The sequence below is a fragment of the Engystomops pustulosus genome, chromosome 11 (assembly GCF_040894005.1).
Source record: "Engystomops pustulosus chromosome 11, aEngPut4.maternal, whole genome shotgun sequence".
NCBI lineage: Eukaryota > Metazoa > Chordata > Amphibia > Anura > Leptodactylidae > Engystomops > Engystomops pustulosus.
Window position 1 is genome coordinate 11,420,926 of NC_092421.1, and position 56,541 is coordinate 11,477,466.

The window sequence follows — 56,541 nt, forward strand, 5'->3', positions numbered from 1 at the left end:
ATACACAGCCTCCAGCACCCCCTCGCTGCATACACAGCCTCCAGCAGCCCACTCCCTGCATACACAGCCTCCAGCAGCCCACTCCCTGCATACACAGCCTCCAGCAGCCCCCCCTGCATACACAGCCTCCGGCAGCCCACCCCTGCATACACAGCCTCCAGCAGCCCCCCCTGCATACACAGCCTCCAGCAGCCCACTCCCTGCATACACAGCCTCCAGCAGCCCCCCCCTGCATACACAGCCTCCAGCAGCCCCCCTGCATACACAGCCTCCAGCAGCCCCCCTGCATACGCAGCCTCCGGCAGCCCCCCCCTGCATACGCAGCCTCCGGCAGCCCACTCCCTGCATACGCAGCCTCCGGCAGCCCACCCCTGCATACGCAGCCTCCGGCAGCCCACCCCTGCATACACAGCCTCCAGCAGCCCACCCCTGCATACACAGCCTCCAGCAGCCCATCCCTGCATACACAGCCTCCAGCAGCCCCCCCCCCTGCATACACAGCCTCCAGCAGCCCCCCCTACATACACAGCCTCCAGCAGCCCACCCCTGCATACACAGCCTCCAGCAGCCCACCCCTGCATACACAGCCTCCAGCACCCCCACCCCTGCATACACAGCCTCCAGCAGCCCCCACCCTGCATACACAGCCTCCAGCAGCCCCCACCCTGCATACACAGCCTCCAGCAGCCCCCACCCTGCATACACAGCCTCCAGCAGCCCCCACCCTGAATACACAGCCTCCAGCAGCCCCCACCCTGAATACACAGCCTCCAGCAGCCCCCACCCTGCATACACAGCCTCCAGCAGCCCCCCCCTGCATACACAGCCTCCAGCCCCAGTATATGTATACAGCTATGACACCCCGAGAAAATAAAAACCTTATACTCACCTTGGGCTCCAGCCCCAGCACTCCAGCGCAGCTTCTCATCCTCTTCTCCCGCCCCCAGCAGCTACGCTGTCTGTAGTGATGACGCGCGCCAGCCTGTGTCCAGCAGAGTGGTGCGTACCGGCACAATGACCATGGTACCCAGGATTAAAATATGATATATAACTAAACTGGGGGTGGAGGGTACTTTTTATGGGAGAATGGATATTAAGTGAACTAGGGGGTGGGCTGAGATGGGTTAGGGGGTTAGTGTATATACTATATACTGTAGTGGGTTACTGTATATAGCTTGACTGAAGGGGATTGTATATGGGGACCAGATCTTTAATAGTAGGGGGGCATTTAAGGGAAGGGCTGTTATGGGATACTGTATATATTTAAAGTGTGAGGTTCCATCTATGGGGGGCAAATTTTAATTACGGGGGGGGAGGGGCTGTATAGGGGTTCTGTATATAATTTGTCAGCAGTATATAAGTTCATTATATATATATTATATATTAGTTTATTAGGGTGGCAGTGTGGAGATGCTGCACGGACCTGAAGACAACAGTGATTGTCGTAATGAATTTCTCTTCTTGATGGAGTAAACAGTCACCTGTGCGGTGCTAGATGCTACTAATGTCTGTGTCACTGACTGATACCCGGGTGTGAGGCAGCGTCAGCCTGTGCAGTGTCAGTAAGAGGATGTCCTCTATGACCCAGGCGCTGGCACCACCTGCGTCATAGAGCAGCGGTGATGCAGATGAGAGCAGGCAGTGGCTCAATATATATTTGGGACAGGGGGCAGGCTAGCTATAAACTATCGGGGGCTGGTTATATACTACAGAGGGCTGGTTATATACATGGGGCTGGCAGGCTATATACTATGGGGCTCGCTATATACTAATGGGGGCTCGCTATATACTACTGTGGGCTGGCTGCCTATATATTACGGGGATGTCTATATACAACTGTGGGCTTGCTGTACATATACTATGGGGCTGGCTGCCTATATACTACTGTGGGCTTACTGGCTATATACTATGGGGCTGGCTATATACTTCTGTGGGCTGGTTGCCTATATACTTCTGTGGGCTGGCTGCCTGTAAACTACGGGGCTGGCTGCTTATATACCAGTGGTGGCGAACCTATGGCACGGGTGCCAGAGGTGGCACTCTGAGCCCTTTCTGTGGGCACCCGGGCCATCACCCCAGCACACCAGACAGGACTCGAAGAATCTTCCTGCAGTTCCAAGCAACTTAAAAGATGCTGACTTTAGGAAGAGGGAGAATAAATAGACAAGGCCAAATTATCTTTGGAGGACCTCCTGCTGGCCCCTACAGGTCTACAGAGGGACACTGGAAATGAGCTAAAATGATGCTAATTTTCCATCTTTCTACTTTGTTGCTGTCCTCAGGAGGCCAATATGATTGTTGAAGAACAGGGAGCAGTAAGTTAATTTTTGGTTGGCACCTCGTGATAAATAAGGGGGGGATTTGGGCGTCTTTTTGGGCACTCGGCCGCTAAAAGGTTCGCCACCACTGTTATATACTATGGTGTTGGACGGCTATATACTACTGGGGCCTGGCTATATACTAATGGGGGCATGGATTAATGCATAGTTCCTCATGATGACATTAAAAAGAAACAAATAATAAGAATCATCACCATCTATGATATTTAGTTGAATAAGATATACAAGATCCAGCACGACCAGTGTCTTTATCAGTTTCTGCTTATTTGTATGGGGGTTGATGTGTGATACATGTAACATCAGTATCTAGAGATCAGGGGGCCCAACGTTCACGTTCAGCTCATCGCTAGGGGCTTGGTTGATCAGCAATGTGTCCATATGTCGGGTTCGCGTGGCCTACCTGAGCGTTGGGTCTGCTCATCTCTACCTGTAACCGAGCAATGGCCTTGGCCGCGTTGCGTAGCATATATGGGGTGAGACCAGTGATTGGTGGAAGCATTCAGATGGTCACCTACAGCAAGTAACTACAAGCCAGTACAGGTGTGTTCACATATGACAAGTGCACAATTCCTTTTTATTAGTTTTTTCCATTTCACATTTGATTTTTTTTAAACAATATTGAATATCTGTCCATTATGTGCACAAGGAACATGCAACAAGTCACTATGAAAGCTGAAATCTGAATGTCCATTGTAGAAAACAATCTACTCATGAGTGTTGCGAGGCAAACAACAATTTCAAGGGCGTGTGGACTTTCTGGTGTGTAACAAGTGTGGATTTTTGTGTAAAACGTCTGCCACATTCCGAACATGAAAATGGCTTCTCTCCTCTGTGAATTCTTTGATGTATGACCAAGGTGGACTTCTGGGTAAAACTTTTGCCACATTCAAAACATGAAAATGGTTTCTCCCCCGTGTGGATTCTTTGATGGACCACAAGGTCTGATTTTTGAGTGAACCGTTTGTCGCAGTCTGAACATGAATAGGGCTTCTCCCCTGTGTGGCTTCGTTGGTGGACAAGAAGAATGGATTTCTGGATAAAGGATTTCCCACAATCCAAACACGAGAAGGGCTTTTCGTTATTGTGAATTCTCTGGTGTTTTACAAGATGGGATTTTTGGGTGAAGACCTTCCCACAGTCTAAACAGGACAACGGCTGGTCTTCGATGGACTCGGTCTGATTGATCGCCAGATCCGATCTCTCTCCAAGCCTTCTCTCGTGATCAGAGCTGGACAGATGTTGGCCAACTGTGTGACTTTTCTGATGTTCCACTAGAGTTGTCTTCCGGGTGAAGCTTTTACGACATTCAATACATGAATACGGTTTCTCGCCTGTATGGATTCTTTGATGTCGTACTAAACTTGACTTACGGGTAAAACATTTGTCACACAAAAAACAGGGAAATAATTTGTCGCCTCTGCGTGAAGTATTATGTGTAACAAAGTCTAAGTTATCTGAGAGCCAGTCTCCATACATGCCTGGATCTGAGGAAACTTCTCCAATATGGGCCACTGAATGTATATCTGGGCCACTTTCTTCTAGACATTCTCCAATGATTCGACCTCCCACAGCACAATCTGGAGATAAAACCAAACGTCTCGTCGAGGTATTTCTGCTGCTATGTCCTTGAAAATGAAAACATAGTCATAGAAAATGTAAGGAAATGGCTTTAATTAGTAGATGCCGTTTGTAACAGGGAGTCATATATTTAGGGATGATCACTAATAAAAATGTTGAATTGTGGTTGATGGGCAGACCCTACGTTACCGTAAGTTGCGCCTAGGTCTGAGGTCAGTCAGAGTGAATAGAGAGACACTGGGGCACATTTACTAAGGGTCCGAACACTGCATTTTCGTCGGTTTCCCGATTTTTTTTTTACTGTTTTACCCTGAATTGCCCCTGGTTTTTGGCGCACACGATCGGATTGTGGCGCATCGGCGCCGGCTTGCATGCTACACAAATCGGGGGGCGTGGACGTCGGACAATCCAACTGATTGGGACAAACTGCGGAATTAAAAAATTAAATTGTGTCACAAGATCAGCAGTCACATGCACCGGGAAGAAGAAGGTGAACTCCGGCGCATCACTGGATACGGCTGTCTACCACCACGGGCTCCCCATCCATTATCCAGGGACCTATCCTACAGACACTCAGGGGTTGCCCCAGGGAGAACCAGTACATCAGCCTCTCCCTCCATGTTTCTTGGACACACCAACTGCTGGAGACCTGCCAGGCTGTAGGACAACCCTCCGGTCCCCATACCAAGCAGCGTGACCACAGCGCGCCCTAGGCCGCAACCGCCAGCCACTCCGGTATTCTGGGCCCCGGCTGCCTCCAGGCCCCAAGAAAAGGCCCCGGTGGGGGATGTTGCATGTGCCTATTCTCCCCCCCCCCCCCACTCCACTTGGTCAGGCAGGGTGCTTTGCTGGGCCATGGGCCCCGTGCCTGCGCATAAGGGTCTAAATGCCTTCTTACATCCAAATAACATTGATTGTTTTATTGAAGTATAGCCGTGTGTTCCCTTACATCCCTTCCCTTAGATGAACTTGATGGACTATGTCTTTTTTTCAACCGTACTACGTAAGCATGTAATTTATACAAGGGATTGCATTGAAGCCTGGACCAAACGTGCATGAGAAACATCATAGACTGAGTGTGTGATTATTTATGTGATTATGGATATCCTTGATTTAGAGTTATTTACTCACCTTGGCTGATATCTGCAGGAAACTCTTCCTTGCAAAGCTTAATATCTCCACCATACATTTCGTCCTCTGAACATATATCTTCGACTTTTACCACAATTAGGCCATCGCCCTAAACAGTCAGATAAAATACTTATGCCCTACAACGTCATTCTGGCTCATTAGCATAATTTACATTTATTCCAGAAATAATTAGTGCAGGTGATAATAGAAAACGTTGTGATATATAATATAATACTAGACCTAGCGTGTGTTTGTTCATGTGCACTCTGTTCACATGTGGTCACCTAAAACGTGGTCATACATCTGAATGCAATCTATCTGCACAGAGTGTAGTATATCAATACAGAGTCCTGAGAAAAAGGAAAAAAATTCTAATCACCCCCCTTTCACTAGAACTGATAGAAATATAAATAAATGGTAAAAATCCTACACATGTTAGGTATCGACACATCCGAAAATGCCCCATCTATCAAAATATAATAATGGTTATTCCCTGCATTTAACCTTGTAATGGAAAATAGCCCCCAAAGTCAAAAATGCAAATACAGGCGGTCCCCTACTTAAGGACACCCGACTTACAGACAACCCATAGTTACAGACAGACCCCTGTGACCTCTGGTGAAGCTCTCTGGATGTTACTATAGTCCCAGACTGCAATGATTAGGTGTAAGGTGTCTGTAATGAAGCTTTATTGATAATCCTTGGTCCCATTACAGCAAAAAATGTTTAAACTCCAATTGTCACTGGGGCCAAAAATTTTTTTGTCTGGATCTACAATTATAAAATATACAGTTTCGACTTACATACAAATTCAACTTAAGAACAAACCTCCGGACCCTATCTTGTACATACCCCGGGGACTGCCTGTATTTGGCCATTTTGAAAATTATAGGAAAATAGCCCCCAAAGTCGAAAATGCAACTATTTGGCCATTTTGAAAATTAAAAAAAAAAAATCATTAAAAAGTGATCGAAAGGTCGTACAGTACTAAATATAAAAGCATTGAAAATGTCATCAAAAGTCCCCCCCCCCCCCCCCCAAAAAAAAATGACACCCCCTCCACAGCTCTGTATGAAAAAGTTATTAGCGCCAGAAGATGGCAAAACGGAGATTTTTTTTTTTTGTACAGGAGGTTTTCATTTTTGTAAATGTATGAAAACATTAAAAAACCTGTACAAATTTGGTATCACCGTGCTCGCACTGACCCAAAGAATAAAAGAAGCATGTCATTTGGGGTGCACAGTGAAAGCTATAAAATCCAAGCCCACGATTGTACTAAAACCTTTATCCGTATACTTGCCAGATACAGGCGGTCCCCTACTTAAGAACACTCGACTTACATACGACCCCTAGTTACAAACGGACCTATGGATATTGGTAATTTATTGTACTTTAGTCCTAGGCTACAAAAATCAGCTGTAACAGTTATCACAGGTGTCTGTAATGAAGCTTTAGTGTTACTCCTGGTTCTTATGACAACCCAACATTTTTTAAATCCAACTGTCACAGAGACCAAAAAAGTTCTGTCTGGGATTACAATGATAAAATATACAGTTCCGACTTACATACAAACTCAACTTAAGAACAAACCTACAGACCCTATCTTGTATGTAACCCGGGGACTGCCTGTATGTTTACGGAAGGATTTTAAAAGATTTCTGTTGGAAAACAACAACTTTCTGTCCCTCTGTGTCATGTAATATTCCTGTGTAATTGACGTGTACATTAAAACAGCACAATTTATTTGTAATAGTGTCCGATACCTGGTCATTATGGGGGGATAATTTGTCTCCTGAGGAATCTTGGGAATACACGGATTGTAGACATCTCTCGGATGTAGTTCTATCACCTGGTCCACCTGCACATAGAAATAATTGTTATGTGTATGTGATGATCTCAGGTCACATTCTTACATTGTGATTTTTGATACGTTTTGACTGCATCAGAAACTGCAGTGGGAGGAGCTTTGCCAGAACGCATAAGCGTTTTCACTGATAGGCGCGTCTTCCGGAATGAGCGCCAGGTGTTTTACATAAATTACATGGGGCTCATTCCAGAAGACGCATTTCAGTGAAAATGTTTATGCGTTCCGGCAAAGCTCCTCCCACTGCAGTTTCTGATGCAGTCAAAACGTATCATAAAACACAACGCGTGAACGCGGCCTCAAGACCGGTTGCCTTGTTAATAAGAGTCTCCCCTCACCTGGTAATTTAAGGTTCCTTACTTTCCTCCTGAACACATTCTTGTCAAGATCTTCTCCTTCTTCACAGTCCTAGAAGCAACAAAATAGTCATGTAAATGAAAGCCGTTAAAAGGCGTGCACTATTCTTAGCTCATTTCGGAGCGCCCCCTTAGGAAAGAGGTCAGCGGGGGCAGTTCTGTAGTTTGAATGCCCCTCAGGGGTCTTAATGGGGACATATTAAGTAAAAACACACACAATTTTGAAAAATACATTAATATTTTCCAATACAGATACCCGACTTACAGATGACCCCTAGTTACAGACGGACCTATATTCCCCCTGTGACCTCTGGTGACCTCTCTGGAAGGTTGGGGAAATCTGTAATTGCTGGTCCCACCAGAGAAATTAGCCTCTCTTGGTCGCAGTTCCCCACTCCAATAATGGCTTTGGAGGGTAAAGTGATCTCGGTACGGGCACTGTGTCTCCCTATGCGCGTCCTCAAGAATAAAGTGTGGGATAAATTTAAACACATGACTCAACTGGGCTCCTGGACAACCGTCTCCCCTATTTGGCATATTCTGGCTTTATTGGAAATTTTGAGGTTGGAGGGTCTCTCACCTTCAGAATGGAAGGGATTATGGCACCTGCTAACATCCTTCATCGGGCTCTGGGAATAGTTTCATCGTCAGCCTCTTCCAATACTTCCGCTGTGTCATGCATTTAATGCACAATTTGGGGGTCAAGATATAAGTTTTGGCTCGAATACACCCTCTGATTGGGAAGACTCTGCTAGTGGGATATTGTATATTTGTTCTTGGTTGCTGGGTAAATATGTGGACGCACTTCCCTTCCCATCTAGACAACATTGGGACGCATAGAGGATGATGACTGGAGAGAACTATTGGAGACGGTCTCTTCTTATCTCGCTAGAATAAGCGTTTTTAACAACGACTTCACCACATGAGCGTGGAGAAGAGGTAGAGGGGCGGGTCGTGTCTGCTTTCTTTTGAAAAACCAGCGAACTTTCGTTCCCACGTTTTTACACAAAAACTACAGACCTGGGGTAGTTTTGCCCAGCGGCCAGATACATAGAGAGACCTAAGCCTCTTAAAGTTTCTGGCCAGACGCAAAGGGGGCATGGCCTTTTGCCGGCGTATGAGATAGCTGCACCAGTCATGTTAGTCAGGTATGGCATTCAGGCAGATTCTAACTATCCTTGATGTGCAGATTCAGATGCGGATCTTATGGTCTTGTAGGGAGTTGGAGCAATACTGAAGAAATGTCCTGACTCTCTTAAAGGGAACCTGTCACTAGGAATGTGATTGTCAGCTGGTGAGAGGTTCCAACAGTCTACGCTACGCCGATTTAAAAAAAATACAGCCTGGGTCAGTCTCCTCTCCTCCACACTCATCCAGCTCCCTCCTCCTCCCTGTCATGAGCATTGAGCCGGCAGGGGAGGGAGGGAGATGGTGCAAAGGAGAAGAAGAATGAATGAGGAGACACAGGCTGCAGCTGCCCCTCCCCCAGGACTCACCACATGCTGCTGGTAGAGAGCCAGTTAATATGAATCAAACTTTTATAAAGTACTGAAATGATTTGGAATTATGACACAGGCAATTATCAGCATAGCACAGGGTATTGGAACCTGACACCAGCTAAAAATGACATTCCTGGTGACAGGTTCACTTTAAGAAATGTTTTCATATAAATTTAAATATGGATCTTAGATCTTCTGTGTAACTAATCTCTTGGTGACCCAATTATGACTGGTGTGCAGTGAAGGGTTTGTCAGTTTTATGAGAATGTGGATTAAAGGCTCTATGGTTCTGCAACGGATCAATGAGTGGGTTGTGGCGGGTTACGTTGTACCTTCGTATTTTTACTTGGGTCGCAATATAGGCCCTTATCGCTGTCTTTGTGATGTATAAATGAAAAAATCTTTAATAAAAAGGTTCAGATTTAAAAAAAACAGAAACAAAACACAACGTTAATAATAAAAGTGTTAACATTGCACTTGCCAAACACAAATATATGTAATTAGGCAAATGTCTTCCCGAGATTGTGATCCCCGCAGTAAAAGGGATAAAGCAAATGGGGAAAAGGGACCCACATAGGAATTGGGAAGATGAGGCATAATGAAAGTAAATATAGAACTAGTAACCCTTGTGTCACTGTATGATGTCCCCGGGCGCTCACCTCTCCGCTCAGCAGCTCTATCATCTTGTTGGTGATCTCCAGGATCTTCTGCTCGTTGCTTCTCTCTGTTTTTAGAGGCGAGGACTTCATTATTGGGTACTGAATCCGGCGCAATCCCCCTGACACATGGCTGCTGCTGGTTGTCTCAAGCTCTCCGGATAGTTTCTTCACAACCACATAGTCCTGTGCACAACCAACAACCATTAGGAGATCAGGCTCAATTCGTATGAGCAACCTTAACCCCTTCAAGGCCAAGTATTTTGGTTTTTATTGGGTTTTTGGTTTTCGCTCCTTCCACAAGACATGAATCTAGATTTTTCTGTTTACAAAGCTATAAGAGGGCTTGTAATATACCAGACAAATTGTACTTCCTAGTGGCACCACTTAACCCCTTCCTACCGCTGCCCTTTTTCGATTTTGTATTTCCTTTTTTTGCTCCCATTCTTTAAAGGGAACAGCTTTACAAACAGCACTTTGGAAACATGTTTTTGAATATTCTATATATGAAAGATCGCCCACTGCAGCCCTGGGGGGAGGGGCAGGGGGGGGGGGTTGTGCTTTTCAAAGGGATAATGTCCGGCTGCTACTTTGAATTCAGCATTGGCCCCTCCCACGCTCATTATTATGCCCCCTCCAAATCCCCTCCCACTCGTGATTTAGGCCGCGGTCACACGATCCGCTAGGCGTCCGTTCATAACGCGACGCTAGCGCACAGGGGGAGGTCCTCGGCCCGAACGCACATGTGTTAACAGGGAAACGCATGCGATTGATAAGCTGATCGCATGCATTTCCCTGGAAATGCATGTGCGTTGGGGCCGAGGACCGTCCCCTGTGCGCTAGCGTCGCGTTATGAACGGACGCCTAGCGGATCGTGTGACCGCGGCCTAAGGGTTAATCTCGACATGCACAGTGAGCCACACAGATTGGTGGGAAAACCCTTATAAGGCATCTATGTGCAGTAGAGCAGACAGGGGGGAGGGGGTGAAGGGGGCTATGCTAATTGCACAAAACCCATTAGACATGGAAGGACATCACAGGAATCCCTCACCTCTCCAGTAAGTAAATAGATGATCTCCAGGGTGAGGCTCAATATCTTCTCATTCATTTCCTTCTTTTTTCTGTCCATTTCTTGAAGTTCATTCATTCATTTAAATAAGACGATGGTTGATCATGGACGGAGACAATCTATATAAAAACAAATGTAAATGTCTATATAAAAGCATTCAGCTATATATGGACGGGTAATTCGGGATACTATACAACCTCCTACAGCCTAACAACATCATCAGATGAATCTACAGGAGTGAGAGCTTTCCGCACAAGAGCTTACAGTCCATGAGGATGATGGGGGCACAGAAGGCGCCTTATATAATGGTCCAGACATTCTTTAAGGGATAGAATAAATAAAGGAATTATGTGGAATGAAACATATTTGCATATTTCCCTGAAACTTTGGTATTAGCCTGATAGTTCAATCCAGAGAATAGGTGCAGCTCGGGAGAAGTCTTGGAGACACGGGTGGGAGGTTTGAATTAAGGGGGAAAGGATCGTAAAGGGCAGGCTGGGTGATTTAAACGAGCATTAGGGTATAGAATCCCTGTTCTCTGGATCACAGGGGTCCCGTTTTTGTGATTATGTGGATCCCAGCATTTGAACTCTCAATGACCACTAAGTTATCCCCTATCATTAAGATAGGGATTAACTTAAATACTTGGGACAAAGCCCATGTGGAGAGAGGGGGAGGATAGTGAAAAGGAGAGAAGAGGCGCCTTGTGGTACCACATGCTGGTATAATTGGTTTGAGAGGTCCGGGTTACAGAATATGGCCCCGGGCCGGGGAAAAGATATAACATGACCCTGTTAAATAGGAATTTACAAAACAGAGGCACACTACCAGAAAAAAAAGAGTGCAGCCCAGCGTTGATAACAGTCAAAGCTTGTTATTGATAATAGGGTTACGCGTTTCAATGCCGAAATCAGGCCAGAAATACAGCAGCTAAATTTTTTTTTTCCAACCGGGGTAACAACTAGCAGGGAGCAAATTATATGAATGTTCCCTGCTTTTCTTTCCATAAGATCACAGTTATCTGTAATCTATATAATACAGCCCATCCTCCCTGCATGCCTCTCATACCCTCAGCGCTGGACATTAGGCTGCTCATGCTGATGGCTCTGTGTGTACGGTACCATGAGGACAGACAGGGCTGTGTAAGGTCATGTAACCAGAACACTGCAAGAGTCACACCACCTTACATTGGCCTGTGAATGGATAGCTCGGGACTCAACAAGGGGAAAAAAAAGCTTTTTTGCAGGTATCTGCATCTGTGAGGCGTATACAGGTATACAGACCTATGGCAACCTCTGCATATAAACAATGCAAAACATATGGTGTTTGATACCGTTTCAATAGACGAAATTGTGATCAGGCAAACCCTTTATCCTTTACAGTGCATGTGAACACGGCCTTATTTCTATAAATACACTGTTATATATTTACATTTGGACAATTATATATACATTTCAATAACCAGTGAGGTTCTTGTAGCGAGAAATTAACAAGCCCTGGTCTAGAACAAGCTTAGACTGGTCTACAATGTATTGAGCTTGGATCTCACACAAGGTATAACTTTTGGGTGGTTATAGATAGAGTTGAGGGGACCCGATGGTTGGGTTTGGCGTTCGGGTTCGGCCGCCCGACTTGGACATATTGCTAGATCAGCCAATCCACACATTGAGGTCCCTAGCATATAGCCATGGCTGTGATCAGGCAGGGGAGGGGGATGCCAAAGTAGATTATTGGGTCCGCTCATCTCTAGTTATAGGGGGCAAATATGACATTTTTGGTGTAAATCTTATACAGGTGATAAATTACACTATGTAAGTAGAGGCCGCAAATAGTTATAATATGCTGTGAGTGATCCACTTCCTTAGGCCGCATTCACACGACTGTTGGGGGACATTTATACACTGTATATATGTGGCACCTGTAATACAGCGCCGTGCGCCATATATCTCTGTGGAGAGGGGCGAGCAGCGGGTACCCCTCCTCCTTTCCCGTGCACCCGACGTACTATGTTCGCGTTTGTGTGAATTTGGTGTGTAGCGCTGTCCTATCTCTCAAATAGTTTCGGAGGAAAGAAAAATTGGGAATGTTCACACTCTTCAGTGTCGGAATGTGAAATACAGGCAGTCCCCTACTTAAGAACACCCAACTTACAGACGACCCCTAGTTACAACCAGACCTCTGGTAGTTGGTTATTACTGTACTTTAGCCTTAGGCTACAATAATCAGCTGTAACAGTTATCACAGGCGTCTGTAATGAAGATTTATTATTGATCCTGGTTCTTATGACAACCCATTATTTTTTAAATCCAGTTGTCACAAAACCAAAAAAATTCTGTCTGGGGTTACAATTATAAAATATACAGTTCCGACTTACATACAAATTCAACTTAAGAACAAACCTACAGAACCTATCTTGTACGTAACCCTGTATTTTTTTTTAGCAATTAGTCCTATGACAAAAGTCACCAGGTAGCAGCCCCAAGTCCAAAACTATGGATCTTACAGCTGTAACATTCTGTGGCAAAGCCCAATCCTGTCCTTACACATGAACTAGAACACTTCACATAACATCAATCTCTCTCTTTCCCCCCATAAAGATATAGCAGACAACTATCGCAATTAGAGGACAAGGGTAATTACCTCCCTGAGGAGACAGCTCCAACCTCACAGTTCGATCAAATAAGACCCTACGGGAGGAAGAAGAATAGGGGGGGGGGGGCAGGGGGATTCTGGGAGCTGTAGTCTTTTAATACAACATTATTAAAACGTATTGACATAATGGACTACGACAAAATGGCTGCCACATACCTATATTGTGGGCAACGAGCAAATCTGATTTTACATATAATAATTTAACTCTAGTGTTTGAGTATTTGGAAAGCGCTGGACCACTTCCTATCGCCTTCCTTTTCTGTGCGTTCCACTGACCGGAAGGTGCTTCTTTGATATTCTTCCTCTGTGGAACCAGGACATAGGGTTCCTTTTCTAAATAGTAGCGAGAAATCAAGGAATACACTGCAGAAGGAGGGCAGAGGCTGGCGGGAATGACGAGAGCTGACTCCGTGGGTTAGTGAGGAGCAGAGCTGTGGAGGCCACACATGTCACTTATACGTGAGGGGATGAGTAGAGCACTTTCATCTGTCTCCATATTTCTTTCCTACAGCTCTGAGAATGGATGAAGACAGGAAACAAAGAGCGAAAAGAATTCTACATCTTACCCTGAAAATTATCTACCTGCTGACAGGGGAGGTGAGAGGGACATGTGTCACATGGAATACAACAGACCTGTGTGTACTGGCCTGAGGCAAAATCCCAAAATGAGACTATTGGAAAAACAGTAGCTCTTTGATACCCCATAAACCAGTCTCTGACTATCCCCCCGCTCCCCAACACTACTGAGGGCAGGAGAAATGCCTGTCGGAAGGTTAGGAACAGAGTCCGTTACCAGAGTCCCTCTGTGCTGTAGATTCACAGGCTGTTACAATGAGCAGAACAAGTCTCAACCAACTCCTGCTCTATCCTTCCTCTCTGCCTGTTTAATCTAGCAGCAGGGGGGTGGAGACCTCTCCTGCTCATTGTAACAGACTGTGAAGCAAATGAGGGTCTCTGAAAACAGCCCTTCCAGCCAATTAGCATAATTATAAACATGGATTTTTCAAATTGCTGTATTTTGAAGATAGGTTTCCTTTAAAGGGGAAGAAAAATATGTTGTCTTTTTTCCCAAAAACAAAACAGCGCCACACCTGAATATGGGTAGTGCGTGGTATTACAGCTCAGTTGTATAGAGATGAATGGGGGTCAGTCACAATACCACACTCTACTCATGATCGGGACTGGCGCTTTTTTTTGGACAACCCCATCAATATATTTCAGGGTCTGGCTTTGGCTTGTATACGGGTGGTTTTTTTTTTTTTGGTTTTTTTTTAGTTTGTATAGGCTGTATAAGCTGTGGGGCCTGATTCATTATTTAGGGATCAAAATGACATTTGCAGATTCCATGTTAAATCACATCGGTCACCATGGGGATTATATTTTGTAGCAATATGGACCTGTTGATACATCTGATATCCCTGAAAAACAAAAAAGCCTTTCCTGTTATTCTGGAGGGCGGGACATTGAGACTCCTATCATGAATCCTCACTCGCTGATCTATGGACACAGTTCCTGTGATGAGAAGATCTTAGAGCTGACCAATAAGATCGTAGAGCTGCTGAGCGGAGAGGTGAGCGCTGCAGGGAATGCTGGGACATTATACAAGGGGTGATGTGTCTGGGTGATGACTGTATCATTGTGGGTGTCAGGTCCCTATAAGGTGTCAGGATGTCAGCGTCTATTTCTCCCTGGAGGAGTGGGACTACATAGAAGAACACAAGGACCAGTACAAGGACCTCATCATGGAGGAGCACCAGGACCTCACATCAACCGGTATGTGATTTAATCAGTCTTAAACAGAATATCTGGTCCAACAATAAGAATTCCTTTGTTTATATAGCGCACACAGATTACGCAGCGCTACACAGAGTTTTTCCAAATTAGTCCCTGTCATAATTGTAAAAGTTGATTTTTAGAAAGGAGGAGGCCATGGATAACAAATATAATAAGATACCACAGTCCCGGTGCCTGGAGCTACGAGTTATGTCCCTGGTTTATCAGGATGGATTTTTATGAGATTTATTGAGGTCGTCTTCTCTTACCTTCTCCATAAACATAACAGACATGAGCAAACCAAGTTTTTCGGACTATAAGGCGCACAAAAAATCCTTTGATTTTCTCAGAAATCAAAGGTGCGCCTTATAGTCCAGTGCGCCTTATATATGAACCGTACTTACAGACAACAGCTGCCTTGTACTGTGCACAGGACTGCCACCTGCTGGTCATTCATCCTTATAATCAGGTGCTCCTTATAATCCGGTGCGTCTTATATATGAACCTAGACGTTTTAGCAGACATTTATTGATGATGCACCTTATAATCTGGTGCGCCTTATAGTCCGAAAAATACGGTAACATTTTTAAAGTCACTGAACAAGCACTTTAAGAATTGTATCGTATTCTGTACATCATTTTCATACATTTTTCTTTTTTTTTTTTTGTAGGAGATAAAGACACACATTTACCAACTTGCACCAAGAGACAGTCGTTTTTAGTTGAGAAAGAGAATATCCTATACAATGACGATTTTACACTTCATATGAAGGAGGAATCTATCCAAAGTAGTGAAGGAGATCCTAAAGATCATGTAGCCCATCCATATAGTAAAGAAGAATCCTCCCGATGTGAAAGATCTGATTCTGACAATGACCCCTATAGACCTATAGACCAGGTAGAATGTGCATCTTCTTATATCAAGGAGGAACCTCTCTTACTCTTTACTGATAGAACTAAACCTGTAAATCCTCCTGTGCTAGATCCATTATCTCCTTACTCGGAGGGGTCGGCGTCATGTGACGACTCTAAGCACTATCACTCCATTGAGATTAAGGATGAATTCCTATCATATGGTAAAGGTGACTTGTCAGATGTGACACAGGACGATCCATCTCCACCTATTGGGGAGGTTCGGAATGAAGACCGGGAAAGTTCTGACACTTATAGTTGTTTTGAATGTGGGAAATCTTTTTCAATGGAATCTCAACTATTTAACCATCTAAAAATCCATAAATCTGATAAAACTGTAAGGAGGCATTCATGTCCCCAGTGTGGGAAATGCTTTAAAAGGAAAGCGCATGTTATTCAGCACGTGGAGGTGCACACGGGGGACAAGCCTTACTGCTGCCCCGAATGTGGCAAATGCTTTATGTATAACTCCAACCTGCAGAGACATCAGAGAATTCACACAAGTGTCAAGCCACATTCGTGCTCAGTCTGTGGAAAGTGTTTTGCCAGAAATTCAAGTCTTAACGAACACGAGAAAATTCATTCTGGGGAGAGGCCGTATTCTTGTCATGAATGTGGGAAGAATTTTCTTACCAATGGCCATCTTTTTCAACACCTGAAGACACACACGGGTGAGAAACCATATTCCTGCTTGGACTGTGGGAAAAGTTTTTTTAGGAAGTCCAATCTTATGGTACATCGTAGAGTTCACACTGGGGAGAAACCCTACGATTGTTCGGTGTGCGGGAAGGGTTTTGCCAGCAGCTCTCATCTGATTGAGCATCAGAGAACTCACACAGGGGAGAAGCCATACTTTTGTTCAGACTGTGGCAAATCCTTTGCGTTTCGTTCAAGTCTCGTTCAGCATCAGAGAATCCACACAGGAGAGAAACCGTACAACTGTTCGTATTGTGGGAAATGTTTTTCACAAAGTTCTCAATATGTTATCCACCTGAAAACGCACACAGGGGACAGGCCCTACTCCTGCTCTGAATGTGGAAAGCGCTTTATCACACACACAAGTCTTACCCAACATCAGAAGAACCACACTGGAGACAAACCATTCACCTGCTCAGAGTGCGGGAAGTGTTTTATTTGTAATTCAAGCCTAATCATTCACCAGAGAACCCACACAGGAGAGAAACCATATTCCTGTCCGGAATGTCATAAAAGATTTTGTAGTAATTCACAGCTTCTCATGCACCAGAAGACGCACACAGGAGAGAGACCGTACACTTGTCCGGAGTGTGAGAAGAGTTTTATGAGGAACTCCGACCTTTCTGTGCACATGAGAAGCCACACGGGAGAGAGGCCCTATACTTGCTCTCAATGTGGGAAGCAGTTTGCTAATAGCTCTGTGTTTGCTATACATCAAAGGATCCATACAGGAGAGAAACCCTTCTCTTGTTCAGATTGCGGCAAATGTTTCATCAGGAATTCCGATCTTGTCATACATAAGCGGCGACACACAGGAGAGAAGCCATATTCCTGCCAACAGTGTAGCAGCAGCTTTGTGAGCAAAAGTGCTTTAACGGCTCATGTTAAGACTCATAAATAAACCCTCTTCTTACACGAGATAATAAAGTTCCCGGAGTTATGTCCTGCTCCCATTTCGTTTTGCACTAAACGTTCCCTCTAAAGTCTCTGATAAAATTCGTTGTAGAAGTCGAGAACTTTAAAAAAAAAAAAAAATTAAAATCTTCCCTGAAGTATTGGGTTACAGCTGCTTTACATAGATGTCGATGTAGAGGGAGGTGGAGGGAGGCGCACAAATGCTGCTGCTTCTAGTTAAAGGAAACCTACCACTTCCGATGGAGGTTATAAGCTGCAAATGCCGCACACCAGCTGAGGGTGAGCTGGTGCCGGCACTTATTTTCGTTATGTTTTTAAACAGATGTAAAGCATTTAAACGCTTTAGTAATCTTTATATACGAAGTAGATTCACCGCACCGTGGTACGCGCTCTGCGCACCGTGCACGCGACCGTGCATGCGCCTGAATAGGAAGTGATTGCGCGCATGGTGCGCCGAGCGCGGACCACGGTGCGGTGAATCTACTTCGTATATAAAAACATAACGAAAATAAGCGCCGGCACCAGCTCACCCTGAGCTGGTGCACGGCATTTGCAGCTTAGAAGCACCATCGGAAAGGTTTCCTTTAAAGGGGTTGTCTGGTGATAGCAAGTTCGGCTGCTCCGTTCTCCTTTATGGAGTGGGTGGAGATAGGAGAGTGCTGCACTTTTCTATCTCCATCAGCACCATAGAGATGATAGAGTAGCCGGCGTGATCCCTGAGGGCCCCATCGCCCTGTGGATAGGGCATAACTTGCTATCACCGGACAACCACTTTTAACGTTTATATACCTCATCCCAAAGTTGCATCCACAACCATCTTTTATTTAGCATTTCTTCCATGATACGATGCATTTTTTTTTTTAATTACAATTCTGTGATGTAAAAAAAAGAAAAATATATATGAAAAAAATGTTTTTTATTGAAAATAAATATTTTATGATTCACATTTTTAAACTTCTATGATAATGCAATAAAATAATTTTAAGACTATTACACAGTTGTGGTCTACAATATTTGTCCACTGAATTCCATATACTGTAGGATCCGGACTCCAAGCATTGGATGTCACTTGGTGGTGCCGGAAGCTTCTGGAGGTGCGGCGTTATTGTGGCCCAGTCTTGAAATTCCTTCTATTCTCGACTTGATGGAGTGAAGAGATCAACTGGATCCTGCCTGGTCTTTTATGAATTAGGAGTTGAGCACTGACCAAATATCTGTACTGGTTTGAATTGTAGGAACTTACAAATTTCCATTGGCACCTTTGGGAGATCATATATAATTTTTATGATTGGGAAGGGTTTTGCCAGCAGCTCTCATCTCATTGAGCATCAGAGAACTCACACAGGGGAGAAGCCATATTTTTGTTCAGACTGTGGGAAATCCCTTGTGTACAGTAGGGGTATTCCCATTTTGACAAATTAATGTTATTGTTAATTTTATTATAATTTTCCAACATACTTTGTATCAATTCTTCACTGCTTTTTAGATCTCTGCTTGCTGTCATTCTATAGGAAGCTCCTATGTTTACCTCCAGTGGACAGAAATCTCACCATGGTCACACAGGTGCACGGCTCGTTATATCACACAGCTCTGATTACTCTTTGTGATACTAACGAACCGTGCACCTGTGTGACCATCGCCAGATTTCTGTCGACTAGAAGTAAATATAGAAGCTTCCTATAGAATAACAGAAAGCAGAGATCTAGAAAACCAGGAAGAAATGATACAGAAAGTATATTAGAAAATTGTATAACCTTTTATTTTATAAACAATAACATTAATATGCCCAAATGGGAATATCCCTTTAAGGACACCTGACTTACAGACGACCCCCAGACTGACCCACTGTGACCTCTGGTGAAGCTCTTTGAATACTTTACTATAATCCCAGACTGCAATGATCAGCTGTAAAGTTTGTGTAATGAGGTTTTGCTGATAATCCTTGGTCCCATTTCAGCAAAAAAGTGAGAAATTTCAATTGTCAGTGGGGCAAAAAGATTGTCTGGAACTAAAATGATAAAATATACAGTTTCGTCTTGCATACAAATTCAACTTAAGAACAAACCCATGGAACCTGTCCTGTACGTAACCCAGGGACTGTCTGTATTCACGTGTGAGGTTGGTGAACTATCTTGTGGATATCACTTGTCTAATTGTGATCCTGAACCTATCATGGGATTGTGGTCTCCCGTTTACTCTGACTTAGCTTCCTGCATTGTTCTACTATTTTCTATTGTACTGAATTTTTGTTCTATTTTTGGAACTTGAGCACCACATATGGTTATCACATCTCTGGTCTTGGTAGAATATGGTTGGTAGGAATCCCGGCAGCCCCAGGAATAGAATAGTGCCACACAGTTACTTCTTGTATTTCCACATGCATCCTGCATTGGGATGAAACAAACCTATTCAGACCCCTTTACATTTTTTTATTGCAGCCATGCAGATCAAAACTGTTCTTTTTTTTCTCATTAATGTACGGTCTCATCTTGACAATTAAAAAACTGCTAGCTATTTTTGCTAATTAAACAAGAAAAATTAAATTATCACATGGTCATAAGTATTCAGACCCTTTGCTGTGACACTCATATTTAACTCGCATGCTGTCCACTTCCCTCTGATCCTCCTTGAGATGGTTCTACTCCTTCATTGGAGTCCAATTGTGTTTAACTAAACTGACTTTAGGAAAGGCACACACCTGTCTATATAAGACCTCACAGTGCAGGTCAGAGCACATGAGAATCATGAGGTCTAAGGAACTGCCCAAGAAGCTCAGAGACAGAATTGTGGCTAGGCACAGATCTGGCCATGGTTACGAAAGAATTTCTGCAGAACTCAAAGTTCCTAAGAGCACAGTGGCCTCCATAATCCTTAAAGGAAGCAGTTTGGGACGACCACAACTATTCTTTGACCTGGCCATCCGGACTAAGGACTAAGCAATCATGTGGGAAGAGCCCCAATATCACTGTGGCAGAGCTCCAGAGATGCAGTAGGGAGATGGGATTCACCTATCATTGCAGCCTCCACCCCTTGGGGCTTTATGGCGACAGAAGTGCAAGACATATGAAAGTCGTATACAGTGTGCAAAACAGACTATGAAAAATAGGATTCTCTGGTTTGATTAGACGGAGATTAAACTTTTCGATCTTAATTCTAAGCGGTGGAGAAAACCAATCCCAGCAGTGACACATGGTGGGGTCAGCATCAGGCTATATGGGGGGGGAGGGGGGGGGGACACCACTGGGTGTAATGGAAGGAAAGATGAATGCGGCCAAATACAGAGATCTCCTGGATGAGAACCTCTAACAGATGCTCTGGACCTCAGACTGCACTGAACCTTCCAAGACAATGACCCTAAGCACAAGCCAATAACACAGCAGAGGCTTCAGAAGATCTGTGACCATTCCTGAGCCAGCTCCAAAGCAGCTTCTACTCATCACTGACCATAGGGGCCGAATATTTATCCCCAGGGACCAAATACTTATCAACGGGGTCCGAATACTTATCCCCAGGGTCCGAGCACTTATGACCGGGGGCCGAATACTTTTCCCCGGGGGCTGAATACTTATCCCCGGGGGCCGAGCACTTATCATCGGGGGCCGAGCACTTATCACCGGGGGCTGAGTACTTATCACCAGGGGGCCGAGTACTTATCACCAGGGGCCGAGTACTTATCCCCGGGGGCCGAGTACTTATCACCAGGGGTTGAATTTCGGCATGTAAAATTGGCTACAAAGAAACAAATAGTGAATAATGTAAAGGGGTCTGAATACTTTCCGTACCTGCCGTACATCCATTAGATGAGAACCCAAAAGCTTTTCCTTCTCCAGTTAAAGATCTAGGGTAAGCGGAGTATGAGGTCTCCCAAGATCTTGGGTTACAGGAAGTTTGGGAAAGTTCATGTCAATTCATGTTTATGGCATAATCGGGAAGTTTCATTGGGACAACCTATCCAAGGTCTGGTGCTCATTATAAAAAGGGAGGGGTAGTGTGTCCCCTGCTGGCAGTGAGCGGCAGGCGAGAGCTAAAACCCCTCCGTTCTATTATTCAGCAGTTACTCCTGCCGCCTGATTTTAATCGCTGTATAATAAGTGGGGGTGGGTAGGTATGTGGCATATGTACACTATCCTGCAGCAACGGAGGGGCTTATGTGTTGTATATTATCTACCCTGCAGGATAAAAATGGCCACATACCCCCCACCGCTCTGCAGTGTAAGTGTATATATCATCACAAACCTTCTCCCTTCTTCAATGTGTATGTATATATATATATATATATATACACACACACTTACTATTTAGTAACTATTGGATTATTATTATGATTGGTCAAGGAAAACATTTACAGGCAGTCCCCGGGTTACGTACAGGAGAGGTTCTGTAGGTTTGTTCTTAAGTTGAGTTTGTATGTAAGTCGGAACTGTATATTTTATCATTGTAATCCCAGCCAGAACTTTTTTGGCCTCTGTGACAATTGGATTATAAAAATGTTGGATTGTCATAAGAATCAGGAGTAACAATAAATCTTCATTACAGACGCCTGTGATAACTGTTATAGCTGATCACTGTAGCCCAAGGATAAAGTACAGTAAATTACCAACATCCAGAGATCCGTATGTAACTAGGGGTCGTATGTAAGTCAGGTGTTCTCAGGTGTAGGGAACTGCCTGCATTTAATCTTTTATTCAAATAGTTTTTTTCTCTTTACTTTGGTAAACAAAATAAGCACCAACCAAAGATAAATGTCCCCCCCCCATGTCCTAACTGTTCACTAGGGACAAAATTGTGGACCTGCGCTAGGCTGGGATGGGCTGCAGGATAACAAGAAAGCCGCTTGGCCAGGTGTCGGCGCAAATCTTCCTTGGCAAGATCTTGCATGATGATGATGATGATTGAGAAAGGTCAGGAATCCAAAACTAGCCAGGAGGAATTGGTCAATGACCTGAAGCCAGCCAGGACCACGGTCCCAACCGTGAACCAATGGCGGGTTGGAAACATTTTCTAGGTTGAGATGGTAGGTTCAGGCCTAGTCAATCTCCAGACCTGAACTCAATATAAAATCAAAAAAATCAATGTTGCTCAGCCACAGTCTGTATGGAGGATTGGGCCAAAATCCCTGCTGCAGTGTGTGTGCAAACTTAATGAAGAGCTACAGGAAGCATCTGATCTCATTAAGTGCAAAAGTTTCTGTACCAAATATTGTTCATTTTTACGATTGCATCAAATAATTATTCCATTCAATAAAATGCTAATTTATTATTTAAAAATAATAGTTTTTTTTCCAAGATTCTGTCTCACATTTGAAGTCTACCTATGATAAAAATTGTAAAAGCACCAGTGTATCAAATACTTGTTTACCCCACACTGTCAGAAGATTAAAGGGGTTGGCCACTCTTTTACATCAAGTGTGCATATGCCTTTATTGCTTTAATAATAATCCCTGGATGGTCATCAAGTGATTCAGCAGTCCAGCTATTTACTTACTAGTGCTGCCTGCAAACTCTCTGTAGATCTTTGTTTACATGTCTGAGCAATGATGAATAGGGAGAGTTATGACTCATCCTGCTCCCTCCCCTCTCCCTGTGTCTGTCAGTGAGACGGAAGAGGCACAGTGGGAGACGCCATAAGGATGGACTGAAGGAGCGCGAGAGAGGAAGCTGTGTATATACACACACACACACACACACACACACACACACACAGAGGGCAGCATGGCGAGAACAGGGAAAGACACAGGTACATGCAGAGATATATCTAATGGAAGATATTTATTGAAAAGTGGAAAGCTCCTTTAAAGTTCAGATAAGAGTCAAATAGTTTTTCTCCTTCCTTCAAGAGGAAGAAATAATTTTCCACTCTCCATTTTCACATCTCTGTTAGGCTGCATTCACACAGATGCGGCTGGGCGGGTAAATGGGAGGAGCGCCGCTCACCCCTCCCCTTTCCATAGGGATGCACGGCTGTACAAAAGGGGAGAGATAGATAGAACCCTTGTATGGTGAGGTTACGGTGCCACACAGGCCTACCGTCGCCGGGTGCCTATTGCCGTTTATGGGGACGTATATGCAGCCGCAAACTTGCAGCTGTATCTAAGTCCCCACTATGGCAGGGTGAAGGCAGCCTTAGGTCTTCAGTTATTTTGTACCAAAACCAGGTGTGGTGGAACACATTGAACAGGTCTAGTGACTATACACAGGAAAGACTTGCACCTGTTGTGTGTGTGATGACCACATCTGGTTTAAGCACAAAATAAGTGAACAGAAATATGAACGGAGCCAAATTAAAGGGGTTGTCCGAGCCGTAAAAAAACAACATTGGTGGCCGGGAGTAAAAATAAATATTTACTTACCTCCGTGGTCTCTGCCAGACTTCCGGTCCGTGCCCCCTATAAACAAACAGGGGCACAGTCCACAGGTGTGGCGGCCACCATGGCTGGCAGCCTCTGCGCCCATTTGTTTATATGGGGTACAGACTAGAGAGATAGCAGCGCGGGACGCTGGAGGGACCGCAGAGGTAAGTGTTTATTTTTTTAAGCAGAACCCTCCCGGCCACCAATGTTTTTTTTTTTGTCTCGGACAACCTCTTTAACCATTACATATTGTTCTAATCCTGATTCTGCCATCCATGTCGGGCGAAAAAAAAACTTAACATAAATTACTTGGGAAGTTCTTTGCTCTACAATCATATCAAAAACTTTGAATCTTTGAGAATATTGTTTCTCCTGTGATTTTTCTGATGCTTCAACAGTTCAGAACTGCTGATAAAACTTTTTAAGCATTCGGGACAAGAATACGGCCTCTCTCCTGTGTGAATTCTCTGATGAACAACCAGATAGGAATTACTAAAGAAACATTTCCCACACTCCAAGCAAGAATATGGTTTTTCCCCTGTGTGGACCCTTTGGTGGACAACAAGATTTGAGTTCCTGGCAAAACTTTTCCCACATTCCGAGCAGGAAAATGGCTTTTCTCCTGTGTGAACTTTCTTGTGGTTTGCGAGATTTGACATTCTGCTAAAGCATTTCCCACATTCGAGGCAGGAGTATGGTTTCTCACCCGTATGTTGTCTCTGGTGTGCGCTAAGGTAGGACTTAAGTTTAAAACATTTCCCACACTCAACGCAGGTATACGGCTTATCCACGGATTGTTCACTTGTTAGGTCCAGTGATGAAGAGGACAAGTACTCGGTAGGACTGGGGGTTAGATCAACGTCATTACTCGTGAAGGGTTTTTCTTCATAGGAGACAAACAATTCTATATCATCTGATGAATATTGTTGTATCGGCGTATACATTTCTGAACCATTTCGCTCGTCCCATAGTTCCCCCTTGATATGTGTAGACAGATCTGGAGTCTGATTTTTCGAGTCTGTTAAAGTTTCCTCATTTAAAGAGACTTGTTCCTCCTTAATATGAACAGAAGGGACGGGTGGGACACTATCTGTGTGCATAGGGACCGTGAGATTGTCAAGATGTTCTGGTTCAGATAACGTTGGTTCCATGATGCAGTCCTTGATCTTAGGTTCACCCGACGACATGCATTTAGAAGTCTGGAAATTTCTGACACTACTTTGGTCATGCCTTGTAGAAGGTGATGAAGAAATAGGAGTGCAAGAGGCTTCAGATACTTTTGTAGCCTCTGTGGGATCTGTGAGTAAAAAAGATATTTCAGAATTGATTACTGCTATTGATGCACTGATTATTATATAGGTGGTTTGGGTGGCAGCCCGGGGCCCAAGCCTTCTAGGGGGCCCATGTACACCCAAACCATCCATCAATTACTGTCACCCAAGAAATCCTGATACATCGGTGACTGCTCTCAATACACATGTACACAAAAGCCATTTCAGAACCTCCAAAAGGTCCTGAAACCGCAAAATGAAAATCTCAGAAGGGACACCTCCTCCATTCCCCGAGAAGCTGCTTCTAGTACCAGATGTAGGAAGTGATTCCAGACTTGTTGGAGCTAAAACTAAAAACAACAGGACAGTACAAGCCCAGAAAAACCTATTTTAACAAAACCTTATTGGTTTCTTTTATGTCTATGAAATATACTCAATTTTAATCATTATACACCTATAAAACACAAGTGACAGCTCTTGTGGTGGTAGGGGAGGCGGTCCAGCACTTTCGATTGGGTGACATTATTATTATTATTTATCAAAAGTTAGAGGAACTTATTAGTGATCTTTAACCCCAAAGCCCTTTTCCACTCCCTATCTCGTTGTAGAGATGTGCTGAAATTGGTCCCCCACCCAAAAAAAATGAATTTGCGCCATTTTCTTTCGGGCTCTGTATGTGCGGCTTTCAGTGTGCGCTCCAAATAACACCAAATTTATATAGGATTTATTGGAAAATATGCAATTATGTTTTTCAGGATGGAATAAGGAAAAATTGCCTCCAAGTTTTATTATATTGGTTTTTTATTTCTACCAAAAAAAAAAGAAAACGTTATCAGGGCTTTACCTTCTGTATCACCTTGTATTTACCTGTCTGTCCAACCAAACTATTTTGAAGAGTTGGGGAGAAGCATCACAGTGGAAAGCCTGTGGCGGGATATTTTGGCCATCTTTTAAGCCAGGGGTGGGCAATTCATTTTTACATGTTTTTGGGGCTGGACTAATATACTTAAAGGGAACCATGTAAACTGCTCCTGATGAAACAGAGACCAAAAGAGGGGGAGAATAATTTCCCAATGGTCACTCCCATCGGACACAGCTCTGCAGAGAGAAAGGTAAACTCTCATTCAACTATACTTTTTTTTTTTTTTTTTTGGAAAAGGCCAGTTTTATTATAAAAACAATTTGGGTTCCCTTTAGCTCAATTCAACAAAATACCTATTAACTGTATTCAGTATGTAACCAATCCCTACATAAGAGTAAATAAAACTGTACAATGATTCAATGAAAATATTAGGGGCCACATTACATCTTAATTTATTGAGCGGGGAAAAGTTAATATTTCTCAACGATCTCAAGCTGGCCAGTCAGAGATAGTTAGAGGGCAGTTTAAGCATGGATCTAGTAAATGTTTTGTCTTGAATCCAATTGTAGAAACATCAGCGGAGATTAAATGTATTGTCGACAAGCTCTTAAATAAACTCAATTACTTGCAAACCACCAGCAATTGCGATTAGTTCCCCCCTTATGCCACCTCCATGCCAATGGGACATGGAACGGCAGCAGAGTGGGCACTGCGCATGTGCTATAGCCTGTGAATGTTCAGGTAGGTTAGTTCCTGGTGAAGAAGCCTCCTGATGTATCCGGCATGATGTTTATTGTAATGTTGTTATGCATGTAATTCTTATAACTGCTACCGGTAGTTACTTTACCTGTGAGGGGCTGGTGGTCCTCCTTCACGACGTCCTTGTACTGCTCCTTGTGTCCTTCTATGTAGTCCCACTCCTCCAGGGAAAAATGGACAGTGACGTCCTGACACCTTATAGGGACCTGAGACACACAATGATACAGTCATCACCCAGACACATCACCCCTTGTATAATGTCCCAGCATTCCCTGCAGCACTCACCTCTCCGCTCAGCAGCTCTATTATCTTGTTGGTGATGTCTAAGATCTTGTGCGGATTGTATTTTTCATGTGACAGAAGTGGAGGCTCAATGATGGGGCTCTGTGCCGTGCTCCATCCTGACGTACAAGGGCAGCCACTAGACCTTACACCTTCCCCAGATGTCTTCTTTACTACAATGTAATCCTGTGTATAGACAGAGACTATGGTAAACGTTACTCTGTACATTCCCAGGACCAACCCGGACATAAATCCCCGGATGCCTCACCTCCCCAGTAAGCACACAGATGATCTCTAGGGTCAGGTTTAATATAATCTTAGGGATGTGACTCCTGTCACTCTTCTCTACCTTCAGCGATTCAATCAGGAGACCCTGGAATTCATCCATTCTCTTCCTGTCACTGAAATGACTAAGGCAGGACACCCGACGTCTTCATGAGACCTAAAAAAAAGAGGAAACCGGATTATATTATTCATACAAATATTATGATACAATATTACTTTATAGATTCCGAAAGTACATAGTGTCCGTGCATAATGTTACACGTTTGCAGGCCATATTTACGTCCCCGGTACGTTCGTGTGAATGTAGTCTGAGGGAGTGATCCACTGGGTCCCAGGGTACCATCCACCCGAAACTGCCCAACCCTTCCCCATGCGCTCTGAGTGTTTAGTTACGCCTAATATTTATTTCCTTTCTCTTCTCTTCCCTGCTCTTAAACTATATGGCGTATATACGTCCCCCATACACGGCAATGGCCTAACGGCGCCGTACACTTTGGTGCCAGTGGATGTAGGTACTCTAAGATGGGGGAGGTGTGCCTCGATGTGCCAGTGATACAGGATCTCCGCTGAGCCTCACCAGATAGGGGGTGCAGGCTGGCGGGGCTTTAAAGTTCCCTGCAGTGTCGGGTGCAGGCCATGGTGCAGGGTCTCTGATGCCGCTCAGCCTCTGGAGTTCAAGCTGGCGCAACATTTAGGCTCATGGCGGATCCAGGTGCTTGAGAGGGTGCAGTGAGTGCGTGAGAACTAAAAAGGAAAAAATGCTAATAAAGACTAGGAACAATAGGTGGGAAATGCCCAAAGCGCAGGTCTTCTTGTTAGAGCTTTACTTTAACAACTGTTAGTTACAGGAATTCCCCAGTGACATGACAATTCACCAAAAAAAAGAAAAAAGAAAATATAAAGCAATACAGAGACAACACACATCATCATACACCATGGCAGACCCGTAGTAAGGGCTTCCCCTCCTTAAAGTCTGCGCCTTCTGTATTGTCATAACCGGAAGACGGAACGCTCCATCATCCCTGTATTGTAACATAATATGAAAGGCTAGATCCAGGCCGGTCACCCATTGTCTTCTAGTGCGGATACTCCACGGCATCCTATAACACCCCATAATCTACTCTACATGTGTGATACAGAGTATATTTATAGAAACAGCACCCCTGAGACTAATGGAGCCTCATTGTAGTAATATATATACATAGCCCAGCAGTGTATACTCCTCCTGTATAGTAATATATATACATAGCCCAGCAGTGTATACTCCTCCTGTATAGTAATATATATACATAGCACAGCAGTGTATACTCCTCCTGTATAGTAATATATATACATAGCCCAGCAGTGTATACTCCTCCTGTATAGTAATATATATACATAGCCCAGCAGTGTATACTCCTCCTGTATAGTAATATATATACATAGCCCAGCAGTGTATACTCCTCCTGTATAGTAATATATATACATAGCCCAGCAGTGTATACTCCTCCTGTATAGTAATATATATACATAGCCCAGCAGTGTATACTCCTCCTGTATAGTAATATATATACATAGTACAGCAGTGTATACTCCTCCTGTATAGTAATATATATACATAGCCCAGCAGTGTATACTCCTCCTGTATAGTAATATATATACATAGCACAGCAGTGTATACTCCTCCTGTATAGTAATATATATACATAGCACAGCAGTGTATACTCCTCCTGTATAGTAATATATATATATACATAGTACAGCAGTGTATACTCCTCCTGTATAGTAATATATATACATAGCACAGCAGTGTATACTCCTCCTGTATAGTAATATATATATATACATAGTACAGCAGTGTATACTCCTCCTGTATAGTAATATATATACATAGTACAGCAGTGTATACTCCTCCTGTATAGTAATATATATATACATAGTACAGCAGTGTATACTCCTCCTGTATAGTAATATATATATACATAGCCCAGCAGTGTATACTCCTCCTGTATAGTAATATATATACATAGCACAGCAGTGTATACTCCTCCTGTATAGTAATATATATATATACATAGTACAGCAGTGTATACTCCTCCTGTATAGTAATATATATACATAGCACAGCAGTGTATACTCCTCCTGTATAGTAATATATATACATAGCCCAGCAGTGTATACTCCTCCTGTATAGTAATATATATACATAGCACAGCAGTGTATACTCCTCCAGTATAGTAATATATATACATAGCACAGCAGTGTATACTCATCCTGTATAGTAATATATATACATAGTACAGCAGTGTATACTCCTCCTGTATAGTAATATATATACATAGCACAGCAGTGTATACTCCTCCTGTATAGTAATATATATACATAGTACAGCAGTGTATACTCCTCCTGTATAGTAATATATATACATAGCACAGCAGTGTATACTCCTCCTGTATAGTAATATATATACATAGCCCAGCAGTGTATACTCCTCCTGTATAGTAATATATATACATAGCCCAGCAGTGTATACTCCTCCTGTATAGTAATATATATACATAGCACAGCAGTGTATACTCCTCCTGTATAGTAATATATATACATAGCCCAGCAGTGTATACTCCTCCTGTATAGTAATATATATACATAGCCCAGCAGTGTATACTCCTCCTGTATAGTAATATATATACATAGTACAGCAGTGTATACTCCTCCTGTATAGTAATATATATACATAGCCCAGCAGTGTATACTCCTCCTGTATAGTAATATATATACATAGCCCAGCAGTGTATACTCCTCCTGTATAGTAATATATATACATAGCACAGCAGTGTATACTCCTCCTGTATAGTAATATATATACATAGCCCAGCAGTGTATACTCCTCCTGTATAGTAATATATATACATAGCCCAGCAGTGTATACTCCTCCTGTATAGTAATATATATACATAGCCCAGCAGTGTATACTCCTCCTGTATAGTAATATATATACATAGTACAGCAGTGTATACTCCTCCTGTATAGTAATATATATACATAGTACAGCAGTGTATACTCCTCCTGTATAGTAATATATATATATACATAGTACAGCAGTGTATACTCCTCCTGTATAGTAATATATATACATAGCACAGCAGTGTATACTCCTCCTGTATAGTAATATATATACATAGCCCAGCAGTGTATACTCCTCCTGTATAGTAATATATATACATAGCACAGCAGTGTATACTCCTCCTGTATAGTAATATATATACATAGCCCAGCAGTGTATACTCCTCCTGTATAGTAATATATATATACATAGTACAGCAGTGTATACTCCTCCTGTATAGTAATATATATATATACATAGCACAGCAGTGTATACTCCTCCTGTATAGTAATATATATACATAGCCCAGCAGTGTATACTCCTCCTGTATAGTAATATATATACATAGCCCAGCAGTGTATACTCCTCCTGTATAGTAATATATATACATAGCCCAGCAGTGTATACTCCTCCTGTATAGTAATATATATATACATAGTACAGCAGTGTATACTCCTCCTGTATAGTAATATATATACATAGTACAGCAGTGTATACTCCTCCTGTATAGTAATATATATACATAGCCCAGCAGTGTATACTCCTCCTGTATAGTAATATATATACATAGCCCAGCAGTGTATACTCCTCCTGTATAGTAATATATATACATAGTACAGCAGTGTATACTCCTCCTGTATAGTAATATATATACATAGCCCAGCAGTGTATACTCCTCCTGTATAGTAATATATATACATAGTACAGCAGTGTATACTCCTCCTGTATAGTAATATATATACATAGCCCAGCAGTGTATACTCCTCCTGTATAGTAATATATATACATAGCCCAGCAGTGTATACTCCTCCTGTATAGTAATATATATACATAGTACAGCAGTGTATACTCCTCCTGTATAGTAATATATATACATAGTACAGCAGTGTATACTCCTCCTGTATAGTAATATATATACATAGCCCAGCAGTGTATACTCCTCCTGTATAGTAATATATATACATAGCCCAGCAGTGTATACTCCTCCTGTATAGTAATATATATACATAGCCCAGCAGTGTATACTCCTCCTGTATAGTAATATATATACATAGCACAGCAGTGTATACTCCTCCTGTATAGTAATATATATACATAGCCCAGCAGTGTATACTCCTCCTGTATAGTAATATATATACATAGTACAGCAGTGTATACTCCTCCTGTATAGTAATATATATACATAGCACAGCAGTGTATACTCCTCCTGTATAGTAATATATATACATAGCCCAGCAGTGTATACTCCTCCTGTATAGTAATATATATACATAGCACAGCAGTGTATACTCCTCCTGTATAGTAATATATATACATAGCACAGCAGTGTATACTCCTCCTGTATAGTAATATATATACATAGCACAGCAGTGTATACTCCTCCTGTATAGTAATATATATACATAGCCCAGCAGTGTATACTCCTCCTGTATAGTAATATATATACATAGCACAGCAGTGTATACTCCTCCTGTATAGTAATATATATACATAGCCCAGCAGTGTATACTCCTCCTGTATAGTAATATATATACATAGCCCAGCAGTGTATACTCCTCCTGTATAGTAATATATATGAATAGCCCAGCAGTGTATACTCCTCCTGTATAGTAATATATATACATAGCACAGCAGTGTATACTCCTCCTGTATAGTAATATATATACATAGCCCAGCAGTGTATACTCCTCCTGTATAGTAATATATATACATAGCACAGCAGTGTATACTCCTCCTGTATAGTAATATATATACATAGCCCAGCAGTGTATACTCCTCCTGTATAGTAATATATATACATAGCACAGCAGTGTATACTCCTCCTGTATAGTAATATATATACATAGCCCAGCAGTGTATACTCCTCCTGTATAGTAATATATATACATAGCCCAGCAGTGTATACTCCTCCTGTATAGTAATATATATACATAGCCCAGCAGTGTATACTCCTCCTGTATAGTAATATATATACATAGTACAGCAGTGTATACTCCTCCTGTATAGTAATATATATACATAGCCCAGCAGTGTATACTCCTCCTGTATAGTAATATATATACATAGCCCAGCAGTGTATACTCCTCCTGTATAGTAATATATATACATAGCACAGCAGTGTATACTCCTCCTGTATAGTAATATATATACATAGCCCAGCAGTGTATACTCCTCCTGTATAGTAATATATATACATAGTACAGCAGTGTATACTCCTCCTGTATAGTAATATATATACATAGCCCAGCAGTGTATACTCCTCCTGTATAGTAATATATATACATAGCCCAGCAGTGTATACTCCTCCTGTATAGTAATATATATACATAGCCCAGCAGTGTATACTCCTCCTGTATAGTAATATATATACATAGTACAGCAGTGTATACTCCTCCTGTATAGTAATATATATACATAGCCCAGCAGTGTATACTCCTCCTGTATAGTAATATATATACATAGTACAGCAGTGTATACTCCTCCTGTATAGTAATATATATACATAGCCCAGCAGTGTATACTCCTCCTGTATAGTAATATATATACATAGCCCAGCAGTGTATACTCCTCCTGTATAGTAATATATATACATAGCCCAGCAGTGTATACTCCTCCTGTATAGTAATATATATACATAGCCCAGCAGTGTATACTCCTCCTGTATAGTAATATATATACATAGTACAGCAGTGTATACTCCTCCTGTATAGTAATATATATACATAGCACAGCAGTGTATACTCCTCCTGTATAGTAATATATATACATAGTACAGCAGTGTATACTCCTCCTGTATAGTAATATATATACATAGTACAGCAGTGTATACTCCTCCTGTATAGTAATATATATACATAGTACAGCAGTGTATACTCCTCCTGTATAGTAATATATATACATAGCACAGCAGTGTATAAAGAGCAGTAATAGGACACTAGACTACAGCACACCTACACATGGCACTAGACCTCCTCCTGTAGCAGCCATGTATAGCAGCACAGCTGTCACCCCTCAGCCTCAGCAATGTCTCCTCCAGGTCTCCCCCGGATGTTCTTCTCCCTCTTCCCCTTCGTCAGTTCTCTTGTCTTCCTATAGACTGTGGCGCCCCCTGCCGGTGAGCAGCGCAATAATCCTGAGCCAGAGGCGAGCGGGTCACATGATCTGGATGTAAAGGGCGGGTGTCCTCATGAGGAATAGTTGGGGATGTCGTGCACTATTTGCGCCTTACACGCGAGCTGCCAATGATCTCCCATCACAGGAGGGGGCACCAGGGGCAGTCTATGAGGAGGAGATAGTGAGGAGGGGCACCAGGGGCAGTCTATGAGGAGGAGATAGTGAGGAGAGGGCACCAGGGGCAGTCTATGAGGGGGAGATAGTGAGGAGGGGGCACCAGGGGCAGTCTATGAGGAGGAGATAGTGAGGAGGGGGCACCAGGGGCAGTCTATGAGGAGAAGATAGTGAGGAGGGGGCACCAGGGGCAGTCTATGAGGAGGAGATAGTGAGGAGGGGCACCAGGGGCAGTCTATGAGGAGGAGATAGTGAGGAGGGGGCACCAGGGGCAGTCTATGAGGAGAAGATAGTGAGGAGGGGGCACCAGGGGCAGTCTATGAGGAGGAGATAGTGAGGAGGGGGCACCAGGGGCAGTCTATGAGGAGAAGATAGTGAGGAGGGGGCACCAGGGGCAGTCTATGAGGAGGAGATAGTGAGGAGGGGCACCAGGGGCAGTCTATGAGGAGGAGATAGTGAGGAGGGGGCACCAGGGGCAGTCTATGAGGAGAAGATAGTGAGGAGGGGGCACCAGGGGCAGTCTATGAGGAGGAGATAGTGAGGAGGGGCACCAGGGGCAGTCTATGAGGAGAAGATAGTGAGGAGGGGGCACCAGGGGCAGTCTATGAGGGGGAGATAGTGAGGAGGGGGCACCAGGGGCAGTCTATGAGGAGGAGATAGTGAGGAGGGGGCACCAGGGGCAGTCTATGAGGAGGAGATAGTGAGGAGGGGGCACCAGGGGCAGTCTATGAGGAGGAGATAGTGAGGAGGGGCACCAGGGGCAGTCTATGAGGAGGAGATAGTGAGGAGGGGGCACCAGGGGCAGTCTATGAGGAGGAGATAGTGAGGAGGGGGCACCAGGGGCAGTCTATGAGGAGGAGATAGTGAGGAGGGGGCACCAGGGGCAGTCTATGAGGAGGGGGCACCAGGGGCAGTCTATGAGGAGGAGATAGTGAGGAGGGGGCACCAGGGGCAGTCTATGAGGAGGAGATAGTGAGGAGGGGGCACCAGGGGCAGTCTATGAGGAGGAGATAGTGAGGAGGGGGCACCAGGGGCAGTCTATGAGGGGGAGATAGTGAGGAGGGGGCACCAGGGGCAGTCTATGAGGGGGAGATAGTGAGGAGGGGGCACCAGGGGCAGTCTATGAGGAGGAGATAGTGAGGAGGGGGCACCAGGGGCAGTCTATGAGGAGAAGATAGTGAGGAGGGGGCACCAGGGGCAGTCTATGAGGAGGAGATAGTGAGGAGGGGCACCAGGGGCAGTCTATGAGGAGAAGATAGTGAGGAGGGGGCACCAGGGGCAGTCTATGAGGGGGAGATAGTGAGGAGGGGGCACCAGGGGCAGTCTATGAGGAGGAGATAGTGAGGAGGGGGCACCAGGGGCAGTCTATGAGGAGGAGATAGTGAGGAGGGGGCACCAGGGGCAGTCTATGAGGAGGAGATAGTGAGGAGGGGCACCAGGGGCAGTCTATGAGGAGGAGATAGTGAGGAGGGGGCACCAGGGGCAGTCTATGAGGAGGAGATAGTGAGGAGGGGGCACCAGGGGCAGTCTATGAGGAGGAGATAGTGAGGAGGGGGCACCAGGGGCAGTCTATGAGGAGGGGGCACCAGGGGCAGTCTATGAGGAGGAGATAGTGAGGAGGGGGCACCAGGGGCAGTCTATGAGGAGGAGATAGTGAGGAGAGGGCACCAGGGGCAGTCTATGAGGAGGAGATAGTGAGGAGAGGGCACCAGGGGCAGTCTATGAGGAGGAGATAGTGAGGAGAGGGCACCAGGGGCAGTCTATGAGGAGGAGATAGTGAGGAGAGGGCACCAGGGGCAGTCTATGAGGAGGAGATAGTGAGGAGGGGGCACCAGGGGCAGTCTATGAGGAGGAGATAGTGAGGAGGGGGCACCAGGGGCAGTCTATGAGGAGGAGATAGTGAGGAGGGGCACCAGGGGCAGTCTATGAGGAGGAGATAGTGAGGAGGGGGCACCAGGGGCAGTCTATGAGGAGGAGATAGTGAGGAGGGGGCACCAGGGGCAGTCTATGAGGAGGAGATAGTGAGGAGGGGGCAGCAGGGGCAGTCTATGAGGAGGAGATAGTGAGGAGGGGGAACCAGGGGCAGTCTATGAGGAGGAGATAGTGAGGAGAGGGCACCAGGGGCAGTCTATGAGGAGGAGATAGTGAGGAGGGGGCCAGGGGCAGTCTATGAGGAGGAGATAGTGAGGAGGGGGAACCAGGGGCAGTCTATGAGGGGGAGATGGTGATGTTAGGGATTTTTTTATGCAGGGCCCCAACAGCCCTCTTGACTTTTGTAAGGTGAGTCCTAATTAACCCTTTCATGATTGAACATAAGGACCAAGACATGTCAATCTCTTAGTCAAGATCTTCTCTCCTTTAATAATAAAAATGCATAATATATATCAGACAGAAGAGTCATCAAAGGGGCGTGAATAGTATACTGCAAAGCTATTGGTCATCAGCAAATGCTGGGAAAAGAAAGTTAATTAATTGTGCGCAGTTCTCAGAGACCTTGTACACAGATATTGTTTATACTAAGAAGAAGATAAGTGGCTCCAGAATCATATTATTATGCAGCTTCGAGGACAGACTGGCTTCTCATTAAATGTCAAAGGGTATTAGCTGACAGGCCAGCAAACAGGTTACATAAAATGAAGTTTGAATCATGACATTAACTTGACAATGGTCAGGGAACATGGCCGCTGTATCTAAGATGGCGGACAGTAGTCAAGATGGCGTCCGAAACCAGTGCGACCTCCTTAACAATTCCCCCCTTTTGAGCTTTGCTGGCCTGTAACTCCATCCTGAGCGACCTCCTCAAGCTCCAGGTACCCACAGGTAGGCTAAGCCCGTACCTGCTGGACTTGTTAACTCTTCACCAGATCCCCTGGAGGCTGGTCACTCAGGGGTTACAGGCCTGCACACTCAAATCACATCAAACCTGCACACTCAAATCCCATAGTTCACAGGTTTGTAAACAGGCAGCATCATCCTCCGCTCCGGGCACTTCTCCTGTCGTGGTTCTTACCGCCTGGACGGACATCTGGGACATGGTGGACTTGATGAGGGGGACCACACAACACGCAATAAGTGACAAGAGCAAAATCACAATCCCCAATATCACCCCCACTTAAAGGAAACCCTTCCAATCCCCCAACCACAAAGTGAAGGACAAAGTGTCCACCCCAGAGTTTCTCTTGAGTTCCCTGGACAGTCCTTCAATCTTTTCACGAGCATGGGTAATGGATCCATAGGGGGCGATGTCATCTGGGATGTACATGCAACAAGCCACTCCCACCATCTTACAGACTCCTCCCTTCTCAGCAAGGGTCATGTTCCAAAGCCATGCGGTTCTGGGAAGCATCTCCGATATAATTCACAAATCTCTGTTGATTACAATAAAAACCAGTTACCCAACCAACATCTTTGCTCATAGCTCTCTGGGGAATAATGGACTCTAGACCTGCCCATATCTGATTGTGGGCCTTGTACTCATCTGGGACCCCCCTTGGTGCTCCCACTGTATCTATATAAACATTGTCATCTAGGTGCTTCTCTCAGACCTCCAGAATCCTTTGGGATTCTCTACCTTTTCTTATGTGTCTGATCAACCTTATCCCTGGGGATCACGAGGAAGGAATGCACAAGTGTTATCACCGTACACTCACCTTCCCAGCCCCTAGGCCTGACCGGACTCTCCTATCCCCACAAATCCTGTACACATCAGACACTGCTAATACAGGGTTACCTGTGCTGTCAATGGTAAAGAAGGTCATTGTCGTGTTGCACCAACCGTAGGTAAAGTCTCCTACCCTGGGGGCATCCTGGTCACCCCTATAGATACAGTGATAGTCATGGTTGGGGTGTCCCTGAGCATACAGTCAGTCAGAAGAGACCAGCTAGCAAGAAGAATAAGTAAGTTTGCAATAGAAAGCGTGGAAGCGTGCTGACTTCCCTCTAGCTTCAGACATGGCACTGGTCAGCAGGACTTGGAAAGGACCATCGTAGCAAGGCTCCAGACTCTCTCCCTGGTGTCTCTTTACCACCACGTAGTCTCCAGGCTTCAGGTTATGCGTCCTGAGGTCTCTGTCTGCATCTGAAAAAGGAATCAGAAACACTTTTGCCGACCTTTTTCAAGGCCTGGCTCAACTGTGTGGCATGTTCCACCTGGTTTCCTGCCGTCAGCTATAGATCTGTGGGAAGAAGGGGCCTAGTCTGGGTGCACAGCCGAAAAATAACTTCAAGGGGGGACAATCCCATCTTTCTGTTGAGGGTGGTCCTAACTGAATGGTGGGCAGCAGGAAAGCACTCACACCATGGTTTCCCTGTTACTTCCATGGACTCCCGGATCTCTAACTTAAGAGTGCCATATAAAGTATCTCAAACGCACCACCAACTTGGGAAGGGCAAGGGGTGTTCAGGGCCTGTTCTACACCCAGGAGGGACAAGGTTTCAGGTCTTTACCTGTCCAGTGAAGTGGGTTCTGCGACCGGACTCTTTGGTCTCTGGAAGTCCAAACCTGCAGAAAAATCTCACTCACCAACTTCTTGGCTGCAGCTCTGGCAGTAGCCTTGGTCATGGGAGAAGCTTCTGGCCACCCTGGAAAGAGATCAATGCACACAAGCACGTACTCCTACGTACCACTTTTTGGTAGCTGGATAAAATCCATCTGCAGTCTCTGGAAGGGATACAGTGGCTTGGGTGTCACCTTCTGTGGGGTCTTTTCCACCTTACCCGGGTTGTGGCGGGCACAGACTATACAGGCTTTCACTAGTCTAGTGACAGGGGTAGTAATGCCGGGGCAAACCACTGGTGGTTTATGTGCACTAGCATGGCCATTTTTGATGTGTATGTGTCCGTAGGCTACTTGACTTACTGTCAGGTGCAGGGCTCCGGGCAGGCACACCCCATCTCCCAGTATCCAGGTCCCATCTGCATCTGGGCTCCAGCTTTCCTCCACACTTCCTTCACTTCTGATGACACTCGGGCCACCAGGGACTGGAACACCTGTGGATCAAACTTTTAGCTCAGAACTCACCGCTGAGACTTCAGGACAGTCTCTGGGCTCCATCTGTGCAGCTGCCTTCGCCATCCCGTCAGCCACATACTTGCCCTTGGCTTGTGGAGTTACCAAATTGTGTGTGCTTTAACTTTTATTATCCTCACCTCTTGTGGAAGTAAGAGAGCATCCATGAGCTCTTTAACCAGCGTGCCATGCTTAAAGGGGGTCCCTGCAGAGGTGAGGAAATCTCTAGCCTTCCATATGGGTTCATAGTCGTGTTAAGACCCCAGACCTATACCTTGAGTATAGATGTTTGCCCTTTTACCTTCCACCAGCTGTAGCGCTTCCCTGAGTGCCGTCACTTCACCTCCTGCGCTGACCTGTGTGGAGGGAGTGGTTCTGCTTGTACTACCTCATGTGCACCACTGACCACTGTATATCCAGCTTAGAACCGTCTGTCTCCTCCTGCAGACCTGGAGCCATCTATGAGAAAAAACTCAACATCTGCGTTAATCACCCTTCTCTCCCCCCTCTCTGAATCCTGGAAGACTGGTGATAGAATGAAGGATTCAGAGCTGTGCACCTTATCAGTGTGTCCTGGGGAATCAGGAGTGCACACTGGAGTCTGAGCTGTCTGGCCTTTGCTCACATGCTTGGGCTGTACTTGGGTGAGGACACTGTGCAAGGTATGTGGGGTTTGCACTGTAACTGAGTGATCTAGGATCTGGGATCAGCTCACTGGCCTTGCTGAGCAGATTGCTGGCTGCAGCTACTGACACATGAGGGGCCCCCCTCGCAACTGAGTCTAACCGGGCCTAATAGTGGGCCACTGGGGAGGCCACCACATTCCTGGGCTAAGACACCTGTGGCCTACATACTCAGTGCAAAATAAAATAAAAGGCCTGGTTCAATAGGATGTGCCCAGGGCAGACAGGATTTGCCAGCTTAGGGCTATGGAATGCATCAATTGTCTCCTGACTAAGGGCAAATGGGGAAGAGGCAATACAGTCAGAAAGGGGCAGCATTGGGCTGGAGGCAGCAGACCTTATCCCAGGCTGCAGGAGCTGGCCAGTCCTAGAAACATGTGAAGAGGCTTAGGGCCTCAGGACAGGGGCACATTCTGGACTGCCAGCTTTCTCTCCTCTGTCAGGTGTCTGCCTGTGGCTGAGAAGCAGTGGCCTAGGAGGACCACCTTCTCCTGGCAGTACCGGAGTTTGTCTCTGGAAACTTTGTAACCCTTCTGGAACAGAAAACACATAAGGTCAATAAATGCATCCTGGCAAACAAGAACAGTAGGTCATCCGCATACTGAAAAGGAGAACATCCAGTAAGGGGCTAGTCTCCCAGTGTTAGGGATTTTTATGCAGGGCCCCAACAGCCCTCTTGACTTTTGTAAGGTGAGTCCTAATTAACCCTTGATTGAACATAGAGACCAAGACATGTCAATCTCTTAGTCAGGATCTTCTCTCCTTTAATAATGAAAATGCACAATATATAACAAACAGAAGAATCATCAAAGGGGCGTGAATAGTATACTGCAAAGCTATTGGTCATCAGCAAATTCTGGGAAAAGAAAGTTAATTAATTGTGCGCAGTTCTCAGAGACCTTGTACACAGATATTGTTTATACTAAGAAGAAGATAAGTGGCTCCAGAATCATATTATTATGCAGCTTCGAGGACAGACTGGCTTCTCATTAAATGTCAAAGGGTATTAGCTGACAGGCCAGCAAACAGGTTACATAAAATGAAGTTTGAATCATGACATTAACTTGACAATGGTCAGGGAACATGGCCGCTGTATCTAAGATGGCGGACAGTAGTCAAGATGGCGTCCGAAACCAGTGCGACCTCCTTAACAATTCCCCCCTTTTGAGCTTTGCTGGCCTGTAACTCCATCCTGAGCGACCTCCTCAAGCTCCAGGTACCCACAGGTAGGCTAAGCCCGTACCTGCTGGACTTGTTAACTCTTCACCAGATCCCCTGGAGGCTGGTCACTCAGGGGTTACAGGCCTGCACACTCAAATCACATCACTGAGTTCCCATAGTTCACAGGTTTGTAAACAGGCAGCATCATCCTCCGCTCCGGGCACTTCTCCTGTCGTGGTTCTTACCGCCTGGACGGACATCTGGGACATGGTGGACTTGATGAGGGGGACCACACAACACGCAATAAGTGACAAGAGCAAAATCACAATCCCCAATATTACCCCCACTTAAAGGAAACCCTTCCAATCCCCCAACCACAAAGTGAAGGACAAAGTGTCCACCCCAGAGTTTCTCTTGAGTTCCCTGGACAGTCCTTCAATCTTTTCACGGGCATGGGTAATGGATCCATAGGGGGCGATGTCATCTGGGATGTATATGCGACAAGCCACTCCCACCATCTTACAGACTCCTCCCTTCTCAGCAAGGGTCATGTCCAAAGCCATGCGGTTCTGGGAAGCATCTCCGATATAATTCACAAATCTCTGTTGATTACAATAAAAACCAGTTACCCAACCAACATCTTTGCTCATAGCTCTCTGGGGAATAATGGACTCTAGACCTGCCCATATCTGATTGTGGGCCTTGTACTCATCTGGGACCCCCCTTGGTGCTCCCACTGTATCTATATAAACATTGTCATCTAGGTGCTTCTCTCAGACCTCCAGAATCCTTTGGGATTCTCTACCTTTTCTTATGTGTCTGATCAACCTTATCCCTGGGGATCACGAGGAAGGAATGCACAAGTGTTATCACCGTACACTCACCTTCCCAGCCTCTAGGCCTGACCGGACTCTCCTATCCCCACAAATCCTGTACACATCAGACACTGCTAATACAGGGTTACCTGTGCTGTCAATGGTAAAGAAGGTCATTGTCGTGTTGCACCAACCGTAGGTAAAGTCTCCTACCCTGGGGGCATCCTGGTCACCCCTATAGATACAGTGATAGTCATGGTTGGGGTGTCCCTGAGCATACAGTCACTCAGAAGAGACCAGCTAGCAAGAAGAATAAGTAAGTTTGCAATAGAAAGCGTGGCAGCATGCTGACTTCCCTCTATCTTCACAGACGTGGCACTGGTCAGCAGGACTTGGAAAGGACCATCGTAGCAAGGCTCCAGACTCTCTCTCTCTCTCTCTCTCTGGTGTCTCTCTTCAACACCACGTAGTCTCCAGGCTCCAGGTTATGCATCCTGAGGTCTCTGTCTGAATCTGAAAAAGGAATCAGAAACACTTTTGCCGACCTTTTTCAAGGCCTGGCTCAACTGTGTGGCATGTTCCACCTGGTTTCCTGCCATCAGCTATAGGGTCTGTGGGAAGTAGGGCTTAGTCTGGGTGCACAGCCAAAAAGTACTTCAAAGGGGGACAATCCCATCTTTCTGTTGGGTGTGGTCCTAACTGAATGGTGGGCAGCAGGAAAGCACTTGCGCCATGGTTTCCCTGTTTCTTCCATGGCCTCCTGGATCTCTAACTTAAGAGCGCCGTTTAGTCTTTCAATCTCACCACTAACTTGGGGATGCTAAGGGGTGTTCAGGGCCTGTTCTACACCCAGGATGGACAAGGTTTCAGTCTTTACCTGTCCAGTGGAGTGGGCTCTGCGACCGGACTCTATGGTCTCTGGGAGTCCAAACCTGCAGAAAAATCTCACTCACCAACTTCTTTGGCTGCAGCTCTGGCAGTAGCCTTGGTCATGGGAGAAGCTTCTGGCCACCCTGGAAAGAGATCAATGCACACAAGCACGTATTCCTACGTACCCCTTCTGGTAGCTGGGTAAAATCCATCTGCAGTCTCTGGAAGGGATACAGCAGCTTGGGTGTCACCTTCTGTGGGGTCTTTTCCACCTTACCCGGGTTGTGGCGGGCACAGACTATACAGGCTTTCACTAGTCTAGTGACAGGGGTAGTAACGCCCGGGCAAACCACTTATGGTTTATGAGAACTAGCATGGCCATTTTGGATGTGTATGTGTCTGTAGGCTACTTGACTTACTGTCGGGTGCAGGGCTCCGGGCAGGCACACCCTCTCTCCCAGCATCCAGGTCCCATCGGCATCTGGGCTCCAGCTTTCCTCCACTCTTCCTTCACTTCTGATGACACTCGGGCCACCAGGGACTGGAACACCTGTGGATCAAACTTTTAGCTCAGAACTCACCGCTGAGACTTCAGGACAGTCTCCAGGCTCCATCTGTGCAGCTGCCTCCGCCATCCCGTCAGCCACATACTTGCCCTTGGCTTGTGGAGTTACCAAATTGTGTGTGCTTTTACTTTTATTATCCTCACCTCTTGTGGAAGTAAGAGAGCATCCATGAGCTCTTTAACCAGCGTGCCATGCTTAGAGGGGGTCCCTGCAGAGGTGAGGAAATCTCTAGCCTTCCATATGGGTTCATAGTCGTGTTTAGACCCCAGAACTATACCTTGAGTATAGATGTTTGCCCTTTTACCTTCCACCAGCTGTAGCGCTTCCCTGAGTGCCATCACTTCACCTCCTGCGCTGACCTGTGTGGAGGGAGTGGTTCTGCTTGTACTACCTCATGTGCGCCACTGACCACTGTATATCCAGCATAGAACCGTCTGTCTTCTCCTGCAGACCTGGAGCCATCTATGAGAAAAACTCAACATCTGGGTTAATTACCCTTCTCTCCCCCCCTCTCTGAATCCTGGAAGACTGGTGATAGAATGAAGGATTCAGAGCTGTGCACCTTATCAGTGTATCCTGGGGCATCTGGAGTGCACACTGGAGTCTGAGCTGTCTGGCCTTTGCTCAGATGCTTGGGCTGTACTTGGGTGAGGACACTGTGCAAGGTATGTGGGGTTTGCATAGTAACTGAGTGATCTAGGGTCTAGGATCAGCTCACTGGCCTTGTTGAGCAGATTGCTGGCTGCAGCTACTAACACATGAGGGGCTCCCCTCACAACTGAGTCTAACCGGGCCTAATAGTGGGCCACTGGGGAGGCCACCACATTCCTGGGCTAAGACACCTGTGGCCTACATACTCAGTGCAAAATAAAATAAAAGGCCTGGTTCAATAGGATGTGCCCAGGGCAGACAGGATTTGCCAGCTTAGGGCTATGGAATGCATCAATTGTCTCCTGACTAAGGGCAAATGGGGAAGAGGCAATACAGTCAGAAAGGGGCAGCATTGGGCTGGAGGCAGCAGACCTTATCCCAGGCTGCAGGAGCTGGCCAGTCCTAGAAACAGGTGAAGAGGCTTAGGGCCTCAGGGCAGGGGCACATTCTGGACTGCCAGCTTTCTCTCCTCTGTCAGGTGTCTGCCTGTGGCTGAGAAGCAGTGGCCTAGGAAGACCACCTTCTCCTGGCAGTACTGGAGCTTGTCTCTGGAAACTTTGTAACCCTTCTGGAACAGAAAACACATAAGGTCAATAAATGCATCCTGGCAAACAAGAACAATACTGAAAAGGAGAACATCCAGTAAGGGGCTAGTCTCCCAGTCTACTCCCTGTAGGGCCGTGGGGTATTGGCTGGGTGAGTCCCCCCCCCCCCCCCCCCTTGTGGGAATCTACATCAGGTGTACTGGAATACTGGACTGGTAAAGGCAAATAGGTACTGGAAATCCTCATGTAGGGGCACAGAGAAGAAAACATTTGCCAAATCAATAACAGTGAATAATATGTCACTCTCAGGGACTGCTGCCAGTTTGGGCTAGGGACCACTGGGCTTCAGTACACTCATTGGCAGCTTAGAGATCGTGGACCATGCTACATGTATCCGGCTGTTCTTTCTGAGTCTTTTCTTGACCAGGAATGGGCTAAAATCATCATCGGACTAGCAGGGGAGAGTTCTACAATGCAAGGCGATAACTCTGTTTGGGGGGGCTGTTCTCGCTGACATCCTTGTCCGTAACCACCCCCCTTGTCTTGCCCTGTGGGGGCCGTCTCCGCCACTCACTACAGTAATGTCTCCTCCCCGCAACGCCCACTTGGGTTGGTCAGTTGAGACTTCCGGAGATGTTGTCAGTCTCACTTTGGCGTGGTCTGTGAAACATCCTCTATTCCCTCTGTACGTCAATGTCAGAGTCCCTCCACCACATCTCCAGCCCAGTGTTCTGTGCTACCTATAAAGTTCTGGCCAGACTCCAACGTCTCAATAAAATTCAGGTACACTTAAGATGGTTTTTAATCAAAAAGGAACAAAAGTCAGTCATAGGCTCTGTAATACAGTTGGGGGGCTCATTCTTGCTTAGTCTGTTCATGGGGTACACAGGAGGACATCACATCATACTGTATCCCTGTTCCACAACCAAATAACTTACTTCAAGTGTTTTTAGATTGTCAGGGAGAACTCTAAACGCAGCGATCTACCCCTCCCAAATGTAAATGTTCTCACTAGCCTTTAAACCACGAGATAACAGAACACAGATTCCAAGCAACTCAATATGGAGAAATTCAGTTTTCCGTGAGCATCAAGGTCACTGACAGACACAGCACATGTCAGTTCTTCACAAAACAAAACGCAGCTCCAACAGCCCCCACCCTTTTGTTAACCCCTTAAATGCCAGAAAGCAGGTACCGGAGACATTGTAACACTTTTTATAGTAATTTTTCTCTAATTGTCGGGATCAATAAATTTGAATAATACTCAAACAAACAACATCCCTCACTCCAAGACCCCAAGCAGACGCCCCAAGCATGGTCAGCTGTTATCCTACAAAGCCCCACAACCGCTTTTATGGCTGTCAACAGCAATCAACTGGAATGTAACTTAAAATGGCCGCCACTGAAAAATAAACTGACTTAAGATGGCCGCCACTGAAGAATGGTAGGGCGTGTCATCTTCTCTAACCACCAGATACAGGGGTGGAGTCTGGATTACAGGGGCCATTTTTCACTCCAAAGGAAAATATAATAAAATCTCTTTTTCTCAAATTCTTTCCACATCCAAAACTTTGAAATGTCCCTTATCGCCTGTCTCTTTCTTCATTGGGCACTCTGAAGGATTCCTGTCACTCTGTCCTGGTCCGTCCGTCAGTCAGAGGCTCTAAGTGTCTGTTTTGCAAATCTGATCACTTGTACAATCATCAGATCATCCGACACATCCCAAAACCTTCAAACCTTCAATATTACTTTTCATTTCAACACAAAACTACCAGCCCTTATGTCCGATCATGTCAACTTACACTTTTCCATCAGTCCTACTTAACTCAACAACCTTCTGTCTCTGTGGATCTTTCCCCTTCATGTGGGACACAATCTTCCTTCTTGCCTATGTCTGCAATGCAACGCACTTGGCTCAATTCCAATTCACTCTGCTGTGCTCTCTGTATCTACAACTACGATACCGTTACAGGGACACATCCCCAAAGATTCAGCGGATGCCAACATCTCGATTTATTGACAAAGAAACTAGCTACCAGAGAATATCTCACAAAGGACGCTACACCAAGCCACTGCCTGACTAGACTGACTCTATACCAAGTCACTGTCTTCCAGACTGACTAAAACATGCCGCCGTCCTCCACTAGTTCTCACAGCCACACGAGACCGCTCAGACTCCCGAAGAAAGTCTAGCGCCGCCTGATCAGGGCGGGTCTCCGCAATCTGAACTCTGTCACAATCTATGGGAAAAACCAGTCCCAAACAAACAGTATCCCAGACACTATGATAATCTGACTATCACAACAGAATATCTCCCACTCTAGCATTGCAGACATCTAAGGGTTACTACTTCCCGTCTCACAGCTTCAGCTAACATCACAGACTGTCTGACCATCCGTCACTGTCCAGTCTCTGTCTGTCTCTGTCCATCACCTTACAAAGTGGTTCTTTGCCAAAAACTATGAGCTTAGGTTACAGTGAACAACAGTGGCAAATACATAACACAGAGACAGTCTTACCCGGTCCGTCCAACCAGTGAACCAGAAGTGACATACCGAGGTAGACAATAAAAAATTAATATCTTACCCTGAGAGCTCTCTGGTCAGTTCTGTTCACCAAGCCGGCGGGGACACTTCACGGAGGCTGTCTCGGTGTTGTTGTTGTTTACTCCTAAACCCACCCAGATGGACGCCAAATATTGTTAGGGATTTTTATGCAGGGCCCCAACAGCCCTCTTGACTTTTGTAAGGTGAGTCCTAATTAACCCTTGATTGAACATAGAGACCAAGACATGTCAATCTCTTAGTCAGGATCTTCTCCCCTTTAATAATCAAAATGCATAATATATATCAGACAGAAGAGTCATCAAAGGGGCGTGAATAGTATACTGCAAAGCTATTGGACATCAGCATATTCTGGGAAAAAAGTGAATTAATTGTGCTCAGTTCTCAGAGACCTTGTACACAGATATTGTTTATACTAGTTTGCTGAGAAGCAGATGATAAGTGGCTCCAGAATCATATTATTATCAAGGACAGACTGGCTTCTCATTACATGTCAAAGGGTATTAGCTGACAGGCGAGCAAACATGTTACATAAAATGAAGTTTGAATCATGACATTAACTTGACAATGGTCAGGGAACATGGCCGCTGTATCTAAGATGGCGGACAGTAGTCAAGATGGCGTCCGAAACCAGTGCGACCTCCTTAACAACTCCTATCCGATTGGGCTGAACACCACCCAAGAGGGTTTGCCTTGCATTTCAAAACGTGTGAGCGCAGCCTCAGGGTGCAGTCACACATGAAACGCAATGCAACCAGAATGCGGAGATTACATATTTCTCAGAAGACTGCAATACTAATTTTTTTTTTTTTCCATTTATTTCAACTGATACCAGAAGCACAACCTCTATGATCTGTTCTCCTGCTGATGGATCTGGCGGACCTGAAAGAGAGCAGCGCAGTGAGGGCTCCTCCGGCTATGGACGAGCTGATTGGATGAGCTCACAACCGTCCAGAGTTTGAACTTCCCGCTCTTTTCTCGCCCTCCCGCCGCTGCGCGCCGTGTACGATGCCCGTGCCGGCTATTACACGGAGGTGACTGGTGATAATACACTGTACTCTGCATTGTGCTGCGGCTCCAGTGATTGTAGGCGCTAAACATACACCGCGTGCCGGGTCCTCCACGGGGAGGCGGGGCCTGCCGATTCCAAAAACGCCAATCACGTAAGTGCAAGGGTGGTCATGTGACACTTGTAACTTTCTTCTTGATTGGTTGTTTTTCAATACTCTCGATTCTCATTGGCTGACTTGGAAAACAACCAATCACTGACTCCGGCTGCTTCCCTTAGGGCTGTATAAAGAGGACTGGACGAAGCCGTTAGAAATCATAGTGATCTTAGAGATTGGAGAGAATGTCTGGACGCGGTAAACAAGGAGGCAAGGTCCGTGCCAAGGCGAAGACCCGCTCATCCCGGGCTGGGCTGCAGTTCCCGGTCGGGCGAGTACATCGACTTTTACGTAAAGGCAACTACGCGGAGAGGGTGGGCGCCGGCGCTCCCGTGTACCTGGCCGCCGTGCTGGAGTACCTCACCGCTGAGATCCTGGAGCTGGCGGGTAACGCGGCCCGGGACAACAAGAAGACCCGCATCATCCCCCGCCACCTGCAGCTGGCCGTGCGCAACGACGAGGAGCTCAACAAGCTGCTGGGAAGAGTGACCATCGCCCAGGGAGGCGTCCTGCCCAACATCCAGGCCGTGCTGCTGCCCAAGAAGACCGGCGGGGCCGCCCCCACCACCAGCAAGGGAGGCAAGAAGAGTTCCCAGCAGTCCCAGGAGTACTAGACCCGACCCGACATCACCACACCCAAAGGCCCTTCTAAGGGCCACCCACCCCTGTAACTGAGCTGATGCCGCTAAGTGTGTGTGTTTGGTGCGCTGTGTGAGTGCGCGGCACGTGGTTGTACACGGTAAGTAGCCGGTGGCAAAATTCCCGTGCGCCAAGCGGCGCCGCCACGTGACCTGCACCGGGAGAAGGGGTCACGTGATTGCACGGTAAGTAGCCGGGGAGGCGGTGGGTGGATTAACACAGATCCAAGCGGCGCCACCACGTGACCTGCACCGGGAAAAGGGGGGGTCACGTGCCGACCCCCTGCATTGCTGACCACGTGTGCGGTACAGGAGGCGTGCTGCTCCCCGGTGGTGTCCGCCTTCTCTGCGCTGGAGGTGCGGGGCTTCAGACTGTTCACACGATGCGTCTGTGCTGCACATAACATCGGGTCATGAAGCGTTAATGGGGCTGGAGATGGAACTTCAGGCCACAGGGAAGTCCTTGTTAGTGCTGGTAAAGTCTGAACAATAGGACGCGGCTGGTAGTGATGGGAACGCCGCCTCTTTAGTGAGTGGAGCTTACTTCTAGCCGGACTTCCTATCAGCTAACCATCCCCACTCCACTTTTAACCCCAAACTTTTGGATGAAAAGGGAGTGACCCAAAACAAGAGGTGGGACTAGTCTATTCAGGGCGGGGCTAAGTGAGCCATCAGTATTTTCAAAGAGCCGCCTCCTGTCATTCACAAAGAGCCGGGTTGTTTGTGCACGACCCAGTACTAGTCCTCACGGGACCGGCAGTTTAGTGCCACGTATTGCCCTGTGTATGGGAAATATATGTGTGTACACACGCACTGTTTTGGGCTCCTTATCCACAGGTCTATGTGCCTGCAGTTGGTTTAGGCTCCCAAATCCTCTTTAAAGGACATCTACCACCAGGATGAAAGACTGTGTATGCAAATCAGCCTGAGGGGCTCCAGGCTCCATTAACACCTATGGACCTTGGAGCCCCTCACACTCACTTGCATACAGTCCTTCGTGGTAGATGTACTTTAAGGAAATCTCAAGTCAAATAGACACGTTCATAAATTCAGGCAAAGTGACACTGGGAAACTTCTAATTCTTACCCATGGCCTCCTACTATTAACTTTTTAACCTCTTATGAGCTGCTGCTACTGAATGCAGAGTGCTTATGGGGAGCCCTTGTCATACATAGGTGTAGGGTGAGCTGCATATTGCACCGCGGGTATGAACACAATTGCTGTCAGTGGCATTTAAAAGACGCCGACGTGTGGGTGCCGCCATCTTTGTTCAGATCGTCGCTCACTGCGACTTCATTAGGACGAGGTACAATCAGTGCCCCCCTATGTAAAAAGCATATATAGCAGTAGTATACAGTATGAGACGAATGATCAGACCAGCTAGGGTTAAAGTATTCTAGAGCATTTACAAAATAGCACAAAAAAGTTTTACAAAAATAAAAAAAAAACTAAAAATTCTAATCTCTTCCCCCCCCTCCCCCATCCCTGCTACTGATATAATGTTAAACGGTAAAAATCAAACATGTTTGGTATCACACATCCCCAAATTCCCGATTTCTTATAATATAAAAACGGTTATTCCCGGCAGTAAACCCCATAGCTGAAAATAGCGACCAAATGTCCGAAATACTATAAAGATTTTATAGCAATGAAAATGTCATCTCATAAAAAAATGCCCCCTCCCCCAGCTCCGTGCACCAGTGTGAAGGTTATTAGCGGCAGAAGACGGAGAAACTATTTTTTCGTACACATTGTTTTAAATTTTGAAAATGTATTAAAACAAAATAAAACCTGGAACTTGGAATCACCGTGATCGCATCAAACCATAGAATAAAGCAGAGGTGTTATATGGAGCCCAGTGAAAGGCGAAAAAACTGAACCCAAAAGAAAGTGATGCAAATACGTTTTTACTAATTTCACATTCTATGCTGCGATACCCAACCTGACCACAAGATGGCAGCACATAACATTCTATGCTGCGATACCCAACCTGACCACAAGATGGCAGCACATAACATTCTATGCTGCGATACCCAACCTTGACCACAAGATGGCAGCACATAACATTCTAAGCTGTGATTCCCATCCTGACCACAAGATGGCAGCTGTCAGTATCGCGCTGTCTGCAGGAGCGTGAAGCATGCCGGGAATTGTAGTACAACGAGGCCTGGACTACATCTCCCAGAGACAACGCTGCGGTTCTGCATGTACACTAAAGGGTTAAAAGTCAAAAAGAGGCTCGGTAACCTGGTGCCGACAGGAAATGCAGCCGGGAATTTCCGGGGGAGGAGACAGCAGCCGGGTACCGGCACCTGAATGCATCATACACCTGATTGTGTGTAAGTGTCTGGTAACTATAGAGCAGGAGGAGCAGACTGTGGTGTCTCATTTATGTCTGGTTACTATAGAGCAGGAGGAGCAGACTGTAATGTCTCATGGATGTCTGGTTACTATAGAGCAGGAGGAGCAGACTGTAATGTCTCATGGATGTCTGGTTACTATAGAGCAGGAGGAGCAGACTGCAGCATCTCATGGATGTCTGGTTACTATAGTGCAGGAGGAGCAGACTGTGGTGTCTCATGGATGTCTGGTTACTATAGAACAGAAGGAGCCGAATGCTGCGTCTCATGGATGTCTGGTTACTATAGAGCAGAAGGAGCAGACTGTGATGTCTCATGGATGTCTGGTTACTATAGTGCAGGAGGAGCAGACTGCTGTCTCATGGATGTCTGGTTACTATAGTGCAGGAGGGGCAGACTGCTGTCTCATGGATGTCTGGTTACTATAGAGCAGGAGGAGCAGACTGTAATGTCTCATGGATGTCTGGTTACTATAGAGCAGGAGGAGCAGACTGTAATGTCTCATGGATGTCTGGTTACTATAGAGCAGGAGGAGCAGACTGCAGCATCTCATGGATGTCTGGTTACTATAGTGCAGGAGGAGCAGACTGTGGTGTCTCATGGATGTCTGGTTACTATAGAACAGAAGGAGCCGAATGCTGCGTCTCATGGATGTCTGGTTACTATAGAGCAGGAGGAGCAGACTGTGATGTCTCATGGATGTCTGGTTACTATAGTGCAGGAGGAGCAGACTGCTGTCTCATGGATGTCTGGTTACTATAGTGCAGGAGGGGCAGACTGCTGTCTCATGGATGTCTGGTTACTATAGTGCAGGAGGAGCAGACTGATGTATCATGGATGTCTGGTTACTATAGTGCAGGAGGAGCAGACTAATGTCTCATGGATGTCTGGTTACTATAGTGCAGGAGGAGCAGACTAATGTCTCATGGATGTCTGGTTACTATAGAGCAGGAGGAGCAGACTGGTGTCTCATGGATGTCTGGTTACTATAGAGCAGGAGGAGCAGACTGGTGTCTCATGGATGTCTGGTTACTATAGTGCAGGAGGAGCAGACTGCTGTCTCATGGATGTCTGGTTACTATAGTGCAGGAGGAGCAGACTGCAGCGGCTCATGGATGTCTGGTTACTATAGTGCAGGAGGAGCAGACTGGTGTCTCATGGATGTCTGGTTACTATAGAGCAGGAGGAGCAGACTGTGATGTCTCATGGATGTCTGGTTACTATAGTGCAGGAGGAGCAGACTGCTGTCTCATGGATGTTTGGTTACTATAGAGCAGGAGGAGCCGAATGCTGCGTCTCATGGATGTCTGGTTACTATAGAACAGAAGGAGCCGAATGCTGCGTCTCATGGATGTCTGGTTACTATAGAGCAGGAGGAGCAGACTGTGATGTCTCATGGATGTCTGGTTACTATAGTGCAGGAGGAGCAGACTGCTGTCTCATGGATGTCTGGTTACTATAGTGCAGGAGGGGCAGACTGCTGTCTCATGGATGTCTGGTTACTATAGTGCAGGAGGTGCAGACTGATGTATCATGGATGTCTGGTTACTATAGTGCAGGAGGAGCAGACTAATGTCTCATGGATGTCTGGTTACTATAGTGCAGGAGGAGCAGACTAATGTCTCATGGATGTCTGGTTACTATAGAGCAGGAGGAGCAGACTGGTGTCTCATGGATGTCTGGTTACTATAGTGCAGGAGGAGCAGACTGGTGTCTCATGGATGTCTGGTTACTATAGTGCAGGAGGAGCAGACTAATGTCTCATGGATGTCTGGTTACTATAGTGCAGGAGGAGCAGACTAATGTCTCATGGATGTCTGGTTACTATAGAGCAGGAGGAGCAGACTGGTGTCTCATGGATGTCTGGTTACTATAGAGCAGGAGGAGCAGACTGGTGTCTCATGGATGTCTGGTTACTATAGTGCAGGAGGAGCAGACTGCTGTCTCATGGATGTCTGGTTACTATAGTGCAGGAGGAGCAGACTGCAGCGGCTCATGGATGTCTGGTTACTATAGTGCAGGAGGAGCCGAATGCTGCGTCTCATGGATGTCTGGTTACTATAGAGCAGGAGGAGCAGACTGTGATGTCTCATGGATGTCTGGTTACTATAGTGCAGGAGGAGCAGACTGCTGTCTCATGGATGTCTGGTTACTATAGAGCAGGAGGAGCAGACTGCAGCGGCTCATGGATGTCTGGTTACTATAGAGCAGGAGGAGCAGACTGGGTGTCTCATGGATGTCTGGTTACTATAGTGCAGGAGGAGCAGACTGCTGTCTCATGGATGTCTGGTTACTATAGTGCAGGAGGAGCAGACTGCTGTCTCATGGATGTCTGGTTACTATAGTGCAGGAGGAGCAGACTGCTGTCTCATGGATGTCTGGTTACTATAGTGCAGGAGGAGCAGACTGGTGTCTCATGGATGTCTGGTTACTATAGAACAGAAGGAGCAGACTGCGGCGTCTCATGGATCTCTGGTTACTATAGTGCAGGAGGAGCAGACTGGTGTCTCATGGATGTCTGGTTACTATAGTGCAGGAGGAGCAGACTGCAGCATCTCATGGATGTCTGGTTACTATAGAGCAGGAGGAGCAGACTGGTGTCTCATGGATGTCTGGTCACTATAGTGCAGGAGGAGCAGACTGCTGTCTCATGGATGTCTGGTTACTATAGAACAGAAGGAGCAGACTGCGGTGTCTCATGAATCTCTGGTTACTATAGTGCAGGAGGAGCAGACTGTAATGTCTCGTGGATGTCTGTAGGAAGAATATAATCCCATATGGCTGATCTCGGTTATCTGTAGTGGAGATCTACTTCTCTGATTCCTGTTGAGTCTCTTGCAGACTCCGGTCCATATTCTGCTGTCACTATAAGAACCATCTTCACTTATTTCTTCAAGCTTCCTGGCACCAGAACCAAACTCGAGTTCTGTATAAATCTTCAGAACATGGACGAGGGCAAGAATCATATAACGGAGAGAATTGTAATAAACCTCACCCTGGACATCATATACCTGCTGACAGGAGAGGTGAGGGATTCTGGGAATTATTTCCTGTGACATTACTGTTACTGTTATTAATAAAACATGGAGAGCAGTGTTTAAGTCTATGGGACTAATGATGGAGACAATGGGACAGATTTACTTACCTGGTCCAGTCGCGATCCCGCGGCGTGTTGTCCGGCAAGGATTCGGGTTCTGCCGCGATTCACTAAGGTCCGTGCGCCCAATTTCCTGCATGTGTCGCTTCCCCCGCTGAGATCCGCCGGAGTTCACCTTCTTCTTCCCGGTGCATGTGAGTGCTGATCTTGCGACACAAATCGTTTTTTAAATTCCACGGTTTTCCCGAATCCGTCTGGTTGTCCGTCGGCCACGATTTCTGTCGTGTGAAAGCCGGCGCCGATGCGCCACAATCCGATCGCGTGCGCCAAAATCCCAGGGCAATTCGGCGCAAATCGGAAATGTTTGGGAAACCGGACGAAAGTGCGGCGTTCGGACCCTTAATGAATGAGCCCCAATGTCTCGGTCGTGCATCAGACCATGGACTTATGAGGACACTAGCAAAGTAATATTGTGGAATAGGACAATAATCTGTAGGGTGGGTCTCACTGAATAAAGCAATGAGTGCACGTGCTCACTACTTAAAGGGAACCTGTCACCACACTTTTCACAAATGCAGCTAGTGACAGGTTCCCTCAGAGCCCACTAAATGGCACCCTTTTTGTAGCTAAAAATTGTTTCCCTCACATCCCCATAAAATCAACTTTGTTATCTTGCCTGGTATACAGGGAGATCAAGCAGCTCCCATTGACTGTATACCAGGTAAGATAACAAAGTTGATTTTATGGGAATGTGAGGGAAATTATTTTTAGCTTAAATAAGGGGGGGCAGTATAATGGGACAATGACTCTGGGATCCAAATGAGAATTTGTAATATAGTTGTGTGGGATTATTATAGTACATTAAAGTTGAAGGGTAGAAGTAAAGTTTCTAATCTAACTCTATATTATACTCCTACGTGACTAGAATCATTAAAGGGAACCCGTCACCACTATTTTCACAAATACAGGTAGTGACATGTTCCTATAGAGCTCTAATAACTATTTGACACCCTGCTTGTAGCTAAAAATTATGCCCCTGAGATTCCCATATATTCAACTTTATAGTTTTACCTGGTAACTAAGCACGGCTACCTGGAGTCCAGGTGGGCGTGGCTACAGCGAGTCCAGGTGGGCGTGGCCTCCTCAGGCTGAGTCCAGCAGCTCCTCTCCATCCCTTTTGCTTTATGCTGCTATAATGTCATGTGACCAGGGTGACATCATGGCAGGTCCTATAGCTTTTGTAGCATTAGGAACTGTACACTAAGCATATATGTCATGAAATCACAGCATATTTTATCACATGAAATCACAGCAGACTGCATGGAGAGGAGTAGAAGTCCATGGAGGCTGCTGTGATTGTTTTATGTGGTCAGATATGTACATGGGGTATAGTTTTCATATTAAGTAGCTCAAGGACCTTTGATGATGTCACCCTGGTCACATGACATTAGGCCAATTTTTTCATAAATTGTTTATGTGCCTTTACTGCCATGTGGATAATCCATGAATGCTCGCCCAGTGATTCGGCATTCCTGCTACTTAATTTTGCGCTGTGTGTAGACTCTCCATGATTCTTTGTTTACATGTGTGATCTCTGATGAATAGGAGGGGCTGCAGCAGGAGATTCTGACTCATCCTGCTCCCTCCTCTTCCTTTGTCTGTCAGTGAGACAGACTGTGAGATATGGTCACCTTTCGGATGGGCTGAAGGCAATGAGGTATATTCATGGGTACATGCATGGAAGAGATGGATTAAATAGATGCCAATCCCTTTAAAATCTCTTTTAAAGTCCAGGATATATGCAAATATTCGGGCACTACCAAGTGTGCGATGTGATTGGCCAGAGTGGTCTCCCATAACAGACCTGCTCTGCTACAACTGGATATGGTATTTGGGTGTTACCTGTAGATCTATCTCTGTAGGATTACACATTGGTGAAGAAGTCACACAGCGGCCCCTCAATGGACTGGACACGTCCTCAGAGCTCCATTACTCTGTGTCCTCCTCTTAGATTTATGTGTGAAAGAAACAAGAAAGTGAAGATTTTGGACCTCATCAACAAGATCCTGGAGCTGCTGAGCGGAGAGGTGAGCGCTGCAGGGGATGCTGGGACATTATACAAGGGGTGATGTGTCTGGGTGATGACTGTATCATTGTGGGTGTCAGGTCCCTATAAGGTGTCAGGATGTCAGCGTCTATTTCTCCCTGGAGGAGTGGGACTACATAGAGGGACACAAGGACCAGTACAAGGACATCATGATGGGGGACCAGCAGGACCCCCCATCACCAGGTAAGACTCATTTACAATGAACATTAATCTATAGAATTAATAACTTAATTGCGGCTGCTTTTATATGAGGCTTTAACACGAGTGTCTTATAATGCAGTCCAACAGTGGAGAAGAGATTTGTCTAATTAAATTGCAGTTAACATTCACATTTACAAAATGTCGTTCAACTCGCTGTTAAATCTCCTCTTCTCAGCTGTTGTATTGCGTTTCAAAACACATACCTTAACGTCACGTGTGAATGCAGCCTAAAAAGCAACCTGTTTCCAGGAATGTAATTTTTAGCTGGTGACAGGTTCCAACAGCCTATGCTATGCTGATTTAAAAAATGCCTTTGTCCACAATCTGAATCATTTCAGTACTTTACAATAGTTTGATTCACATTACCTGGCTCCCTGCTAGCAGCATGTAGTTAGTCCTGGGGAGGGGTCAGCTGCAGTCTGTCTCTCCTTTATACATTCTTCCTCTACTTCACATCCCCTCCCTCCCTTCCCTGACTACCCATTGCACATG

At 45.6% G+C, this 56,541-nt stretch overlaps 4 protein-coding genes across 5 annotated transcripts in view; 3 read left to right on the forward strand and 1 right to left on the reverse strand.

Annotated features, from left to right (window-relative positions):
- Nucleotides 1–2,877: 2,877 nt before the first annotated feature.
- LOC140106460 (uncharacterized) lies at nucleotides 2,878–33,566 on the reverse strand. The gene is made up of 10 exons (XM_072130905.1): nucleotides 33,285–33,566; nucleotides 27,231–27,404; nucleotides 26,966–27,148; nucleotides 26,769–26,886; nucleotides 24,124–25,085; nucleotides 9,427–9,609; nucleotides 7,251–7,320; nucleotides 6,812–6,906; nucleotides 5,049–5,157; nucleotides 2,878–3,964 (listed from the first exon to the last, which is right to left on the reverse strand). The coding sequence occupies exons 2-10, from the start codon at nucleotides 27,348–27,350 to the stop codon at nucleotides 3,048–3,050; spliced, it is 2,757 nt and encodes a 918-aa protein (XP_071987006.1). The 5' UTR covers nucleotides 27,351–27,404; nucleotides 33,285–33,566; the 3' UTR covers nucleotides 2,878–3,047.
- On the forward strand, nucleotides 10,413–17,808 carry LOC140106041 (uncharacterized). 2 transcript variants are annotated; one of them, XM_072130219.1, is made up of 5 exons: nucleotides 10,413–10,481; nucleotides 13,656–13,741; nucleotides 14,532–14,714; nucleotides 14,794–14,917; nucleotides 15,588–17,808. In XM_072130219.1, exons 2-5 carry the CDS (start codon nucleotides 13,664–13,666, stop codon nucleotides 17,423–17,425), a joined length of 2,223 nt encoding a protein of 740 aa, XP_071986320.1. In that variant the 5' UTR covers nucleotides 10,413–10,481; nucleotides 13,656–13,663; the 3' UTR covers nucleotides 17,426–17,808. The 2 variants fall into 2 exon arrangements, with proteins under 2 accessions (XP_071986320.1, XP_071986319.1); XM_072130218.1 differs by lacking the exon at nucleotides 10,413–10,481 and adding an exon at nucleotides 13,353–13,558 and having other exon boundaries at nucleotides 15,588–17,807.
- Nucleotides 33,567–47,792: 14,226 nt separating the features above from the next.
- On the forward strand, nucleotides 47,793–48,339 carry LOC140106166 (histone H2A.J-like). Its single transcript, XM_072130438.1, has one exon. It carries the CDS (start codon nucleotides 47,832–47,834, stop codon nucleotides 48,258–48,260), a length of 429 nt encoding a protein of 142 aa, XP_071986539.1. The 5' UTR covers nucleotides 47,793–47,831; the 3' UTR covers nucleotides 48,261–48,339.
- Nucleotides 48,340–48,424: 85 nt separating this feature from the next.
- LOC140106115 (oocyte zinc finger protein XlCOF8.4-like) overlaps nucleotides 48,425–56,541 on the forward strand; it is an 11,384-nt gene continuing 3,267 nt past the window's right edge. The window contains exons 1-4 of the mRNA XM_072130358.1: nucleotides 48,425–48,470; nucleotides 53,542–53,670; nucleotides 55,664–55,828; nucleotides 55,908–56,031. Of these exons, the coding sequence (XP_071986459.1) occupies nucleotides 53,590–53,670; nucleotides 55,664–55,828; nucleotides 55,908–56,031 (370 nt within the window). The 5' untranslated portion in view covers nucleotides 48,425–48,470; nucleotides 53,542–53,589. The remainder of the gene's footprint in view (nucleotides 48,471–53,541; nucleotides 53,671–55,663; nucleotides 55,829–55,907; nucleotides 56,032–56,541) is intronic.

Coding starts and splice junctions, on each gene's coding strand:
- LOC140106166 (XM_072130438.1), top strand. CDS start 47,832: ATGTCTGGACGCGGTAAACAAGGAGGCAAGGTCCGTGCCAAGGCGAAG.
- LOC140106460 (XM_072130905.1), bottom strand. CDS start 27,350: ATGGATGAATTCCAGGGTCTCCTGATTGAATCGCTGAAGGTAGAGAAG. Junction 6,907..7,250: donor AAGGAACCTTAAATTACCAG/GTGAGGGGAGAC, acceptor TTCTATGTGCAG/GTGGACCAGGTGATAGAACT. Junction 3,965..5,048: donor TCCTGCAGATATCAGCCAAG/GTGAGTAAATAA, acceptor TTCATTTTCAAG/GACATAGCAGCAGAAATACC.
- LOC140106041 (XM_072130218.1), top strand. CDS start 13,537: ATGACGAGAGCTGACTCCGTGG. Junction 13,559..13,655: donor GACGAGAGCTGACTCCGTGG/GTTAGTGAGGAG, acceptor TCTTTCCTACAG/CTCTGAGAATGGATGAAGAC. Junction 14,918..15,587: donor CCAGGACCTCACATCAACCG/GTATGTGATTTA, acceptor TTTTTTTTGTAG/GAGATAAAGACACACATTTA.